Source organism: Agelaius phoeniceus, chromosome 2, assembly GCF_051311805.1.
Source record: "Agelaius phoeniceus isolate bAgePho1 chromosome 2, bAgePho1.hap1, whole genome shotgun sequence".
Taxonomy (NCBI): Eukaryota; Metazoa; Chordata; class Aves; order Passeriformes; family Icteridae; genus Agelaius; species Agelaius phoeniceus.
In genome coordinates, this window is record NC_135266.1 from 84816927 (window position 1) to 84888567 (window position 71641).

At 40.4% G+C, this 71641-nt stretch overlaps 2 protein-coding genes across 6 annotated transcripts; one reads left to right on the forward strand and one right to left on the reverse strand.

Moving 5' to 3' along the window:
* The first annotated feature begins 5398 nt into the window (after positions 1-5398).
* Positions 5399-22706, forward strand: EED (embryonic ectoderm development). Its single transcript, XM_054655020.2, has 12 exons — positions 5399-5556; positions 8370-8522; positions 13790-13882; positions 14804-14869; positions 15559-15684; positions 15803-15884; positions 17456-17547; positions 18423-18556; positions 19646-19751; positions 20520-20678; positions 21226-21299; positions 22377-22706. The coding sequence occupies exons 1-12, from the start codon at positions 5437-5439 to the stop codon at positions 22501-22503; spliced, it is 1332 nt and encodes a 443-aa protein (XP_054510995.1). The 5' UTR covers positions 5399-5436; the 3' UTR covers positions 22504-22706.
* Positions 22707-29232: 6526 nt separating this feature from the next.
* On the reverse strand, positions 29233-38764 carry HIKESHI (heat shock protein nuclear import factor hikeshi). 5 transcript variants are annotated; one of them, XM_077174064.1, is made up of 6 exons: positions 38626-38748; positions 38144-38252; positions 37651-37888; positions 33848-33999; positions 31241-31359; positions 29233-29471 (listed from the first exon to the last, which is right to left on the reverse strand). In XM_077174064.1, the coding sequence occupies exons 3-6, from the start codon at positions 37799-37801 to the stop codon at positions 29417-29419; spliced, it is 477 nt and encodes a 158-aa protein (XP_077030179.1). In that variant the 5' UTR covers positions 37802-37888; positions 38144-38252; positions 38626-38748; the 3' UTR covers positions 29233-29416. The 5 variants fall into 5 exon arrangements, with proteins under 5 accessions (XP_077030179.1, XP_077030182.1, XP_077030181.1 ...); XM_077174067.1 differs by having other exon boundaries at positions 38630-38719; XM_077174066.1 differs by lacking the exon at positions 38626-38748 and adding an exon at positions 38343-38617.
* Positions 38765-71641: the final 32877 nt, after the last annotated feature.

The window sequence follows — 71641 nt, forward strand, 5'->3', positions numbered from 1 at the left end:
GCTGTGTAGCAGGGTGGCTTCTCTAAGAGTATTCCCTGGTATTAAGGAGACACCCAAGCCAAGAACTACCTGCCAAAGTGGCTCCAAGTGGTAAAGGAAGCATGAGGCTTCCCTGGATACTCCTGACGTGTTGTATCTTTCCAAAGTTGAAAGCAAATCTTTGTGGGGATCATACTTGTAGTGTTTTTGGGAAGATGGGGAGAAAATCCTAGGGAGGTAGCTGCACATACTTCTGCTCACTGTACAGATGGCAAGTGAAATACAGCTTAGCTGAATGTTAGTTTCTTATCCTGGCCTTTCAGATTCTTTGGTATTATGGTGATTTAATGCTTTAATAGTCACACTTCTATGGACTAGTTCTGGGATAGCCAATTGCATGGACAGCAGCCCTTAGCATTTAAGACATTTTTAACTGCTGCTGTTTCAGGCCACACCAGCAGCTGAATTCCTGTTGATGGCAGAGGTTTCATCAGAGTCTTTATTGTACTTCGTCACTCAACCAGTGTGTGGGACTGTAGGTCCCCCCATTTCTTCTATAAACTGGGCTCCAAAGTCCCTTTGCAAATGTGCTCCATGTACTGTAATGTGCCTGTCTGGTTCAGTGGGAGCTCCTTCATATACAGAACAAGCTATTCTGTAAAAAAGGTCAATTTAAACTAGGCTAAAGGCTCTGTTCACATGAGCTATGGGTCCAAGAGGATTTATTTGGTGACAATACTGGCTTAAGTAATCCTGGCTTTTTTCCTGCCACCTCCCTCTCTTCCCACCAATTGTTCTTGCGCCACTCCCTGCACTGTGACAGCAGAGCTGTTTGTGTACTACTTTGTGAACAAACAAGGAAACTGATCTAATACAAAAAAATAGAGATGTGCTCCTTGTTTTCTTCTGCCAGTTCACTTGACTTGTGTGATTCTTTACACAGCTATGTAAATCACTCCTTGGCAGAGAATAGAAGGGCAGGTGGAAGCAGGAGAAATTAGGCGGATGGGGTGGGATGGGACTGGCTGAGCCACGCTGTTGCTGATCATGAAGGCACAGACTGAGATGATACTTTACTGACACAAAACTGCACATTGCCCCTCTGTCATCATGGCAGCAGAGCTGCTAGAGCAGATAGAGAATCCTACACCTTGGATCAAACCCTTTCAACATTGAAGATAAACCATGAACCGAAATGGCTCACGGGCAGATTTCAGGGCATTGCTGAGCTGCAGCTTACCACTACTGAGATCTTGTTTCTTTGTCATCTTTGACTCCTGGCTGCAGCTTCCTTTCTGGTGGTCATCAGAGAATTTGTGTTTGGCTGGTTTTGCCCATTAACTAAAGACAAAGGATCAAGTTACTTTGTGCTTGATCAATTTTCTTCTGGGTTAGTGAGCTGAACTTGCTCATTGAGAGTGTTTTGAAAAGCAAAGCCCATGGAAGAGCAGTGGTGGAAAACCAGAATTAGGAACATGAAGAAGGTTTGGAAAGGGGGGTGGGTGAGATATCCTTCCTTCAGTATCACTGAGCTGTCAGATCAACTCAGCTGTCTTGTCTTCTGATTCAGATACATCTTCCATTTTTATGCAGGTTGTTAGCTCTAGCAGATGGATAACGCATGTAAGTTTTATCCATATCATCTTGAACTTCTGCAGCAAGATTTAAATGTGTGAGCTGTTCCTTGCTTTCAGAGTATGAGTCAGCCAAAGGTTTGACCCATTAATCTTTCAAAAGTGAAAGGGGGGGGAAAATACTGCAGCCTTTTCTGGCTGTTGCACTCCCATTACACAAAAGAGATGCTACGGTTTTTCGTGTGGATGCTTTTCCAGTTGGTTTCTAATGTTAGTGTTTTCATAAGGCAAAAACTATGTAAGCAGTCAGACTTAAAAATTCAACTGGTGTTCTGAAAATCCAACCATGTTTTCAGACTCTTAATAAAAATATCAGTAAAATAGCCTCTGTAATTGGGGATGGACTGACAGGGATATTGACAATACACGGAACAGAACAGAATCCACCTCAGTTGCCATGGCTATGTTTTCCTGTTGAGCTAATCCAATTTTTAAAATTACTTTTATCCAGTTAATTCAGTAGTTCTAATCTATAGACACATAAAAACCAGTTGGTAATAATAATAAGAAACACTTTTTATAAAGCAGATCCTGGTATCAGGTAATTTAGCTGTGGGGCTATCTCTGCTCAGAGGTAAAACACTATGCTACCTAAGGCAGCAAAGTATCAGGGCAGCACAAAGGCCAGGGCTCCTCTGTTAATGCAGAAGCTCTAAAAAGCCAGACTCAGATGCTTCACTGAGTAACAAGAGAGGCTGGAAAAAAACAGGTATTGCCTGGGCAAAATAACTCTCCATGCTGCCTGTGTCAGTGGGAACAAGAAGCTTGTTATCCAGGCCTCTACTCCTTGATGTCTGTCCACTAGCTCACTATTCTATATGTCCTCCATTCCAGCACAGCACAGCCCCTTCATCTTTAAGATGGCAAAATTAAGGTCTACCCACACTGTTAGAAACCCTGAGCAAATTCTAAGACTCTAAGTGTATGGAAAGTGGAAGCACAGATGGACTGCCCAAGGAGAATACAGAGATTTGCTTCAGTGGGTAGGGCTAGTGTCAGAAAAGCCAAAGCTCATCTGGGAGAGGGGAAGGTTATCAGGAGAGGGTTCTGTAGGTACACTGGCAGCAAAAGGAAAGCTGAGGAACGTAAAGATCTGGTGCTCCATGGAGCAAAGGGCAGACACAGTCACAAAGGACATGGAAAATGCAAAGGACACAAATTGAAGCATGTGAATTTCTCACTAATTACAACTTAAAAAAAACTATTACCATGAGGGTAATTAAACACTGAACACAGAAGACCACAGTGGCTGCAAAATATCTTGTGTTGAAGGAATTTTTAACTGGACTCAAGGAGGCCTTGAGGAACTGGCTTTAACTGTCCCTACTTTGAGCAGGGCATAGAGATGATGAGCTTTGGAGGTTCCTTCCAACCTCCAGGATCCCATGATTCTGTGAAGAAGCTTGCCTGGTAGAGAATGATGAAAAGTGTGAGACTGATTTACTTTCAACCCATATATAAAAAAAAGCATTTCCATGTCCCAGAATGATCCAGAAATATTGTGGTATGTATTAAAACCAAAACCAATTCAAAAGCAGACTATCTATTAAGACCCCATGTCTTCAATGCATTCCAGAGTTTTTTTGACATTTATAATTGCAATCCTATGAGAACTCATATTTGGCAGAGTCTTTCCATATATATTAAATCCAGCCTCCCAAGTACCCATCATGTGTTTTTAAAATACCATTAATTCACTACTTAAAACTGACTGCAGATTTTTTTTTAAATATTGTTCTCCTGTTTTCCTCTATATACTATATATCAAAGGCCCTATTACTTCTTAGTTAATATGTGTATGGTATTTATATAGCAGTATTATACTAATTAAACAAATAATGAACTATATTTTTTCATAGTATCCCTCTGGGATATAAGAAATGCTTCTCATGTAGCACTGTTGAGAAACTGAGGCAGAGAAAAGCACGGAGGCTTTCCAAAGAGAATCTCAGCAGAGCACAAATTGGAGCAATTTCCCTGAACTTTCAAGCTTATGTTTAACCACACAACTAACTCTTTAAATAGAAGCTAGATGAAATGTACTATGACATTTGGAAACTGAGCTCCCCTGGTGCACCAGTCTTTCATGTCTTTCTTGAAAAGTGAAAGAAAAGCAAGTGGTTTAGACTAACAGTGTCTCCAGAGGGAAGCAGAGCTATCACCTTGGGATGGAAACTATCTCCTTTTCCCCAGCATCTAGAAGATAGAAGGCACAGACCTGCCAGGCCACAGCCGTTTGTGAGGGAGATGAACTGATTGACTCTGGGAGTGGGTGAGGAACCTTTCTGCATGCTGTCCATGAAACACAGGCTGGCTGAGGCTTCCACTTTCCTCGTGAGCTGCTGAAAAGTGGTGGAGCTGAACGTGCAGCTTAGCTGGCCGTCTGGAGCATGTCAGCTGACAGCTGCAGGACAAAGGGGAGCTGTCTTCTCCCCAGTAGCTCAAGGGCACCCACAGGGAGAAGTTCAAAATTCTCTCAGCTGAAACTTTGCGCCTGCCCTTCTTTCAACAAATCTGCAGCACAGTTGTGCTTTAGTCTTCATTACAAGACATCAGTCCAAAAAAATCCTGCTGTATTTTAGAAACAAGCCTGTATATTTTCCCACAAACACTTCTAACAAAACCTCAATCTTAACAGCACAGACCTATGGAGGGCTTTTAGCTGTAGTAGTTTAGCTGTAAACTACCAACTTTTGCTATATGTTGTGTAATGCTTCATTGGAACCTACAGTTCTGCAGAACTGAGACTGTTTATTGCTAAAAACACTATAGAACATGCACCATTTGAAGCATATCTCTTCTTCCTCTTTATCTCTGAAGTTCATGTGAGATTAAATTTTATACACAAGGCATGGCTCACTTCTGTCGCTGCCCTCAAAGCTGGCTTTTTTGACACTGGAATGTCTCCCTCAGGGAGAAAAGACTTGTTTCTGCCCCTACAAGTGTAGCAGATAAGATGCTGTGCGTGTGGGCAGATTACTTTTCCCCTTTGTTAGAAGGTTGGGTTTGTTTTTATTTTTTTACTCTTCATAACTATTATGACTCTGGGACCTGTGGTTTGCGAATAAGTAAATGAACAAACATAAACCTGCAAGTGCAGTTATTTAATTTATAGCCGTAGAAGGAGCTTGCCGGAGAGTAAAGAAGTAGGAAGCAGAGAAGAGCTTGTCTTTCTTATCTGGAAACACTATTTGCAGACTGAAGGAGTTTTGTGGAGCAAGAAAACCCAAACAAAAAAAAACCAAAAAAACCCCAAAACAAAACAAAACAACTAACAAACAAACAAACAAACAAAAAAACCACACACAAAAACAAAACAAAAACCAAAAAAAAAAAAACCAAACAAAAAACCAAACCCGCCCCCCCCAAAAAACACCAAACCACCACCAAAAAAAAAAAAAAAAACCCAACAAAAACCAAACCACAAAAAAACCCAACCCCAAGAAGCCCTTTGGGCACAAGAAAAGAAGGACAGAGGGGTCGGTGACACCCGCGGCGAAGGCGGCTGTTTGTTTCTCCATCGCACGCGTGCTCGGGCTACAGGCAGCAGCGCCGGCCAGGCGCCGCCACGCTGTGACCACGCGGGCTCGCTCCCGGCTGAGCTCCCAGGACGAGCGGGGTCCCCGCCGCCCGCCGAGCTCCCGGGGCGGCGGACAGGCCGCGTTTCCAGAGGCGGGAAAGGCGATTTTCCAGCGGCGGGAAAGGCGCTGCTCCGCCGGCCTGGCGGCTCCGGCCCGGCCAGGCGCCCGCTTTACGGCACAGCCGTTCCGACCTCCCCGTCCGCGCTTTGCGGCTGCGTGGCGGTGGGTGGGGGGCGGGGAAGATGTCTGAGCGGGGAGAAGCCCCGGCGGCGGCGGCACCGGCGGGAGAGATGCCGGCGAAGAAGCAGAAGCTGAGCAGCGACGAGAACAGTAACCCCGGGGACCTGTCCGGCGACGAGAACGTGAGGCCGGGCGAGGGGGAGGCGGCACGGGTGGGGGGCTGGTGCGGCGGGAGCGCGCGCGCGCGCGGCGGGCGCGGGGCCTCGCGCCGGGGGCGGGCGGGAGCGCGGAGGGGCCGCCCCCCCTTCCCCCCCCCCCCCTCCCCCCCCCGCTGGCCCCGCCGTGAGGGGGCATCGCCCGCCGGGACCCCTCGGGTGTATCCCGGGGGGAGGGGGAGAAGGGGGTCTCAGTCCGGCCGTCTCGGCTCGGTGGCCGCCCCTCGGGGCCGCCGGAGGGAGGCCCCCGGTGGGAGAGACCGGGGAGGGTCTGGGGGAGAGACTCCCTCTTTGCCTCCACGTGGGTGAAGGTGGATTTGAGGCCCAGACTGCGAGCGGGCTCTGTCTCGAACTCTGCTTCAAACCATCAGACTTTTTTTTTTTAATTTTCCCTGCGAACCAGCAGCATTTTCCATCTTTCTTGCAGTTTTGCATTGTGTGTCTTCACTGTCACGTTGTAGAGTAACATGCACAAGTTTATGTGTGCAGCCTTTTGGTGAATGAGGAGTAGAAGACGGTGCTCGTAAACTACTCTCAGCAGAAGGCAGCAGGGATGGGGTCTGTAGTCTCTAAGTTAGGTGAAATTCTAGTGCTCAGAGCAAAGGTAATGTGATTGATGTAGAATAACTTTATATCTGAAAGCTAAACTTAACCTAAGGTATTGAGCAGTCACTTTATGTAGTTGCTGGTGTGGAGAGAGGTTGTGTATGTAGTTATGGTGTGTGTATTTTATAGTGTGTGGAAGTTCTTTTTTCTGAACTTTTTCAGCAAGTGAGGGATCTGGACCACATCCTCCACAACCTTTGGAAATGGTGCTTGTGAGGTGACAGGCAGGTTTGAGATGTTCCACACTGCTGCTCTTTGGTTTTTTTTAGTAGATTAGCAGCATTCGTGGATCCAAGTGTAATTTGGTGACAGACGTTCAGGCTTGATTTGTTGTCAGTTGGAGGCTATCACTGAGCATGGAATAGGTTGCCCCATCCCTGGAGATGTTTAAGACCAGGCTGGATGTGGCTCTACACAGCTTGGTCTAGTGAAAGGTATCCTTGCCCATGGCAGTGGGTTGGACTGGATGATCTTTCAGGTCCCTTCCAACACAAACCACTCTGATTATACAATTCTCTGATTCTCTGTGGGTTGCCTCAATGGTGAAGGGATTCCTTTTTCAAGAGTTGTTATTGGACTCCACTACTCCTGCAAGATGGGGGATTCTGTTTAAAAGTTGACATAATGATGTTGATTTGGAGAAAGGGTGTATTTTGCTCTGCAGGTGTCCTGTGTGCAGGTTTGTTGGTTATGTGGTAGTTGCAGATACCTGGTGTAGTTCACCACACCAGCTGCCTGGTGTTCTCACGTTGGCATTATCTGTCTAGTCCAAAGAAAACTTCAGTCTTGTCAAGTATTAAAGTTCTGGCAAATGTGCTCGGGAGATGAGAATTTGGCAAACTCTGAAATTTTTTTAGGGTAATGGAGAAGAAACAGGAAAACTTAAAACTGTAAAATTGGTTATGAATATTAGTGGAGGGTTGGCTCTTTTAGGGGTCCAGTGTGAAGGGAATGACTCCAGATTTGGGCAGTACACTTACGGGCTTGTGTGGTATCTTTCCTCCTTTTTGTCCTCTGAATGTCCTGTCTTTCAGAGTTGTTGGGCAAACAAAGACTAATACACCTCTTCAGGCTTCTGATAATAGAGACATGAAACTGGGACAAAGAATGAATGTTTGGTGGGAAGCAGTGTATTAATGTTTATAGCTGACCTCATTCCATATTCCTAGTGCAGTTCCTAATGCAGCTTCATGAATTCCCTACAGTGACAGGCTGTTGTCTGCCTCTGTCTCCCTTAGTTCAGCTCTAGAAATTACCTGGCCTATGATGAGTTGTTTTCCCCCCACTAGTGTGATGGAAAGCGAATGGACTATCTTGCCAGAAAAAATGGGAAAAGTTGATTTTTAACAAGCTGAATGTACTCATACAGAAGCACAAAGTTGGCAGGTACAATGCAGGTTAAGGTGAAGTGCTCTGTGACAGGTGGTGCAGGGAAATGTCCTTTTAACCAGTGCCCTGCAGTCAGACCACACAGGAATTTGTAGTTTCTGCTGATTGTCCAAAGCTGATTTTAAAACCTCAGCGGCTGGCCAGAGTGTTTTGTGTATCCCTTTTTTTTTCAATTTTCCCCATTCTTATCTTATGCTAATGGTTAGAGGGCCAGTTGGATTAGTTAGCTGATCAGAATTTAGCTGTTAGTGGAAACAAGTAAATGTCTGTGGAAAAGAGTAGGAGGGAGAGGAGGGACTTTCTTCTGGTGCTGATGCTGATGCTGACCTGCTGCAGAACCGTGCTGTGAGTACAGAAGCCTCAGAATGGATCGGTTCTTGGTAAGGTCAGGCCTCATGTTTTTACATAAGCAACTCTTCTTCAGTACTTCAGAAGTACTCATTTCATCTGGATCAAAGATGTTTTCTAGGGGAAGCAGCTGCTTTATCTCTAGACATTTTCTTGAGAGCAGCTACCAGTATTCTGAAGAAACATCACTAGATCACAGTTCATATCTCTCCCTCTTGGATTAGTCCTCATGTGATTCATGTTCTGTTTCTAGAGAAGAATGCTATTATGCTGGCATTAGATTAAAATACATGAATCTAAATAACACCAAGTCCTGGGAGATTTGTTCTTATGAGTGACAAGAAAAAGTGGAAAGGCCAAGTGCTGCAAGATCAGTTGAATGTATACAGCAGTTATGATCTCTCTGTGACATTCTGTATGATTCTGAATGTTTTCAGGATGATGCTGTTAGCATTGAAAGTGGTACTAACACCGAGCGCCCTGATACGCCAACAAACACTCCTAATGCACCAGGAAGAAAAAGCTGGGGGAAAGGAAAATGGAAGTCGAAGAAGTGCAAATATTCTTTCAAATGTGTAAATAGCCTCAAGGTAGGTATGCATGAGCTTCAGAGGATGCTGGGCATCACTTACCAACAGCAATGTTAATGTTGGCTGTGAGACAGCATCAAGCTAGATACTTTAAAATATCTTTAAGCAATTATGTTTCCTGCTGATTTGAAGCAGTTACCTTTCTTGCTTGGAATAGCCAAAGTTTTGAAGAAAAAGTGTACTGAGAAATAGGAAATAGTAGATAGTGCTGCAGTTAACCTTGTTTTTGTAGAGTTTGCAAAGTTTTGTGCGATGCTATGATTATGTATTTCATTGAAGCTGTAGGTGCTACTGAAATATAAGAAGTTGGATAAACAAATTGAACTAAAACAAAACCTGTGACATGCAAAGCACAGAACCTGCTCAGATTTCTCTATGTGTTGAAAAAAACCCAGAACAAACCCACCCAACAGTATTAGAGTAGCTTTTTCCTCACACTTAACCAGATCAGGTATTTTCTATCCCCTGGCAATATCATAACTACTGTGTAGTGCAATTTGGTTAATTTATTGTGAGTGTTGGGATCCTGTGTTAGCACCTGATTCAGGCAGTATGTCTTCCCATGTAACACCTGGTGCTTTTAAGAGAGGTGGATTCATGGTCTTTACTCCCTGTTCTGCTGTTTTAGCATAGTGCTGTTTTCTTCTGCACTGGTGACAGATTGTGGTGGACTGAACGAGTTTTCTCATTCATGACTATTTTACTCTGTCAGGATGTTCTTCTTTTTCTCATTCCTCGCTTCGTGTGCGATATTTACGTGGCAAGATGGGAGTTATGGCAAACTCTGTGAGGATTTGTGTAGCTCAGCAGTGGATATTTTCTGCAGAATTGCTCTAAGAGTATTTTTTCATTCCCCCTATGCCTAACTGTGGAGCTGTGATGATGTGGCTGTGTTTCTGAGCTTTGTCTTCAGGCTGCTGTAGTGAGACACTGGGGTACCTGAGTGGGAGGGGATAAAAGGTTTGGAGCGTGGAAACCTTCTAAATGAGCTTTGCCACTGGAGAAATTGCAATACGAAGTTACAATGACAAAGGTATCTGGGAAACAAATTGATCTTATTGTGTTCTTGAAGTATAAAAATTGCCTCCATGCCTTTGAGGGTGTAGGAGGAAGGGAAGTTGTTTCATTTCACCAAGGTAGGCAGCAGTTCCTGTGAATCGCCCCCGCGGATGGGGCTATTTCCAGCTTCAAGTCATACTTCAAACGCAGACACCAATCTTTGGACACCCAAACTTTTAACAAGTTCTGAGCTTTGTTACTCATGCTTGTTTTCTCTCTGCAGACAAAAAGGGTTGCTACTTTCCAAGTGTCTTCTGGGAAAACAAAATATTCCCTCACCCCAGTGTCAATCCAGACCCCACTGCAGGGTGATCCAAAAGACCAAGCTATGAAATGAAGCAATCCCTGACTTCCTTGGGTTTGGATGAGGGCTGGGAACAGATTCCTGTGCAAGTGGAATCAAGCTGTGAGGGAATAAATGTAGCATTTCAATTAAGTGGGGTATTATTATTAGCTTTTTTCCCCTGTTTCTCTTTGGTCTGAAATTAATGGGAATGATAAGAGATGTGCATGTTAGACAAAGACATAGGTAGCAGCCAAATTTGGTTTTTTACTTCATGGCTGAAGAAGCCTCTCTTCCTTTTCCTGTTCTTCCATACTAACTTTGCAGAGACTCTGGAGAAAACTCTGATATTGAATGTTGTATGTGGGTTTAGAAAGACACTTCTGACTCTTTGAGTACCATGTCATATATCCCCTAGTTTATATGATTTTGAACTATGCTGTAAGATGCAGGTATTGAAGTTAATGAAGGGTCAACATGATTTAAAGATCATAGAAATTAATATTATTTAGGGGTGTATAAATTACATGTTCTTCCACTTTTGTACTTTTGGTTTTCCTGTCTTATTTTGTTTTTTAGTTTTTTCCTTTGGGAAACAAATATGGCCATTACTGTCTGCTTTGAGTGTTAAATGGTTATGACTCAGCCTGAAAAACTCAGTGCTTGCTAAATATGTGTTTTAAACACTACTTTGGGAGTTATTTTGGGTGAAATTTAAGCATCAGGAAAACAAAAATAATGGAGAAAAAATGGAAAATCTTGGAAAATGTCAGGAAATAAAAAACTGCCTTTTTTCTTTATGAAGTAGTAAGTTACTTGTAAAATGTACTGAGAAATTTTGCTTTCTGTGGACTGAATGGAAATAGGGTTTATAAATGAGCATATACTATGAGCTAACAGCTAGCACAGTTGCACATCCTCATATATCCATCTATATCTTGCTGAGAGATCTTTTGGCAGAAAACTGTGTATATTTTGCTTTGTTGTGCTCCCTTTAAAGCAATGCAATTATTTTCCCTACCCTTTACTTCTGCTCAGGGTGTGTGCTTAAGTTCTAAGCAGCCTGGTGTTGTCTCAGCTTCTCCTTGCTGTCCCCTACCTGGGAACCAGTATGCAATGCCATGCAGAATTCTAGCTTGTTGGTGTGTAATGGAAACTAAATGTCACTGCGCCCACTGCCCACAGTGGCTTACTTTCACTTCTGGGAACTGGAAATGCACGTGTGGGTTGTTGGTTCCCCGCTGGCAGTGTGGGTGACACAGATTAAAAGGCATTCATGCAGGTGATTATTTTTGCCATCGTAATGACTTCACTGCTTTCTGTCTAAAACCAGGTCTGATCTTACTCTTTGATTGAACCCAAGTTGGTGTTGAGTGAGTAAGGCTGGAACTCATTATTGACTGTTTATTTATTTGCTTTTGTAGCAATAGGTCTGTTTTGTTTTCTGCCTTCTGTCTCTAGTGCATGAAGAACCTGGGTACTTTGGGTTTCATGCCCTTTATTCATAGCAGGGACAAGATGGCATGTCACAATTTTACTTTTGGACGGATATCTGGGTCACTTCTGTCTGTACAAACCAATGTCAGATTTGTGTCACATACTTGGCATCTGAGCATAACCATCGTGTACGGCACCTAGAATACAATGTTGTGGAAAATCTCCTTCATTGTTTAGCACTTGGGACAAAAATTAGAGCAGACAAGTATTTTCAAAATAGCTGTGTGCTGTCTCTGACCACTGGGGATGTTGGGAGTTTAAATAGGAGCAGAGCTTCTGCAGATACCCTGGTATCTTCCTGCAGGAGCCTCTGCCTGGCTGCTTCATCCATCAAACATCAGCAAAACTGCAATATGTACAGTCAGGCTCCTGGAGATTGTAGCACTTGGTATGAGAAATGTAGTGTGGGTGAAGTAAGTAGACTAAAGACCTTTGTCTTGCAGAGTAATTTTTTCCAGGGAAATAGGTTTCCTTTGAAAAAGCTTGCAAAATACTTTAGGTATGTACTCAAGTATAAAAATATGGAAGCAGTGTAGCACTCTGTTCTATATCTCTACTTATCACCTTAGTCTGGGTCCTACCTAGAAAATCAGAAACATTTTGCAACGTATGCTGGAAAAATATCCTATCTTGAGGGTGAAAAACATACTGCTTTTCACTTTCCATGTTTTGTTAAATTTATCAGAAACAGGGCATATAACAGAGAACAAGGTTGTTCCAGAAAAACCAATGCAAAACCTGCTAATATATCTCTGCAATAAAGCAGTGGGAGCCCATGCATTTTACCTGTATTATCTTCATGTGATATGTCAGTAGCACTCACTATTCAGCAGCAGGAACTCCTTCAAGCAGAAATTTGAAACCAAGTTATTATTAGTGGAAAAACTTTATTAAGCATTTTCAATTTGATTTCTCAGCCATTCTCATGAAAAAGACTTAAATACACTCAGAATTTAAGGCTACCAAGTAAAATTAATAAATATATTGCTAAAAAGTAAAATTAATAAGTGTATTGCACACAAAAAATCATGGCCTTGTGTATTCAATATTATGGCTTATGGTTTTCCTCATTCTTCATTTCTAGTTCAACTGTAATACTTTACAGATACTGAATACCTGCTTTTTCCTTCTGTCCAGGGGTTACTAAGAGCCCTGCTACTTTTCCCTTTCTTAATATCCTATATCCCTCATCTCATGAAGCCATTAGTTTCTGCTTTTGTGTTATGATGGATAATACTTTGAGTTAAGCTTTGAACAATTCTTTTTAATCTGTATTGAGCTTTGAAAGTTGTTATCTCTCTTAAGAATTGCAGGAGGGCCTTAATCTCTGAAAGATTTTCTGCTTTCTCTTTCTAGCTCTTCTAGTTATTTCTGTTAATAACAGATACTGCCTTTCTCAGTAAATAATGCTATTTAAAATTTTTCCAGACTTCCTTTACTTTTCTTTTTCTAAGGAGTGTTAGACTCCCTACTCACACCCCCTCCTCGATTTATTCTTTGGTTTTGGATAGGTTGGAGCTGCCAGGGCTGGTACTTCTTGTGTTGTCTCTGAAGTGCTGCCATTTGAAGGCTGCTGAACAGCCATCATGAGACACTTCCTTCCTGCCTGCACTGTCCCAGACAGTCCCCTGTGGGGAGGCACTTTAATGAACATTATTCTTGCTGAAAACATCCTGTCAGGACAGGCCAAAATACTGTTATCAATTATTAACAAGCACCACCATATTCATCACAATTCATAAACATACCTCTTTTTTTTTTTCCTCTCAGACTGATGTAAGTTGTATAAAATAATACTTGGCATTTCTCTGGTAACTGTTTGTAAAGGGGATCTGAAAACATTTTGTAGACATGAACTTTGTAGCAGTATTGTGACACACTGGAGTGAGTTCCTTGTGTCTGTGACAAAGTTACAAGACCTAACTGTAATGTAATAGTTAAATGTGGCTCTTTTCCATCCTTATACCAATATAACTCTTCTCTCTCCTGGTAATTCTTCCCTGTGAAGTTGCAAATCCTTGTGGTATAAGTAATTATGATAGAAAATGACCTTAGATGCAGAGGTTGCCTTACTGAAAATTGTAAACCAAAATACTAGAGCTGCAAATACAGCTTGGGAGTTCTGCCAGCTTCTAGGCATGACTGAGACAACAGTTCTTCCCATTTACTTTTTAAAAGGTTGGTGGAGAAAGAAAAGGGAGGGGTGTGTTTGTCAGAATATTCCTTTAACCTCCCTTTAAGACGGCAAGTTAAAATGTGGTGTTACAAAACTATGATTGTTAACTGTTCACTGTCTAAAATTATACTGGCTGTGAACCCATTAGTTTGAGGAGGGAAAATTGTCAATGAAACTGTTGAATTTCACAGCAATGATATGCTTGTGGGTTTTGTTGGGTTTTTTATCTCTAAACTTACTTTACATGTATAGGAGGACCATGGCCAGCCTCTGTTTGGAGTCCAGTTTAACTGGCACAGTAAAGAAGGTGATCCTCTTGTTTTTGCCACAGTAGGCAGCAACAGAGTGAGTAATCTGTTTTTCATCATACCGCCTTCTGTGTGGTTCTGCATGCATTCCTGTTTTCAAGCAATCCCTTTACCTGTGTTTGTATGGATATGCAATACTTAATATAAACAGATGTATTTCTAAGATCTGTAGCATCTGTTATCTGGGAGAGCTGCATCCTTTGGATTGTTCCAGGAAGTCTTGTTAGCTATTTGATAATTAAGCTATGGAATAAAGAGAAAAGTCTTACAGTAGTATGCATATGGGATAAGGAAGAGAGGTGCTTAAATGTATCTTCTCAATAAAATTACTTTTGATAAATAGTGTCATCTAAAAGTAATGTACTCATATATACAGGATGAGAACTGTCTGCAATAGTGGCTGGCTGATGCCAGCCAGCTCAGTAGCTAAATTCATGGCCTGTGTGGAGGGAATTTATAGACTTCCTCTGAACAACGTTTGATGTCATTTCGGTCTTGAAAATAACCCCTGAGAAGTGCGTTTTATGCAAGTGCTGTGAATAAATAAGAAGTGTTTCATTTCTAGGTTTGTTCTGCCTGGCAAGTCACCAGAAGCACTAAGTTTAAGCAAGGTATCAATGACTCATTACAAGACCAAGTCACATTAGAGATAACTGCAGTAATTAATTCCAGCAAGGGTTTATCTTATTAAGGCAATTCAAATAATAGGCTTCAATATCTGGGAAGGACAGCTGACAAGTCCTGGAATGGTGCTTTAATGAAACTGCTGTGGGCAATCTTTTATCAAACCATTTCCACCTGGTAAACAAATGGATGATGGATGAAATCTAAACTATAGAGGCACTCTACCTCTCCCCATCAGGCAGTCAATAGATGGGTGCATGTGATTTCCTTTTGAAATGTTATAACTAAGCAGCAGTCTCTCCCACTTACTTATTTTTGGTTTTTTTTTCTCCAGGTTACTTTATATGAATGTCATTCCCAAGGAGAAATCCGTCTGTTGCAGTCTTATGTGGATGCCGATGTATCCTTTTAAGTTAAATACCCACGTGTTTGCTGTGTTTGCTTCTTCTTTATGAAAAATCAAGAGGCTTTGGAGGAAAAAACATGAAAATGTTTTGTCTGTGATTTAATACTTTGCTCATGTGGTGCATTCTTTATGTTAGGTCCAAGTCTTGCCTCTTTCCCACATCCTAGAATCCCTCCTATTGAAAAAATGTTAAAAACGCAGACTCGGGGACCAGACTGTATTAAAATATTTGAAAACTGATTCTCCATCAGTTTAATCTTCCCAACACTAATATTTGTATAATGTTTCCCTGCTTTAAAGTGTTTCCCTGTGAATTGGAACTGGGTTTAAAGCATAAGGATTGTGTTTCATGTTCTGTAGCATTAATAATTTGTGTTGATCGTTTGCAATACACAAGTCATTAACTTGTAAACTTGGTCATCCTAATCAAAGGTGATGCCATGAAAGAGAAGGTGTTCCTTTTATGTTATGGAACAGAAGTGAGGAAATCAACATCTGTAGAAAAGGTGATGTTGCTGGTATTTGCAGGTGTATAACTGAATGTGTGTTTTTTTCTTATTGGATCCAGCAGAGACTCCTGGGCACTTAAACAAAATAGCTACAGGTTTGTTTAAAATAAAATGTTAAAAAAAGAAAAAAAAATCTCCTGTTTGTTCTGTGATCCTTAACTTGATGCATTGTAGGCAGATGAAAATTTCTATACCTGTGCATGGACATATGATAGCAATACAAGCCATCCTCTTCTGGCTGTGGCAGGATCCAGGGGTATTATTAGGATAATTAATCCCATTACAATGCAGTGCATAAAGGTGAGTGTTCACAACTTTAAGATACAGCTTGTGTTTTAGTAAGGTATGACACTTTTTTCTTCTAAGTACTTGTAAGCATGAGGAGAAATGGTAACTTGGTCTCTGAATTCTATCCCAGCACTACGTGGGCCATGGAAATGCAATCAATGAACTGAAATTCCATCCAAGAGATCCAAATCTTCTTTTATCTGTAAGCAAAGGTGAGGAAAAACCTCTGTTGTTTTTTGTATAAATGAGGATACTTTGGATTGGAGTTTGGTCTTGAATGTGGCCAAAAACCTTCATGAATTTTTTTTTTTACGAATGGTACTGAACAAGTTCACTTTGAAAGTTGAGAGCAAATCATGCTTTTACATGGCTATATATTTTATACTTACTAAATCCATGGCCTACAACCATAACTCCAGCTATGGTGCAAAGGGATTGTGAATAGTGCTGCTTTTTAGGAAAGAAGAATCCTGCGCCTTGGGTTTGCTCTTTACTTTCGGGCAGTTGAAGTTTTTTCAGTTGTTGAATCACGTTGCCATCTAGTGGGGACCTCTTAACGTTGCAGACAGCATTCACCATCCTGTTCACGGGGAAAAACTTGGATTGTCTGTTGCTTGGGAACTTTAATTGGACTCTGTGTAAAAAGCATTTTAGTAAAGGAAGTTTTTGGTGTAGTGTCTTATGGGCTTGTCCAGAAAATTCTAACAGTCACAACTTCCTGATCTTCACTGTTCTGTTAAGTAAGGGAATGATCTGCCACAAGGAGGTAGCCTTCAGGAATTTTTGAGTCGGAAACATTCACTTAAGGGGACTTTTTACTTTAGTATATTTGACCTTACTGATGAAGCTACATGAGAACAGGAGTTGGGAAGCTCTCTGATGCTTGTAATGGTCAATTTGGTGCTGTGGGTCTGTAAACATCCAGTTTCTCTATATTTTTTAGGTTCTCTTTGTAATAATGTTTTGACATCAGCCATAGTACTACAAGTTTTAATGTGCAGTCTCTGGACCAGGTGCTATGGCTGAGAAGGCACAAGGCAGGAGAATATTTGGGCTGTTAGAACTGTTTGGCTGAGAGATTATTAGAAAGGGAGGAAAATATTTGGGACTGCGTGGCCACCTGTTTCCCTTCTGGGATTTTGGGTGTTGCTGTAATTCAATGCAAAGTACTTGTGGAATCCAACAGGGAAATACTCTAGAGTTCCTGTTTCCAAATGGGAGATACACTAGAGGTTCTTCATTAGAAATTTTTAAAACTTTCTTCAAGTAAGTGGATTAGTCTAATTGACTTTAGAATACATATTATTTATGTAAACAGTTTTTCTCTCCCTTACTGACTGTGATTCACCAAGAATAATGTTTTAAAAGTTAAAGAATTGAAAATCACAACTTTTCTGAATGTTGATGTTAGAATGGCAGAAAGGAATTCTAACATTTTTTGATACATAAATTTGTTCTTATGACTGAGTTAAAGCATATTTGTCAGATCAGACTTTCCTTTGCTTTTTGGATGATCTAAAGATCCAAGTGTGTTTTTGCTAGAAACTTTCCCTAGGGAAGGGGGTGGGCACGCTTTTTCAATTACAGAATTACTTTTAACAGTAGGTTAGTTATAATAGCAACTTTAGTTAATGCAGTTCTTTTGTTTCTAACCAAAAAAAAGAAGAATTTAATGCATTTTTGATGTTGACCTAAACACCTGTTACTCAAAGTGATTAAACTGAAATATATTATTCAAATGTACATATAAAAAGCAGCATGTAATTCTATTTGTTCTTTATAGATCATGCATTGAGACTGTGGAACATCCAGACAGACACGCTGGTTGCAATATTTGGAGGAGTAGAAGGGCACAGGGATGAGGTGTTAAGTGCAGTAAGTGGAAGACCGTGGGGCAGTGATTTAGATTTACAACGGGTAGTAAGCAACTTTCTATCCTTCTGTGCACTGTTTAGATACTATAGCTACTTTAAAATAACCACCTGGAAGTGCATAAATACTGTTTTAAGAGGATAGACAGCTTTAAATGTCAGCTGGTTTGATTGATGTGGCCGCCTCTTGCAGACAGGATCTGTGTGTTTCAGTAGCTGGTTTACTCACGGTGCAGCCTAGAAGTGAGCAAAACAGGGCTCAGTGGGGCTAGAAAGAGTAAAAACATTTCATGATGGTCCCACTTTTGAAGGTCTTGAGTTCTCATCAAGTCAAAGCAGCATAAGCAAATAATCCTGGAGAGACATGGTGGTGAAGGAAAGAAGTTGTTTGAGTTAAATTGTTTTTTAGTGGCTGTGAACAGACACTGGTACCCAGCAAACATCAACTAGAATAGTTGACTTTTAATATGCTGTTCTTAAGAACTCTTTCCATTCCTGTTATTTGACCTGTTGTGAAAGGTGAGGGGTGCATCTGGAGGAAACCTGACACTGTATTAATCACCCATGTTGTAGCCCTGGAATTCTGCCAAAGTTGCTCCTAGGGAACTTAGTGAAAGAGGAGAACTAGTTGTAGATTCACTGTCTGTCAGTGCTGTTGAATATGTCTCTCTTTCTTGAGAGAGACTAAATATAATTATTAAGATGCTGTGCTGCTTTGCAGTGAGCTGATTACATTCTTAGTGTTTTTCTATTTAAATATTCAGTTTTATTGCATGCTCTATGCATAAAATGCTGTTTTGATGGAAATGATGGAATAAAATCTGAGTTGATATAATGCAGCATAGGGTGAGAATGTTCAAAATTATTTTATATACATAGGATTACGATCTTCTTGGTGAGAAAATCATGTCCTGTGGGATGGATCACTCTCTAAAACTCTGGAGAATTAATTCAAAGCGAATGATAAATGCTATCAAAGAGTCTTATGAGTACAACCCAAACAAAACCAACAGGTATGTAGTCTTCATCTCCTTGTCTGTCTTCACAACACATGAATACTCCTATCAACAGTCCAGGTTCCTTTCCATATTGGGAGTTTTTGGGTAGTGATGTGGATGCTGAATCTCACTAGATTGTGTGTCTTATTGTTGTTTGCTTCACTGGAATTTTATTGAATTCTGATTCAAAGTCCCAAAATTTTTTATTTTTAAATATCTCAATTATTTCTTATTTGCTAGACTAGAAAATGTCTAAAATTATTATCTTAAAGCTTGTATTTCATGCATTTGAAGATGTCAGTATCTTTTCTTCATATCATCTCATCTCAAAATTTCTAGAAGGGAATCAAATCTGTGTAATTAAATATGTCAAATTATCTTATATTGAGTAGCTAATTATTGTGTATTATTTTACTTTGGGGTGGGGAAAAAACCATTTACATAGTAATAACTTTAATTTTCATCATTCTCTGGTTTGACCTCAGCTATGAATAAATGATCAAGTAAACATAACAATTAGATACATGATAGATAAATCCTCCTTTATGAAGTTCTTCAACTTTTGGATCTTAACTTGCAGTTAAACCATTGAGAGAATTGAAGAGTCTAAAACACAGTGAACATGTTCAGCAATGAGACTAGCTGTGAAAATACTCTGGCTTTTTTTGGTAATGTTACCAAATATTAAATGATGCTTTTTAGCGTGCTTTTTTTAAAATGATGATTTTTTTTTTTTAAGTGTGCATTTCTGTTTAACAATTTGGATGTTGCAGCAGCAGCATCAGGAAGACTGAGCTTTAATTAGTTCTTGAAGTATTTGGTGACAGGCATTGTATTCAGCATCTGAAGGAGTAGTTTTACTCAGCACAGTCTTTTACATGAGAAACTTAGTTATTTCATTAGGAATGAGAATGAAAGCAAGGGCTGTTCCTATTACTATTAAAAAGAAAAACAAGCTGCGTACAAAATCTATTTTGTTATAAAACTGTTAAAAAGCTGGGCTTGTTCTTTTAACATTAAAATACGTTAAAACTGGTTATTAAAAATTACACTTGTGCTTCTGCGTTTATTTTTCTGAACCTCACTTGGCAATTTTCTCCATAGGCCTTTTGTTTCCCAGAAAATTCACTTTCCTGACTTTTCTACAAGAGACATACATAGAAACTATGTTGACTGTGTACGGTGGCTGGGAGACCTAATTCTTTCCAAGGTAATGCTGCATTTTTCAGCTATGTTACATTTATTTGTTGGTCCTGAGGATCCTAAACAATTTTATTAGCATATGGGTCTTAGGTTAAATTACTATCTTGTGTCAAATGATTTTGTGGAATGTGCTGGGAATTTTGTCACCTGTTAGGATCTGTGGGTAAGCAGCTTATACTTAAAAAGCAAAATTCTTATTACAGCTGTACTCCCTTACAAGTAAAGGGTTTCTGGCTAACCAGGATCTGCACAGACCATATGACAAAGGAAACTCTAGATACTATTTAGGGATCCTGCTAAAGAGTGAGATGAGGAGTAGCCATAATGGAGTAACTTTGATTTATGTATGTGTTGTGTCCATTTGTAGCATTGGCTTGCAGATATTAAAGCAGGCAGTCCAACTGCCTTGATGCCAGCAATTGGTGAGTGCACCAACCTGTTAGTCAAAGGGATTGGGTAAACAATCCTCAAACCAATGTATGTTTAGGCTACTTATGAAATTGTGTTTGAGCCATCTGGGTGACTTCATCTGACGTGGGTGAGGGAGGGCCCCTGCTGTCCCATTACCTGGCAAAGCTGGGAGGGCGTCGGGTTGCCAGCATGGACAGTGACTATTATTGGTGATATGGCTGTGATCTAAGGGCAGAGGTGAGATTTTCAGTTCTGCTTTTCATAGTGTCATTGGGGAAGATGTGAGATGAAATGTTTGCTTCTAGTTGGACTGATTCTGCAGTATAAATTACAGGTGATTTTTCTTTTCATTATTTCGCTCCAGTCTTGTGAAAATGCAATTGTTTGCTGGAAGCCTGGCAAGATGGAAGATGATATAGATAAAATCAAGCCCAGTGAGTCAAATGTGACCATTCTTGGGAGATTTGATTATAGCCAGTGTGACATATGGTACATGAGATTTTCAATGGATTTCTGGCAAAAGGTATGTGTCTGACTTTGCTGTATTTGAAGGTGTGTAGCTTTACATTGGTTACATGTTTATGGGTATAGGAAGGGTCTTGGTTCATGTGATATTTGAGAAACAGAATGGTTTGCTGTAAGGGACATCATATGAACCTGCAGATTAAATTACTATCTTGTGTCAAATGATTTTGGGGAGTGTGCTGAGAATTTTGTCACCTGTCAGGATGTGTGGGTAAGCAGCTTATACTTAAAAAGCAAAATTCCTACTACAACTGTACTCTGCTACAAGTAAAGAGCTCCAGATTTTTCATTCTGGGTTCTGCCTGTGGGGAAAAATTCCGTAAAAGAAATACTAATTTTCCACCAGAAATAAGTTTCCTGATGTCTTCATCCCCTGTCTGCAGAGATTGTTCTACAGCCTTTCTGACTCCTCCAACAAACTTATTAAGTCATTCATGTTAAAATGTTCACGCACAATTTATCAGCTCTATAGCCTTTATAAACTTCTGACTTTATTCTTTGAGGGAGTATTTTAAAACCTCTTTATCCTCTGCTTTCTTTTTAAGATGCTTGCTCTGGGCAATCAGGTTGGCAAACTTTATGTTTGGGATTTAGAAATAGAGGATCCACATAAAGCCAAGTGAGTACTTTATTTTGTTTTTGCTAAGACAGAGAGTTGGGGTCCTTTTCTTTTTTCTTTCCTTATTATAGAGAAGTTCTTTACTGTACTACTTATTTTCCATTATAATTAGTAGGGAAATAAACATTGTGAGCCCCTGAAGGTTAATGTTTATTTTATCTCACTGATTTATAAATTATATTTTATTAATGCCAAGAGGTCCCAGTTGGATTGTGCTGCCTACCATGCATAGATACAGTAAAAGGCAATTTATTTCTCACAGAGTTTTCGCTAATTGGGTGGAAATTTTGCAAAGCCATTAGGAGAAGATGTGCTAGGTGGGTGTAGCACATGACAAAGGTGAGATAGGTGACAGGACTGGAGTAAAAATGGAGAGTGTAAAGGTGAGCTATGAGCACAGTGTGGAGAAAACACTGTGGCTTTCCACTTCCTCACCTGTGCTGCCAGGCAATTTCACAGCATGTCTCTTAGATACATATAGGTATGTATGTATGTGTGTAAACATACAAATGCAAAAAAAGCCTGAACACAAAAAAAGGCCCCAAACAAAGCCACTGCCAAAAAACGTTGTATATAAAATGGATATACACTGCATTTTATTTTTATATACCCTATATGATATATTATACATATCTTTATATATATATATATATATATATATATATATATATATATATATATATATATATATAATTCATGTAAATATGTATAAATGAATACATTAATGTATAAAATTCCTGGAAGTGTGGCAGTCTTTAATCACATGATTCTGATTTTTCATTCCTAACCTGTGAAATAACACTGATTATGCAGTCCTAAATAATGTGATTCAATAAGCTTTCAATCTTTGCTTCACTAAAAATTGGGTGGATGAGAAACAACTGTGGGTGAACAGGAAACTGCTGTCCCAAGTCCTCATCTGGAATACAAAATACACCATGAAGGCCATAATCCTGTTGCTTTCAATTCCTCCTAGGTCCTTGGGTTCCCTCCTAAATAAGGGATTATTGAAACAGTGCTGCATAATGTAGTAGGAAGATTTAACATTTCAGCTGAATAATTTTCTTTTCTTTCTAGGTGTACAACTCTTACTCACCCTAAATGTGTTGCTGCCATCCGACAGACCAGTTTTAGCAGGGACAGCAGTATCCTTATAGCTGTGTGTGATGATGCCAGTATCTGGCGCTGGGACAGATTACGATAAAGTACTTTTTCTTAATTCATAGAAGAAAATATATTTTCAAATTATAATATAGTCTGTTAACATGCTAGTACAGTAGATGCATTTAGTGTAGACTCTCTCGAAGGTTCGGCAGGCTGGAGCTGGACTTAGTGATGTTTACATTCTGTGTATTGTTCTGCTTGAAATTGCTGCTTTTAATAAAAAGAAGTATTTTTGTAAAGTTTTCTGAATTGTCCATATTAATTATTTTCCACAAGAAGCTTTCACTTATGGCCTAAGAAATTTCTTTGTTAGAGTTAACACATGAATGTATGTCAACTTGCTAGAAATTTTGTATATTTATGCTTGCAGTTGTATTTTTGTGCCTTTCTTTATAAAACCTAATGAAGCTTTTATTCAGGGACAACACAAAGGAAATGCTACTCTTAAGAATATAATATAAACCATTGTTAAACAATTCCTAAAAATATTTTGAACTCATTCTTTAAGTTAGTTGCAGATTGAAATCTTTTGTAATCTCAAACTGGAATTTGCTTCTCACCATATATGTTAATGACTAGTGGGGTAAAAACATTACTGGCTTTGTCTTATGGATCACATTGTTCTGTCTAGTTACTGCATTTATCTAAAAGTTAGTTTTTGGAAATATATTTTAATTGTCTCTATTGTCAGTATTCCCAAATAACCTCCTCAATGTTTTTACTTGCCTTAGGAATAATGAATTCTAAAATCAATCATATTTCATATAGGATTAAAATGTGTGTACAGTTAATAAAAATGAAAGGGGGAAATAGATAAGATGGCAGAAATGATTAGCAGTGATAATCTGTGTTCAAAACACTTGTGTGTATTTTGTCAGCAGGTAGCTGAAATGCTCGTGTCTCTGTTAAGAAAGTGGTCCAGGACATTGCTCAGTAGCTGTGTGCACATGAATGAGGAAGTAAATAACATTTATTGAGGCTGAACCATTTACATACTTTTTTTCCCTTTCCCTGCCTTTATCCTTTAACATAGCATATTACTTGAGAAGAATGTTTTGAGTTATGATGTAAATACAATTACACTGTCATTGTTAGTATTATGGTGCCTTTCTGATCAGTAGATTAAGTAGTCCTGTCTGCTGCTGACTTCTTAAGTGTGTATCTAACTTTTCATCTTTCAAGATATTGCTTTTTTCTGTTTGTTACAGTTTGGGAAGCTTGTAAATGCTCTAGTTAGATAAACTACCTGTGCAGTTGGAAGTAATATGACTAAACTAGTTTTAATTTGTGTCCTTGGAAACCTGAAAAAAATGAGGCCCAGAACAACGGACTGACAAGCAGTTGACAAATTTTAGTCTGTAATATATAATTGTTTTTCTTTTTTCCTCTTTTAAATCCTTGATCTTACTACTGGGGAAGTGCAGTAGTACCACAGGTCCATCCAAAACAAGTATTTAATTGAGCTGGATTTTGGACCTTGTTTTTCTTGCACAAGCCACATGGCCAGTATGGTCTTTCTTGTGCCTATGAGTGTCTGGTCAAGAGGACATGGTCAGGAAGCCAAGTGTAAAACCAGAATTGGGCAGAACCATGTAGAAGCCCGAGTACCGGAGGGAGGAAACTGAAATTCCTGCAGAGTTGAACACAGATCAGCTGCTGGAGACAGGTGATACTGGAGCCTGGAGAAAGTGTTTTAACTTCCTGCACTTACAGAACTGCTGGCATAGTATGAGCCAGTGTTTACCCAACAGCAGTGGTCCATAGACATCATAGATCATGCTGTGGAAAGTATGAGGGGTTGGCAGAGTCTGAAAAATTATGGGGCTGGGGTGTGGTTGGGAGAGCACTCCAGAAAGGCAGTGGGAGTGCTCAGGCTTCCTGCAGCCTCAAGGAAGGAGCTTTGATTGAGTTAGCTGTACTAGGAACACTTGGGTTGGAGGCTGGTGCCACTTAGCCTTTGCAAATGCTTTACAGTAGCATGGCATTAGACCGTCTTCTGTGTTTTCCCATGGCAGGGGCTGAGAGTGAATTGGGATACAAAAGCAGTAAGGATTTCTCAGCCATGGGTGTTGTTTTGGGACATAAGTGGTACATTCTGACAAATGAGCTGCTCCGTTGGAGAGGAAGGAAAGGAAGGGTGGTGCTTGACTGGAAAGAGGCCTAACAAAGTTAGGGTCAGCTTTAACTTTTGTATTAACTTAGGAATGTGCTGAAGACTGTCCTCTTAAAATGTAGACAAATGTTCCAGGAGCTTTGCCCTGAGAAACCTGGATGGAGCTGAAATTGGATAATGAAGGGAAGTACTTGTGTAAGTAAAGCTGTAACGTGCCAAGGGGAGAAAAAATTCTTTACAACAGTCAGCCCCATCTGCATGTAGAATTAATAATATTTTGAAAATACACAACAGGGGAGAAAAGTCTCTGTCAATAAGCAGACTGATAAAGCTCAAATGGATATAAAACTTATGTGTTTATTTCATTAGAGTGTTTTCTTCCTACAGTTGCCTAGTTCTAGACTAAAAAAAGGAGAAAGATTAAAATTTTTGTGTGTCTTCTGGAAGATACAGAATTATTAGAGTTATAATCATTGCAAAAGAATTTAAAGAAGACTTTAATATTTTCCAAAACCTTTTAACCTTTTAATGTATACTTTTGTGAAACATACCTTAAGAGCACCAGTGCCTAAATTTTTCAACAATAGAAGTGTGGTTTAACCCTAGTATTGGAGAAACCTACCAAAAGTAGCCTGAAAGAACATGTAGTTTACTCCAGTGTCTTCAGGCCACCTTTAGGTCTGTTCTTTGGCAAATTCTGTAATTGACTCCTTCTGTTCCCATCTCAAGACAGGTGAGGGAGAGGTAAAGTCAGGCTGATGAGTACAGTACAGTCAGAGCAGTCAGAAAGAGTCTAACTGCAGTACAGTCAAAACAGTCAGAAAACTCTTTCTGAGGCTGCAAGTGTTGTTATAGAGGTCTTTTCTTCATGAATTTTGCATGAAGAGCATACTAAAATTTGAAGGTTGCTGATTCCCTCAGTTATTGCACACTCAGTATTTCCCTGAAGAGATAAAAAAAAGCTGAAGAGTAGAGGTATCTGGCAGCCCATCTCATTCTACCAACTTTCAGATACTTAGAAATTGCATAAATGGTAGGCTTGTACTACAGTTCTAACTTTTAGGCAGAGACTTTCCCCACAGACAGCAAGAACGTTTGCACCACAGCTGGAAGCAGAAATAGAAAACAGATTCCTGATTGTTAAATCAGTGGTTCACTTAAAAGGTCTCTCTTCTCAGAGTATGGTTCTGTTTCTTGGGGTGATGCTCCATCTGGTGGTGAATGAATAAAGAACGTTACCACAATGCAGTTTTAAATCAGTTTCTTCTTGAGACTTTTAATGTTAAGCCAAAAAAATTTAATGTCAATATGGATCGAATTTGCCCTTCCTAGTACAGGTAGGAGTGCTTGTTATCTCTGGTGCATTTCATGCTTATGTTTCACCACTGATTGTATTGGGGAGCTCTGGTTCCATGGCTAAAAGTCAAAGAATTAACTTCCTCTGCAGGTGCTACAGACACAGTTAAGTTCACCTGAGAATGCTTTGCTGGCACCATGAGCTGTGTCAGAAAAATATTTACAATGAACAAATGAAGCAACTTTTAGAAAACAAATGAGCAAATCCTGTGCATAATTAGAATTTTGACTCCTTGCTATGAATTTCGCACCTGTTTCTGTATAAGCCAGCAGCAATAAATGCTCTTTATTGCTTCCTGTATTTTTAAATTTTTCTCTGGGCATGGTGGTGAGGGCAGATGTAGAAACAGGTAGGGCCTTTGTGACAAGAATCCCCACTCTAACTAACAATTCCTGTTGCCTTGGAAAGGAAAACAATTGGGAAAATGTCTCAAAATGGAGGGAAATATATCTACCCCTGTCATGGTTATGAGTGTGGCATGGAAGGGTAGGTTTAGCCTCAAAGCCTAACGATCAGTAGACAGTATTTTTTTTTTCACACGTTTTCTTTAAAATCTGAACTCCCTAGTATCTAGAAAGTGGGAATAGGAAAATTACTCTAAATGTAGGAGGATCATTACAAAATAATTTGTATTACATTGAGGATGTTACTATTACAGGCATTATACCTCTGGCTATACCTGGGGAAAGGAATTTTAGTGTTTTGTGTGTGGAGAAAAAAAAGTATGTGTATATATGGGTTTATATATATATATATATATATATAAAATATGTTAAAGGCAAAATAGATGAATGTATGTAGCTTTGTTTCTCCTCAGATCTTTTTCCTATAATCCTGTTCTTCCATTTTAATATCACAATGTTGAGATAAGCATTATTGGGAGACAGGTTAGAAGACCCTGGGGTTTCCTAAATTAAATTTCCTTAGACAAACTGAATGCCTATTTCCTCAAGCATCCCAACTAGTGATCATATGATAGGATCTCACAGAGCTAGTGAAACTCACCCACCCTAATCCTACGCTTCAAAGCTGAGAAAGAAAAAGCACTTATGCTTGACAAGCACAGTCTGGCCATCCACACAATTGTATGAATGAATCAGTTCTTACTTTCATAGCAGCTGTGAAAGGCAAAATACTGATACTGAAGGGGGATAGGCTGTTCTCTCTGTGAGTTTCTATTCTGTAAGCTCAATCACAGCAGGAAAGAAAAGTAATTTACACTGATGCTCTCAAGCATGTGCTACATTCAGTGAGCTCAGAGACACCTGCTGAACCCACAGTGGCTATAGCACTGGGAGAAGTTCTTAACCTACACTATTGAATTATTCAAACCCCATATAAATACATACTTTCATTTACAGCCCTAATGACTGGAACAGGGGTAAGAGCAGCCACAGGACTCATGCTGGACTTAGTGACCCCACCCACATGGTCGAGTCTGGCCTGTCTGGCTTCCTGAAGCCCAAACAACAATCCCACCAGCATCTGGAATAACCAGAATGCAGCTTTGGTCAGAACAGAAGTAGCTTGTTATAACTAGTAGAGAGAAGAGTGAGCAGCAGAGTGACAGCCTGTGCCCAAACAGGGCCTTTGGGTTTAAATACCAATCATTCTGTGACTTGCTCTTCACCAAACCATGACAGTGAGGGCCATAGAAAATTGCAACAAGGAGTAGTGACATGAGGATTATTTCATAGAGGGCAGCTCTGGCCAGTCAGGTGAAGTTGTAGCTAGTACCTCTTTTTCTTACAAATAAATCACTCCTTTGGTAATTAAATTGTGCTGATGAAGTGAGTCTGCTACATCATGTAGACACATATTCCCTAACTCCTGATGCCTTGCAATGGCTTGTGAAGTGTTAATTACTTATTTCCACACCAGCCAGATCCTTCCTTAAAAGTGTGAGAAGCTGAGCAATGACCACTCCCAACTTCCATTTGGTTCCTCTTGTTTTGTCTGATCCACTTCTATCACCAGCTATGTGAGGCATCTGCCACCTGTGTGACAAAACTACCACATCCTACAGCAGAATTTGACAGGGGACACAGAATAATCTCAATGACCCGTTCTGATGAGGGAGTTCAGCCTGAGCCTCTGCTAAGTTCCCTTGTTGCTGCTTCTCTACAGACATTTGGCCTACAACTGTGACTTTAAGAAAATTCAGGCTTGAGTCAAGCAGGCAGCCCAAATTTTTCAGGTCTTCCATCTGTGCCATGGCTTCTAGGAAATAACCCTGAGCTTTGTCCCGTAAATTACCTGGGGGAGAATTAGTTTTACTTTTCAAAAGCTTACAACAGCTTTCCTGGGTTTCATCAGTCTGTTTTCCTCTTCTTCTGGGTTGAGCTCAGTCCTTTTATTCCTCGAGTCCGTCTGCTTTTATGCAAGGGAAGAGTCCATTTTAAGCTGAGGCAGAAATGACACAGGATGTCACTGGGCACGTTCGAAGGACTGAGTTTCTGTTCTCAGGATAAGTGTACCTAAGGCTGACTTGACTTGATAAAGGATTCCTTAAAGGCTTCATTCCCCAGTCAATGAAACCAGTAAAAACTTTTATTTTCATGCCAGTGGTTTGGGAACAAATCTTATTCCTTGGTTACAGAAAGTAACTTACAAAAGCAAGATATGTTGCTCAAAATAGTATTTCTGATCAAGCTAATCTAGTGAACAGAAGGGCCAGCTGGACCTTACCTATGAGATACCTGGGTACGTGTGGCACCAGCAGAAACTGCACTGGTCATGAGAACCACTCAGACCACGCCAAAATCCTATGGCTTTATGAACAAATGTGACAGCCTTATCAGACACCCCACATCTGTTTCTAAGAAAAACAAGATTTTACTCTCTTATTACTGGGAATAATTCTAGCACAGCCAAAGTTCCCAAAGATTCCTCTTCATTACATTTTCATACAGGAAAAGTTAAAGATAGGTACTCCAAGATTAAGCTCCATAGTGTCTTACTGCCTAAGAGGGAAATACTGCTGTACCATTTATATGAGCTGGGACAAGAATATTGGTTGTCCACAAAATGGAAGAACTTCCAGTGCAAGTACCAGCAGGAAAACCATCAGCATATTCACAGTTGCTTGGTTACCCTTCAAATGAGGTAAAGAAGGAAAAATCTGCATTCAGTTTGTGTACAACACCCCAAAGCACCACACAAGTATGACACAGTGCTGCCATTTTTTAACTTGTAATTTTTCCACTTTAAATGCAATTTCAAAGAAGTATTTCTACATGGAACACTGATTTCTTGATGCAGCCAAGCACTTCAATTAAATAAACCAACATGCAGACTAGTCATTTTCATCGATTTTAATTTTAAATACTGTTCAAGAGTAATATAAAAGTTACTAGTTTGTCTATTTAGACTAATCGTTGTTTGGGTTTTTGCCTTCCTCCCCCACGAAAATCTTCAGTAGAGTTACTTGATGCATCTTTCAGGTAACACTTTAGAAAGAACCCCAAATGACAGAATTTAAGCTTATGTTTTCCAGAAGAGAGGGTTCTGTGTCAGACGTCTCTGGAAGTTTTCATACCTAGAAAAATTAAAAAAACAACAAAAAAATAACAGCTCCTGCATATAAAATTGTGTTTTTAAAAAAGGGTACAAATAATTTAGTCTATGCAGAGAACATGATAAACGACATCTACTTCACACCAGGAAATCACAAGTCCATTTGCATATCTAGAATATTTGCAGTTAGACTTGTGTATTCCACCAAGATGAATTTCATTAAAGCAGTATCCCAGAGGAGACTCATTCAAGTTTAGTAAAATTGTAAGTTAATTTAGATTTGACAAGAGGAAAACTTTCTTCACTGAAGGGGTTGTCAAGCACTGGAAGTGGTGGAGCCACCGTCCTTGGTGGTGTTTAAAAGACACATGGACATGTTTTATCAGCCCTGGGTTTGTGGTGCACTTGGCAGCAGGAGGTGAATGGTTGGACTCCATCTTAAAGGTCTGTTCCAACCTAAACAAGTCCATGAATTATAAGTGACTGTTTTATGCATAGCATTTTTGGGCTAGGAAATCATGAATGAATGTATGAATCTGAGGCTGGATGGTAATGTTTTAGTAAAATCAAATAGGGAAATGTAATTCTCTAACATATAAGGCAAACATGTATGCACACATGCTGTCCTAATTTCAATTTTCATACTCACAAAACCAAGCAAACCATAAACAAACAGCATCAGAATTCACTGTTGACACACAGTGAAGAAACAGACAAAATATACAATTTCTGTGCCTTTCTACAAGAAAAAAAAATAGAGAAGCGTATAGGCTTTGAGCCACAAAAGTTAAAACCCCCCTTTTAATCCTCACAAACCCAAAATCTAAGGAATCAAAAGATACTGCCAATGAAATAAAGGAAACCACAAAATGTTCTCCTATACCTCATAGTTCATAGCCCAGCTTAAGTGAGAAAAGACTGAAGGGTTTTAAACCAATTCAGCCTCACCCAGGCACTCACCAGTCACATCAGAGACCCTACCCACATACAGTTCATGGAGTTTGTAGTTACCTTCTAAACACAAGGCATCTGCATCAAATTACACTCCCAAACAATACACAGGGCTCTCATCAACTGCTTGCATATTCATGAGATCTTACCAATGATAAAACTGTATTCAGATAGTCTCAAACAGTGATTAAAAAAGGGCTTAGGTTAATACTGCAGAGGCTAAATAAATAAGGCCAAACTGATAGGAAAGACATTTTCAGATAACCTAAAGGATTGCCTGCCGTTCACAATTTATCTCCAGACTACACAGGCTATCCCCAGACAGTTATTAAACTAGTCCCTGGAAAACAACTCCCAGAAGGAGAGTTTGTATTTACACTCAAGGATCTTGGTGACAGAACCAGGTCAACTACTAACATGATTTCATCACCTCTCACATATTCTTAAGTAAGGCAACTATGCTGGAACTATGTCTAGGAAGAGACCAAATAAAACAAATAAGCATAAATTGACAAGTATCAGTGTGCTCTGTCTTCCCACAGCTCCAGAGCATTTGCATTATCAGCAACACAGTGCAAATGCACATATGTTAAAAGCAACCCTTTTAGAACCAAAAAAGTTTCATTGGTTGCATAGCACTTTTCTAACAAAAAAAAAAAAAGCTGACAAATAAATATAAAAACAGTGGGCAGGACCTCTCTATACTAGCAATAAACAACAACAATTTTAAACACTTCTGCATCATCTCACTGAATAGCATGACAATAGTTCAGTGCTTAGAAATGATGGTCTAATGCCTAGAAAAAAACCCCATTTGTTACTAGAGATCACTGCCATTACCATTTCAGAACTACATTTGCAGGAATGAAAGCTTCAGAAGGATTCGGGGTCATCTGTGCCTGAGTGACAGCAAACGAGGAAGCAAAGTTATAGAAGTTATCCAACATCTTCTGAGTGAACTGAAAAAAAAAGAAGAGATATTTTAAGGAAGTTCTTTCTTCAATTTGAATTTTTGTGCAAAAGTTTAAGATATACAGCTCCTACATGAAGTAATTTTGTCATTACTTCATCATTGTCATCTAAAACACAGTGGGAAAGTGGATGTAGTAGGTCCACAGACAGTGATCAAACATCCTAAGCTTCAGTCTTGCCCTCAGATCCATCTGGCATCCAGAAATCATTTGAAGAATCTTCACTTGCCCTCTCCCTGCTCAGTTTCATCCAACTGGACAAACAGCTTTGGGAAGAACATTTTCTGTTTGTGTGGCAAAGTGATGCAGTGACAAGAGCTGTCCCTCTCCTCCAAACCAAATAATCAGAAGAGCTCCAGACTGGGCCAAAGCTGCCATTCCAGCTCCCAGAAAAACACTTGTTAAACGATTGGAAAAGGCTGCAATCTATTTCCAGCACATCAGACTCCAGGGACAGGGCAATTTCCTTTAGCATTCCCCACAGAGGGCTGCTGTCCTGGCATCTTTTACCACAAGATCTTGTGGGGAAAGCACCTAAAGGATGCACAGGGCACTCCTAAACTGTAGGACTAGAAAGAAAAGAGTGAAAGAGAGGCCAAGGAATAGTAAGCCCCGTGTGCAGAGGATAAGGGTGTAGGACATTCCCAGCAAGCCTACAAATATACAAGTATACAGTACCTCCTTATTTCCTCTATTAAAAAAAAAGGAAAAAAAAGTTATGCTTTGCTTTGATCATATAGAAAATTTCAGACAGTGAAATGATACAAGAAAACAAAACAGAGCCTGAGTTAATAAATGCAGTCTTGTGCTCCCTTCTGACAAAAAGAGCAGAAGAAATCATATCCCAGAACCCTACCCTCACTCACATGCAGAACTCAATGGTTTTGTCCTACTTCTTTTTTATATATGTTTATACACATAAAAAAGACATATTCAATCATATAAATCTTCATAAATCTTACTAAAAATGTAATAGGAGATCAACTCCATAACTTTGGGTAGCAACAGATGATTTTGCCATTAAAAAACCACTTTTATTGCTATAATGTAGCAGTTCCAAAGAGCTGATGTCAAATATTAAATGAAAGCTATTCATTATTCACAAATATGCTCCCAGTCATATATGCCCTTCCTCTGCAATCTACTCCTGCAAAGGTTTCCTTCCACTTTGACCTCACACATTTTCTTTGTAGGAGTAAGCAGTACTTCACCCTTTGAGTCAACTGCATTCCTTGAAGGCAATTACAATTTCAGTTAAGATGCTCAGAGTTGGATGCTCTTTTTCAACAGAAAAATTCAATTAACTGAGAATAACATTTGTAAAAATGTTATGCAGTCATGAGGTGGTTCTTTTTCTTTAAATACTACTGCCAGAAAAATCCATGAGCCACCTTGCAAATGACCTGATGTGGCACATTATTCCTCCTAACTTTAATTACTGCTGTAATAAATATTTGTGGAATCAGAAATATTATTTAGGTGTCATTAGGCCCTAACAACTCCAGAAAAGCTCAATTAACTGTACTATACAAAGACAGCTGTTGGTCAACTCCTAATCATGGTAACTTTCTGCAAGAAACATTACCTATTTGGAGCTACAATGTGTATAAACTGCCAAAGAACATCAGCTACAGTATCAGGATTACTGTGCAATTACTGTACAATTACCAGTCTCAGCAAGCACCTGGAAGGAAAGTGAGAAGGTAAAAAAGGCCTGAAGAAAAGCCTCAGCAACTGCTGAAATGCTGAAAGAAAATGCCAGAGCCATCAGTGTTAGGGAAATCAAGACCCACTATGCAGGTCTAGCTTGCCTGGGACTGCTCTCAGACTGCCAACTAACTGCCAGAGCTGGTTGAGGATTTCCAGAGGTTCAAACTAATGGACAGGCTGGGTTAAAAAATGGCACATCCAATCCACAGAGAAGGCAGTGGGGAAAAACAAAAAAAACCCCATTCTGTGGGAAAGGGCATAATTCTGTAGTTCTGCAGAGCAACATCAGAAGGATTTCTCCAGGGAAAGTGGTACACCTGAATATCTCTCTGCATCCATGCCCACATTTGCCTTAACTTGTGAGTAATTTTTGACCATTCCTGCAAGTCTAAGTACTGAAGTTTCAGCACCCACAAATCACCAAAGATCCACTCTCTCTTACATGTATTTAGTCATAGCTGCTCCTATAAGAAGTATATAAATAATTTTAGAGTAGAGTGACACTGATACAAGTGAATCTCTTGGCCTCATGTCACTGAGGATGAAAATTCCAGTCTTCTACAGAAGACAGTTTTTCAGTGTAAGAAAAAGCAATTTCATAGTATCAAGGCACCCAACCAAATGATTTGACAATTATTATGTTGCTTACAATCCTACTGCCACCCCCAGCAGCATCCCCTACCCACTCCCCAATTAGTGTTTCAGAGGCTCAATTCTTGAGACTTCCACAGAAAGAGAATTTCTGAAAACGGAAAGTCCAGGCTACCTCTGTGAATGAATCTACTGATGACACAGCAGCACTTGCAACAGGAGTCTGCTGGGCCAGGTTCTCCAGCAGTTCCACTGAGATTCCAATCTGAGCCACTGTTGGTGTCTGTGGGAGGTTCATGGCACCAAAGGGGTGTTGACTTCCCTTCCCTGAAAGCACCACGAACAGCACACGTTAGGTCTGGCACACACGTAAAGGCTGTGTAACTTCAACCACTGTGTTTCTCCCATAGAAGGCATTCCCCAGCTCCCACCAGAGGGATCTCCCTGTCCCAGGAAATGCAGAAAAATCACAGTCCAAGCACAGGCAAAAGTACACACAAGTACAACAGATAGAACAGTGTGACTGGTACATTTAAAAAGCACAACAGATCATTAGGAAATTTTTAAAAACCAGAAAAAACATGACTTTACAGCTCCCTCTGAAGTAAACGGAAAGAGGGAATATGATCAGTGAGTGAAAGACAGCAGAACCTTTTTCTACAGGAGCCAAGTTTTTAATTCACATTTGGGCAATTGCAGATAAACAAGAAAGATGCATCACTGCTGCAGTTTGATTCACTCATTAAAGCCACATTCTACTGAACCTGCTCTGCAAAAGTAGTGAGTACTGGTTTATGATCCCTCTGACTCAGGGAAGGCTGGGCAGCCCCAGGTACTGCTAAAACCCACCAAAAGCAGCAAAGGTCAAAGAAATAGTCATGGAACAGAGAGGTCTCTGACTTAGCAAGTGCCACAAAGAAAACACGGAACCATCCCCAAACTGCATGCCACAAACACAGGCACCATCCCAGCCCTCTGCCCTCACTTCTGACCTTTCTCAACCCATACTTTCAGTCCCAGCTTCTGCCAAGGTCTCTGCAAACAAGGACAGACACTCAGCATCACTTAAATCATGTACTCTTCTGTCAGCATCTCTAAAGGAAAATGCAGGAAAAGGCCTGTGGGACCAGAGTGCTATCAGTAAGCAAACACTAATACTGCACCTGTGTTTGTGGGAACACAATAGTCAAGTACACTCTTAACACAGAGGCAATGTTTCAGCAGCACTCTCTGGCCTCTTAGTAGCAGGAGAAAGCGAAGCTAAATCAAGAGCTGTCCTGCAGAGCAGCACTATCTTGAGCTGCCAGAAAGGCTAATGGAGATTAAAAGCACCATCTCACTTAGTCAAAAACTCAGCCAGCAAAAACGGTCTGACAAGTTGAACTGAGATCAGGACTGAAGACCTCAGGAACTTGACTATTCCTCTGCAGAGACACAAGGCACAAAGAAGCAAACAGCCAACCCCTACAGAAAGTGCACTCACAAACTCAGCACCCTTTTCAATTGAAGTGTTGCTCCTTAGTCAAGATCCTACAGCTGCAATACAGTGCTACCTTATGAGTAAACCACTCCTATTAAAATGTTACTTTGACACAAGCTAAGTAAGAAAAGAGTTCATCTCCTGAAATGCTACTTAGAACCTCTTCTGAGAAACGCCATTTTATTGCTGTTTCATCTCACATTTGCTGTTGTTGGATGCTTGCTTGATACAAGCTATCAGAAACCAAGTATCAAGTTCATTATTAAAATGCCAACAGCAACAGAACTGGTACAAGTTTTGCATTTTGTAACATCTTCACCTGAGAAACTGATAATTCAATAAAAATGTAATATCTTCAAGCAACAGGCTCTGTTACAATGTATGATTACTTTAGACAGTCATGATACAAACAATCAAACACATCCATTCCATTCACTTTACATGGACTCCCACAGAACCACGGCCTTGGAAAGATGTCTGCCTAAAATTGTGAAATAAAAGCATCCATTGCCATCCTTACACCAGGAGAAATACACTCCACATTTTCCATGCTTGGCTCTTGCAATTAGCATTCCAAACCTTATAAAGGCAGAGAATGTTAATCAGTACTAAAATACAAGCTCAGTTTTTTGTATTCAGACCCTACACTCTCCAACACATTACATCACTGCAGAGAAACTGCTATCAAAAAAGTATTTTTCCACCCATTTCTTTCCCTTCACTGAACCCTTAATTCAATGATTGAGCCCTTTACCTTTCAGCCCAGCCACAACAAAACCCTTACCCATGTGTAGGCTTCAAATGCCAACATGATATTAGAGCATAAACAGCATGGCAGCAGAAAAGTCTGTACAGAAAAGCCTCTGCTGTAACTCTTACCCCACTTGGGAACCTACTCCCATAAGGGTGCAAAATACAAGCCCAAAGTTTGTTTTCTATTTCTACCACACCTTCACAACATAAAAGCCTTTCAATTCCAAGGCAGGGAGCATTTCTAAGCCCCTTCTTTACATGTAAACAAATGAAACTCTGCTACAACTACTGCTTCCCAGGGAACTGACAGGGACACATCTTTGGTCCTCTCAACCTGGTATTAAACCCAAAATGCAGAGTTCAAGCAGCAGTAATGTCTCTCAATGATTCCAGCTCTCTGTTATGTAGTCTTCTACACCTTAAAATTGTTTATGACCATGGAAACGTAGATTGTGTAGCTTAGACTGAGTCCACACTCAGAGCTAAGCTGCAGACAATGCAAATGGCAGAGCTCTCTGCTGCTCAAATCAAGCACAGCAGTGCCTCAAGGCACTGCAACTGTGTTCAGCTATGTCACTGAGTTCTTCCTTGAGAGCAGCCCTTACCAGGAAATTACAGCTAATCATGCAAAAAGCATCTGAAAATGCATTTTCCTCCAAAACTGTCCGAGACCACACACCAGTGAGTCTTTCAAGCACAAGAAATATACACCAAAAGCACTGGTGATATGCTTTACTGTTGCACTAAGCACACAGCTTTGGGATACACAAAACCACATCCCCCCAAACCCTTCTGGAAGGTGCTCCCTCTTCTGAAGAAAGCCCAAATTTCTGAGGAATGTGTATGATCAGAATTCATTTTGCTTTGCAGCTTGAAAGCCCTTATCTCAACCATACTGCCACATCCAGGACTGACCCAAAACAAAGAATGCCATGTTATGAATGAATGCATTTTAGCAGAGCAACCTCATAGCTTAATTCAACAGAAATTTGAGTTAAAGATGTAGACTACATCCAAACCTACAAAAGCTTTGTACTACTTAATCACTGTAACACTTTAAGCTGCTTGACTGATGTAGCTGTCCCTTTCATACAACACAGCTGTGCCATTGGAATGTCTCATCATTTTTATAATGCACACAGCACACCCCTCGTACTTAGGAAAACACATGCACACACAGACACACACACACACTCTACTCAGTGTGTCAGAAGTACTAAAACATTTGGAAAGCTGCTTTCCAATGGGGACACCCTCTATTGGCCAGTTCTATAGAGCAACTGCCCCTGGCTGGGTAGTGCCAGCTGTCAGAAATCACTGCCAGGCTCCACTCCCTGCAAAATCTGTCTGTGCTACAAAGAATACAACCACTTAGCAGAGGAAGCTGAAAGAAGATGCTGCTGGCATGTCTAGACAAACACCTAAAAACATGGCAGGGAAGTTACAAGGTCATTTTTCCTCTATGCAGAAGACAAAAACACGTCAAGTTTGCTTAGAAGAATTTCCAGATCAACACCACACACAAGAGCAGATGAGACAGCAACTTCACAAGGAACAGTAACACACAGACAGACTTCCATGAAGATGACAGGCTGCTTTTAGTACATCTGCTCAACACTATCTGAAAACACAGAGTGTGCTGCCTTTTTAAGTAGCTTTTTGTTCACAGCAACCTTCACACGTTTATCCCTTATGCATTCAGGAATGCATCTGTTGCAGCGACTGCTATGTTCTACCAGTCTTACCGGATTTGAGACCAGAAATTTTGAAGATGGCACTTGGCTTCTCATTAGTGACAAACCCCAGCAGCTGCCACACTGCCATCCCACTCTGGTCTGGGTAACAAAAATAGACAGATCCTCCCATTCCATCTGGAAAAGGTATAGTTCCCAGCATGAAGACCACTACATGGTTGATGTTTTCATAGTCTGGTAAATCAAATACAAATTTGTCTTCAGCCACTTGTTGGGGCGCAGCTTGCACCTAAAGAGAACAAAACCTTTATTAGTATTAACATGTTTCTCATCTTCATCTGTCTGCGAATTTCCTTTTACAGAAATACACCTAAAGTGGTACATAACAAAAAGTGAGGAACGTACTAGCCTAAAGAGCAAATAGCCAGATAAAAGTCAAACACAGCAGAAGAACAACTGCAAAAAATATTACCAGAAAGACACAACAGTCTTGTTCTACCTGCACTGAACACATATCCCACCCGGGACTACAGGATCAGAATACCTTCGCTCCCCATGTGCGTAGGAGGAAAGTAGGGTGCAGAAGAGGTTGCCAAGTCACTAAGAAGTGGCTGTTGACCACCTGGCTGGCACAACCCCAGGATCATGGAAACCTGTTCACATAGGAAATACAATAGACCTTGAGAAAGGCAGCAGAAGGATGGCTGAATGAATGCCAGAGCAAAAGATACCCTCCTCTTTACCCGAGATGCCACATCCTTGCAGCCAAGGCACAATCTAGCCTTAAAAAGCTTCTTTTAAGCTCCCAGCTTGTCTCTGAGGAGACAACACTGCCAGGGGGATGGCACGCGACTCCCGGCAAGGACGCTCGACAAGGCAGCAGCCTGTGGGGACGCGGGGCAGGAGCCAGCCGAGCGCCAGGCAGGCGGGGCCCCTGCCTGGGGCCGGGGGGCCCAGGGCCCTGCGGCAGCTCCACCCCGCCCCCGAGCGGGTTGAGGGCCCCGCCCGGGCCCGGGCAGCGCTCACCAGCCTGCCCGCCACCAGGCAGCCGAACATGGCGGCGGCCGGCGAACCCCCTCAGACGCCTCGCTACTCCCGAGCCTCCATGAGCGCCGTCCCCGGAAAGTCAACACGCCCCCGCTCACCCGGGCACCGCCGAGTCACTTCCGCGGCGCCGCCAACACGGACTACAACTCCCGCGGTGCAACGCGCGGCCGCGCCCAGGCGGTGTGCGTGAGTCGGGGTGAAGCGTGACGGGAGATGTAGTTCTTCGCGTCACGGCGCTGACGTGAGCGATGGGCGGCGAGCGGTGATGCCGCCCGGCGCTGGCCCGGGCCAGCCCTGCACCTGCCTCAGGGGCTGTGGGCAGAAGTGCTCTCAGCAAAAGTACCGCAGAGTCTTTCGGCCTTGTGTTTTAGCTAGGCTGAGTTGTCATAGATCCATGATAATGGCGTGTAGGCATGGGATGAAATCAGGTAACAGAGGAAGAAAATGAACAGGGAGATGAGGAGACGCAGTTCATCTGGTAAATCTCCGTAAATTATGACAAAAGTTCCCCTCAGCTCAAGACACAAAGATCGGTTCCCTTGCAAGTTAGTGCAATGTAAGCTGCACCCGTGTTCTTTGGGCTGAGGGGAGCTCCTGTGCTTCATTGCTTGTGGTCTCCTGGGTGTCAGAGCACAGGAAACAAATGGAAACAAACCATTCCTTGCTTTGACTGAGAACAGTGTTCTGCACTTTCTGTAGAAGCCATTCCTTTAAATCTTGTTCTCATATGTCATTTGGTGTTTACACGGGTACTTTGATTCATGCTTCAATCTTAATCATACCTGTGTTTATATTTCTGCCACAAATCTTTATGAGCCCTCTCTCGTTTTACCGTGCCAGTGTGCTGCTATGGACTGTGAAACCTGAGATTCACCCATCTCTGTAGGCAATGTCAGGGTCTTTCTTGCAGCCAGGATCACATTTGGTGGACAGCTTCTCCTGTCCTCTGCCCTCCCAGACCCTGGGCACTGCAGCTGTGGCTTATGGCAGAGGTCTGTCACTGGGGAAGCTCCCAGGGTGTTGCTTTTGTTGCCCACTTTGTGGTAGTAAAGTTTTAGCAGAGGATTGTGCTGCCTTTCCAAATGCTAAAAACTTCAACAAAATGAAGACCCCAGTGCCTGCTACCAGATGGAGTAACCAGCCTGTCCCTTGCAGTGTGAAAATGTGAGGCAATTACAGGAGCAAGACCTATTAAAAATGCTGATGCTAGCCCATGGTTATTTATACAGGCAGGGTACAATATGTGTTTCTGCCTGGCTCACCTCTCACATGGAGTAAGAAGCCCAGGTGTAAGAAGTATTGAGGCAATAGAGCAGAACTGCTTAGTCCCAGGCCTCATTTTGGATTTGAACCTTTGTAAGTGAGTTCTCTGCTTGGCAGGTGCTTTTCCAGCTGGCCCCAATGAACTGGAAATAAAGAAAGTGTTTTAAAGCTTGAGATATTGCAAATTAGTGGAGGGTGGCCAAGCTCTGCAGTGCAGCCACTGAGACACAACAAGAAATCTGCTAATTAGGCAAGAGCTCACCTCAGATTGCCAGCTTGCTGCAAACCTCTGAGATTACACTGTGTCAAAAGGCCCAGGACAGCCTGATCTCAGCAGGGCTCTCATGCACTCTTGCTTAGGCATGATTTTTTTTTCCAGTTTAAACCTAATTATTTACTATTTATCTAAACTTGTGGAGCTTTCTGTGCAATGATAGCAGCAGAGCCATTGATGCTCCCCCTGCCAAAAGCTAATCTCAGCCTGTTTATGAAGTTGCTCTAGAACTTACTTGTGACACAGATGTTCACTTGCACCCCTACTAAGATCCATGCCTTAATGCCATTTAGGTAAAAGAAGGTCATACAGAGTAGGCACATTCCCTCTGTGCAGGAAGGGAAGGTATTTCCTATTCAATAGTGACAGATAGTGGCACTAGACACAGAAAACTGTTATTTGTAGAGAACTTCCGAGGAGATGTTTCTATTCCTGGGTGAGGCAAAGACAGGAGAAAGAGGAAGAATCCTCAGGCAAGTTGAGGCCAGATTGACACAAAATTTCACCAATATAGTGGTGGGTGGTGTGCCAGAATATGTGCTGGGACCCCAGCTGAACACACAGACCAGAAGCATCTACACATGTCTGAACATGAGGGCAGCAAGGTGTGGATGCTGGATCAGCAAGAACTGTGGAAAGTAATTTTTTTTCTGAATAAAGAGTAATTTTCTTGTTGGGTACCAGGAGTAGGGCTGAGGGTATTTGGGATAGTGGGAATGTGTGATAAGAAGGATAGGGTTATGTAATGGTGAAGAAGGAGCTGCCTCATGGGACAGAGGAGGAACAAGGCTAAATGGAGCATGCAGGAATGTCATGTCAAGTGGTTCAGGGTTAGTGACTCTAAGGTCCCTTCAGAAAGAGATTTTAATTGTCTTTGTTCTGGGCAATGGCCTGCATTTGTTGTGTAGCTGCTTTCCTCAGTGCTGTTGACCCATAAGTGTTAATCTTCTCCCTTTTGAAGTCAGTGAGCATTTTGTTTATAGAAATAGTGATTGGGGAAAAGTTACCAGATAAATCTACAGAGGCTGAATGTTTACTTGGAGACTGGGAAAAAGAGCCAAAGTGCACAACCTAACTGCAGCCTAGTGATGCTTTTAAGCATGTCCAAATAACTACATAAAGCAATCAAAATCTGGAGACAGTGAACACACGTGCAATTAGTGGCACTGTTTCATATTAAAAGATTATAATTTGCATTATAATTTTCCACTATTATGGCCTTTGCTTACCTTCTTCTCAACTTTTCCAAACTTTAACCATTAGGACTAAAGTTTTTTTCAGTAAGTGCTTCCATTAGTTAATATTTTTATATGTGTAAAAGTTTCAGCCAGAATGTTGTTTCCAAGACATGCGTCAAAAATGCCTTGTTTTACTCAAAGTAAAAAATTGAAATTTGGATGACATGTTCTTTCAGATGCCCTAATTCCCTCATGTTGTAAAAGGAGAGACTTGCGATTTGCTGGCAGGTAGTCTTGAGTCAGAAAAGGTGTAGGGGGATAGAATGTAAGAAAATAAAGATAGTGTAGAAAGTAATCTCACCCCTAAGGAGTTGCAGCTGGGCCAATTATCAAAGATTAGGAACAGGCCAGAGCTGTAACCAATGAGAAGAGTGCTATTAAAGAGTGGGGTGGCTGGTTGAGAGGGGAACTGGAGTCAGTGGTACTTTGTGAATAGGAAAGAGTCAGTGCTCTGAGGAGCTGCCCACCAGAAACACCAAGAAGGTATGAAACGTTTGTGATAAGGAGACAACAGTATGGAACCCCTGCAGTAAGATGACAACAATAAGGTGCTGTGAAAATAAGCTCACCTGTATCTAGATATGAACTATTTGGAGAATTCCAGTTTGTACGTGCTCAGGAGAAACTTATGTAGCACCACAGGTTCCATCCATGCTGAGTAAGTCTAACTGGGGCTACAGAATTTTGTCTGTAGCTGCCTCTGGGTTGAGAACCAAGGCAAGAAGAGAGTATTGAGCACTTCTTACCCAACCTAACAACCTGAGGGAAGTACCTAAATTAAAATCAGTTTCATTCTGTTTTTTCTAGACAGTGGCTCCTCTAAGGCAGAAACTGTCCTCTAGAAGAGCATCTTTGTTGCCAGTAATTAGAGAAGACAACTTGGCAGTTCAGCCTCAGTTACATGGGAATTTAAGTGGGAGGAATCCAGTCTCTTCTCCAGCTCACAGTTTAGGTATGGTAGGAGGTACAGGGGAGCAAAGGAGGAACAGTGAAGATGGGGGAAGGCATAATGGCAATAGGTTGCAGCAGAGGTCAAGAAGGAGGAAGAATGTAGTTTACTCCTCAGTAATGCTGATTTTTTGAGATTTGGGAAATAGTTTTAAAACCCCCTGGGCAACTGAAAGAGGTGATGACTGGTTTGGTCACAAAAAAGTGCCTGGCATATTGACCTTGCATGACATATTCTTTGGCAGTGGTGGAGAGGAAATTTGTGTCTCTACTGTGAATTTTTTTTCACTTACCAGTGACCTTGAGGCCTCTGTTAGTGTTACCTGACAGCAGCTGACTATGGTTCTGTGAGAGCTTTAGCTATGATAAAATATTTGTAGAGTATGGAAGATCGTGTAATCTGTTCCTCAGATGACCTTTTGGGACTTGAGTTCTGTGGATGTCTTACTAGTCTTTGCTGCATTTAAGGTATCTGAATCTTCATGGAGAGAATTATTTTGTACATGCTGAGATTGAATTTCCATTTTTTAAGTGAATGACACTTTGTCACCAGCAGATGGTGATAAAATACCAGGGTTTGGCATTTTAAAAAACCATTCTTCGTGTTGAAGACTAGTTGATGCTAGCTCTGGCTGTATCTCTGCTGAAAAACTGCTCTGTTCAGTTTAAACCCTAAGGACGATGAAACAGTTCATAAATATATTAATGCTATGTCATTAACTGGCAGGCAGTGAACTATACTTTCAGGATCAGAACTGGTAATGGAACAGGTAAACCAAATAGTCCCAAGGACCATCAGTCTCCCACATGCCACACACATAGGGAGTCCCCAAGACTTGGGGTACAAGCAAACCAACCTGTTTTTTAATGCCATCTGCATTTGGAATTTAAAATCAACTTCACAGCACAATAATTTTTTTATAGATCACAATGTAAGGATTTTTTTGAAGGCATTTCTATTTGGTTATGTAAAACATCATTAGAGACCTACCCTGTTTGAGTATCTCTCCAAGCATGTTTTAACCACTTCAAACAGACAAGTCTGGCTTCCCTAAAGTTATCAGTTTAATTCTGTTTTGTCTAAAGTTCGCCTACCTCCTTCTTGTGTGCATGAATAAAAAGAAAGAAGCATACAGCTACTTAAGGAAAAAGTTTCAATTGATTTATAATATAAGTAAGACATTCTCTTGCCTTTATTGATGAGTGTTAACAAAAGGTATTGTCCAAGCTTAGCTTTCTAGGTCCAGCTGTGCTATCTCCATGGATTTGTGTCTTCTGCTTAACTGTACATGTTCATCACTCCTGTTAAAGTATTTTCCTTCTTCAGGTTACTTGCTAAGTGTTCTCCAAACTGTTTTTGGCATAATAATCTGGATTAGTTTAAACAGATTTGGTATTAGATCTGCTAACTGGGGATATTGTGAATGAAACAGTGGGTAAAAGAAACACAGAACAAAGTGACAGTCCAGCTTCAGGTGGTGGTGTTGATCTACAGCATATATGGAGGCTTCTCACCCTTAGATCTTGCTTGCACTGTCCTGTCATCTACAGCTCATTAAACTCCATTTCTCAGCTTTTGATGATGGCCAATCCATGATGTTCCCATTATAAGACTGTTCCTAAGAGCCAGAAGATCTTAGGTGCCTGAGATCCTCTGATACATCAAGAATTGGCATGGCATGGCTCAGTCCCAGTGAAGAAAACTGTTTCTTTAGGTATAGAAGGGTCTTTCTACCTTATGTGCTGTTGGTGTTGCTATTCTGAGGGCAAAATTGCACTGTTTTTCTTAAAGTCTGAAAGAAGTAAGTAGGAAATTCTACACCACGATGACTGAGTTCATTGCTGGTGTTGGGAGGAGGCTACTTGAAGGTGAGGTGTGAACTAATCTTGGGGGATGTTCACAGGACTGTAGGTGGTTGACTTTGCTTGTCTTGGTCTGTTTCCAACTTGACATTGAGACATCATAGCTGAGCATTTCTGAACTCATTCTGTCCCAGGTGAAGGTAACCTCCTTGTGTTTCGCTTGGCAGCATGTAGTCAGGCAGACCATGACAGCTACACGTCTCAAGTAACGCATATTAACTTTCTGGCTTGCTGTGTGTGGAATGGACTGAGCTTTGTCAGTAGTTAGTTGCATGGGTTGTTGACTCCTGCTCTCAGGAAGTGTGGTAACTCTGCACCATAGCTGGCTATTTGCTTTCCTGTTCAGAATGGAGAACCTCTCTGCATGGTCATTTGGCTGTGCTTTGAGTCCTCAGCTTTGCTGACAGGCCTCCCACTACGGTTTTTCTGGTTCTCACTCATGACTGCAGACAGCTGCTCTCTTGGTGGGGCTAACCTGCATGTCCAGAAAGGTCCCATTGCATTTCAGAACTGTCCAAGTGCTTTTTGTTCAGTCACATCTCACTAGATGCAATTGCGGTGAGATTAGTGTCAGTTTAAGCGGAAGTGCACTTGGATTCAGGATCTGTGTTTGCTGTTTGTGTGGTCTGGAATACTTCCATGAAGGACAGATGTGACTAAAAGCACTACCTACTCTCATTATCATGCTAATAAATCAGCTTTATACAATCCATGTACTCCTATGTTTGTAAGCAGAAATGTGGCATGAGTGGTGTGTTTTACTCAACCCAAAATAACTTTTTTAAAGAGAGCTTCCTTTTTTGAATTACATAGGACTTACCAGTGAAAATACAGAATATAACCCTGTAGCCCTTCTTTGTGAAAGGAGTCTAATGAAGTTCTGTCAGGGTCATGTTTAAAGACTTGATCCATAGTAACTAATCTCTGCCTATCTGCTACTTAAAAATATGCATTAGAGATGTGGTTTGCCTTGGCTTCTAGGATTTGGAAAAACATACTGAGATACAGGATCAATCCCAAGACACCCTGAAATTCTTCAATTCCTAGTAAGTTCAAAGGCTATTATGGTACCCAGCAGCCCTTGGATGGGAATCTGGAAACACACCAAGGAAAAAAAGAAATGGTTTAAATGGTTTTTCCTTTGTGAAACCTTATCTGCATTTCAGACAAGCCAAGCAGGACAGACTAATTCTTCCTACACAGTGATGGAGAAAGGTCATAGTGCTGAAGGATGGGTAGGAAGTATTACACATTTGTAGGCATTGGCTTCAATGAAATGTAGTGGTTTCCATCATGGGAGGTTATTATCCATGTTTTCCCAAGTTTCCTTCCAAAAATTGGTGCTTGTGCTTCTGGGGAGCTTTGTAAATAAAAAATCTGCACTACCACAGTGATCATTAAACAGGTTGGTATTTGTGTACTGGACACAGAATCAGCCTGAGTTCAGAATTGCTTTCAGTTTTGCAGCCAAATTGTGCATATCTCCCATGAAGACACTTTGATTACTTTCTAGTTCTTTTTTCTTGTATTCCAGCCAATTCTGCTGAACAGTCCCTCAGAGCTCACTATAACTTAGCTCTGTTTTAAACTGTGGGTCTGTATTTCAAATGCAAGCCATGTTATTTAAGAATTTGTATGCATCAGTCCACTGGATGAGATGGGCAGTGTCACCCAGCCAGCATTTATAAGCTCCCTTGGGAAGAAGTGATGCTTTTTCACCCTCATCTGACAAATCCCTGACCTGTCAAAGATGCTGTAATTGATCTTTGTCATTAAATTCAATAATGTCCAAATTTACAGATCTACCTTGTTTCAGGCTAATGCAGATAAATGAGGTTCATGGTAAAATATTGACTTTTACTTGGCACCTATGCACCTCAGCACTTTATGTGTTTGATTAACATACAAGCAAGGCTGTAAAATCAAATAAATGAATGCAAGGAGTAATGTTTTATTCTCTTTAAATGATATATGAGACATAGCTATTTATGGCAAGAGGTTGGGAGAGAAATGTAAAGTTAAGCCAATTCTAGGAATGCTGATACAGGAGATTCAGTGAAAAATTGATATTCATATGAGGAAGCTTCTGTAGGGAAAATCAGAACACCATGTAGTGGTGTAGAGCTCATTTATTTGTGCCTTGATCATGGTCTGTACCCAGTGCAGCCAAACATTACATAAGAAGCATTCTTTAAAAGTAAGGCACATGTTTTTAATGTTCAGTTACTGGAATTCCTTGCTAGAGAGTGTGATAGATCATTTATATGGAAGTCTTTAAAGCAAGAGTTTATACTTCTCTGCAGGCAATGCTGCAGCTGAGCTGTGAATGCTGGACTTACTAAAGAAGTTTTCCAGCAGATGATCATTATGCAGGACTACAGGCTGGATGGTCATGCTGGTCCCTGTATTGATGTGACACACTCAAATTAGAGAATGCTTAATATGCAAATGCTGTGATGAATTCAAGCTACTAAGAACCACCAGATATTTTAATAATTTAAGAGAGAATGTCCTCAGAGAGATGATGCCTTGAAAAAGTGTTTATCCACTGCAAGGAAAACTGCTCAGATCTCACTGAACCCGCAGCCAGGGGAATTTTCAAACTATCTCACTTGAGCACAGCAAAAATACTGATTCATTTCAGACTTATTCCCTCCCTATGCAAAATACGTATGCATAGTGATCCATGCACAATACAAATAGGCAGATCCTCAAAGGATGGAAATCACAAAAGCTCTATCAAGGAAAAATCTTTAACAGATGAGAAGGTTGCTGCATCTCTGAGAAAGATGTTTTCTATGCAGCATTCTCCACAAGTAATGAAGATAATATAGTAGTGTGAAAAGTGTGACCAATGTAAACACAGGCCACTTGTCTGCTTTCCTTGCTGTCAGAATCATTGTGGATTTAGACAGGAACCACAGAACCTTGTTCAGCATTCTTTGAAGAGGGGAGGGTTTTTAGCACATATACATTGGGAAATGGCTGAGTGGGAGCATGAGCAGAGCAGTTTTCCTGCTAAAGCAATCAAGAACTAGATCACTATGGTGATCTCTTTGATTTCAGACTGAATGTTGATTCATTGCAGATACTTAGCTTGCTTCTAGGACAGAACTAATTTTCAGGAATAGGAACTTTTATTTTGGAATAAGGAGTCCACAAGGGAAGATACTGCAGAAGAGCAGTCATCCACCTGTGTGTTTTGGTTGGCCTGTATTTACAGAGTATCAGAAAACTCTGAAACAAGATGCTGGAGTGGCACTGCTTCTTTCCACCCCCTTAGTTATGTGGCTGCCCTGTCCAGAAAAGCATTCCTGCACCATTTTCTCATACTGCCAGTCTCTGAAATAAGGAGTAGCTAGTTAAAATTCCTCTTTGATATCAAACGATAGGAAAAAGAGAGAAAGTTTTCAGAAGGACTAGGTCTACTCCAGAACCTGTTTTTCAGAGAAGTATCTCTAATATCTTACCATAAGGTTTCTCTTTGTCATAGTGTTGCTTCTGGGGCTTTTTCTGCCTGTTGGATTTCCCAGCTCTTACAAAAGGGAAGTGACTTTGCTTCAGAAGGGAAGTTATGATATCTTGAAGTGTCACAGGAGTCAGCATGATTTTCTCTTCTGAAGTTAGGAACGAGATAGCATTACCCAAATGGATCCTGGAAAGTGTGAGTACGTTGCCAGGTCTGACAGAGACATCTGTGAATCCCAGAGCAAATTCATGGGCTCCATCCTGCCTACCAAATGTAGACAGCTGCTCAGTCACTGGATTCAGTACTCTGGGCTGCCTTTACAGCTAATGGAAAGAAATATGTGCTTTCATCTGAGCTATTCCAGATACTTGCCACAGGATGCAATACCCCACAAAGATAAAGTACCTGTTTTTTTTCCACCTGTTACAAAGCTAGCTGAGGATGACTACCCCAGGTACAGAGATCTAAACTGTAGAGATGTGCAGTTAAGTGAATTAGGCTGAAGCTCTCTTGTCTTTAAATACATTTTATATAAATATGTGCCTTTAATTGTAATCCTCAAAGAGGGATAAAAGGGTGTGAACATGGATCATATGTCCTCTTAAAGAAATGGGTTTAGATCAGGATGTTGAGAGGCTCTGAGAAGGATTATGCCCTCTTCTATCACGAAAAATGTTTTACAAAACCTGGGACGTTTTGTTGATTTATGTGTGGGGGGGAAAAAAAGAGAGCCTGAAAGTCCTTCACACAATTTCTTTGTTTCAAGGTCATAATGAATTAATTTTGGAGAGCCATGGAATCAGTTGTGTATGTCCAATAAATTATGGAGAGTAATTAAGCTATTCATTTTAACTTCAGTGCTTCACTTTAGTGTCCTTGTGGATCTGCAACACTGGGTGCTTTTTTGCAATAAAAAAACTTGGATAGACCCATTGGTTTAATAAAGGCATTGGTAGAATGCTGTCATGTGATTCTCTTCTGTGAAGAGTTACTGTAATTAGTTCTGTGAGCAGATAAATCCAAGTTGTTACCTTTATTTTACAAATGGAAAAGCAAGACACAAAATTGGCAGCAGGGAGCTTTGTATCAGGCTGCAAATGTTCGACTCAAGATGTCATAAACTCTGTGGCACCCTTGGGAAAATAATGCAGAAAATCTAAATCTCACTGAATGCATACAAAAGGTAACACAGATCATGAGGATGAATTAAGATGGCAGATTGCATTCAGACTTGTGTAGACCTTGCCTTCTGGTTTAGATCACCAGTGTTCTCTACACAGGTGTACTACAGGCTAAACTATTGAGACATGTATTCATTTCAGCTGGTGGACTTTTGCTTGTGTCTCTGGCTGTAGTAACATCCCAAACACAACTGCAACCCGGTTTCATAGAGTACAGGGACATGAACCAGGCAGTCTTCTCACCCTCTGGGTTCCCAATGTCTGCCTGTTGCACAGCCAGCAGTTTTCTGAATGCCTTGGGTGCCAATCTACTGCAACTGCAAAAGGATTTGATATGTAGGGACTGTTCTGCAGGGCATTTGTGGTAGTGTAAGCAGGAGAAGCTAGTATAGAAGTGATGCTGGTAGAGATCATCTGGGTGTTGGGATTCACAGGAGTTGCCTTCCTGGTCTGTTAGAGACAGGCTGTGTCCTGAAATCCAGTGGCAGGGAGTGCCTGGTTAGTGACAACACACTCAGAGTACAGGCATTTCCATCTGCCTGGTAGCTGTCCTTTTGACCCTGACCTCCTCCAGTTGCTGGCATCCAGACCTAAGACCCCCTCAATCTTGTGGCTTCTAGACATCAGCTTGGGCCAGTAAAATTGAAGTTCACTGTGGATTGTGCACACAGAGGAAACAGGGACCATGCTCACACAGCTTGCTAAGGAGAGAGTTTAGTGTGATGTTGTGGTGGGGGCTGGATGAAAATACTGACCAGCAACATGCAGGTGGCCTTTTCTGTCCCCCTTTTCCTCTGTACACAATTGCTCCTCTCAGATCCAACTTGTTTTCTCCCTTTCCCCACCTTTGATCTCTCCTCTAAACATGCCACAATATGTTTTGTGTCTTTCCACAGTTCATTTAAAATGTCCTATAATAAATTCTACAGTGTTCAAGCAGTCTCTGCTCTATCCCCATGTCTCCCATAATAAGTTGTACACAGCTTAAGGCAACAACCCCGTTCAGTTTTCCAGGGGGAGAGTTTTCTTTTGCTGACACATTTTGGAGGGTTTTACATTCAGGTACAGCCAAATTTGCCCAAATGCAGGTGCAGTCTTTCTGGAAATCTTTTTTTCCAGTCCTTTCAGCTCCTTTCTGCTGTTGATGTCTGAAGCTGAGCAGACCTAAACAGTATTGTTCACCTTCTACATGTGATTCTTCATTTCACATGATTATTGTCATTCATTTGGCTTTTTTTTACAAGCAGAAGTCTTAGTCTATTCAATTTCTCTGTGTACAGAAATTATTCTACATCTTTCTTGTTGCCACTGTGCATTTTCTTGTTTGTCTCTCATCTAGCTGAGACAGGATCAAGGCGTACTGGCAGTGGAATTTAGCTGTGTTCAAATAAAGGAAAGCAAAAGGGCCTTATGGTTTCTAGGACTGTGCTGCTTCTGCCCTAGTTTGGTCTGAAAAAGTTCACTTTAAACTAAACTAAAAATAAGGACAAAAGACCCAAGTGAATAACATCATCTTCATCATGACCCCATTAAGGTTAATAAAATGTTAAAATGAGGCAGTGCTCACTCTCTGTTTTATCTTTACTTCATTGCTTTTTCCTACCAGTAGTGCATCAATAACTTGCAGTATATTCTAACTGATTGAATAAAAAGTTATATTTAATTGGGAAATCAATGAGCAGGAATAGGGCACTGAGGTCATATAGATTGTATCATCCTGACCAATCTAACTCACTTGCCCTTTGAGCTGGTCTTTCATCATTATATTTCACTTGCCAATTCCTCAACAGTCTTAATTATGGGCACAGCAATTTGTCTTCAAATATCACACTACAGTGAAATCTATGCATCAATAAATACAGCTCAAAAGCGGTTTTCCACACTGCTGGAGACTTAATTGCTTCTATGGTTAAAGTAAATGCTGTAATTCTTTACATTTGTGATGCTTTTCAACATCTTCAAGTGACTGGAAGCCATTCAGGATGGCTAAATTAAAGGAAAACATGTATTTAAATACGAACATTCGTTCTGAGTAATTTCGAACACTTTATCTGTACACAACATTCTTCCCGGTGCTGCAGTTGGAGCATGGCTAAGAAATAGCAGAGGACACTTCAGAAAGAATAGCTGGTGTCATTGGAAAGATCTGCTGCCTGTTCAGTTTTGACTGCCTCTTTTAAATCCCAGCTATATGCAGGGGAAGTGGTGAATACCACATTTACAAATTTTGCCCAGTCTAGGAAAACCAGCTTTTCAGTCAAGTGCACTTTTTAGTGCTGTCCTTGTGTTTGCCCCCTGGAGGAAGCAGGAACGTGGGAATACCACTTGAAAAGCACGGGATGCAAGTGAGCCTTAAAAAGTCGTTGTGTGAGCAAGAGTTGTGGAGAAGTCCACAACTATGGAATATATTGGCTGGGATCAGTGGCATCCCTGCTGGATTTCATTGAGTTCCTGCAGCCAACCCTCCTAACAGCTGTTGTGCTCCCTCATTCCTAAACCAGTATTGGTTTCTGCAGTGGCAGCTTGCCTGATTTCTGAGTGGCTGTAAATATTTGTTTGCCTTCATAATAGGTAGCCTAAGTCCTCCTAGAAGAGATTCTTGCATCTCTTCTGCCTGGTATTACCTTACCAAGGGTGGATAGGACAGGGCAGACCTAGGGCCACTCATATCATGTTTCAAGTGTGCTCTGGCATCTCCTGAGTCCCTCTACCAGGAACACCTGCTCAGTTGCTTGAGAAAAGAAGCAGCTTTTTAGTGGGAAGCTTGGGTGATTAATTTAACCTGGAGCCCATGAGATGTTCCCGTCCACATTGTAGTGTGGGTGCAAATAAGGAATCAGTTTTGGGGTGAAGAACTCAACAAAAGTGTGCTCAGTGCTGAAGAACAAGATCTGGGCATTCTTGTTATCTCAACTCCTTGCCAGCTAACAAAGATGATAATGATCCCTTCTCTGATGGTTTAAGGCTGCCATTTCAGAAACAGATGAAGAAGTATTGTTTAGAATTCTTGGCTTCTGACCTACTCTACAGTATTTTCAGCAGTAGTTTCTTAATGGTGAGTAACTAAATATGCCTTGGTCCTGTTTTGTTCTGCATTCTAATATTTGTGATTGGCATTTACATGAGCCAAGGTCAAATCCTAGCTCTTGACAGAGTTAAAAAAAAACATTCCTTAGCAGGCAGAACATGTTGTTTTGATTTTTCTTTATCTAAAACTTCAGTCATGCAGCTGAGGAACCTCTTCTGATCAAAAGATTTTTGGAAACAGGTCAGTGGTTGTGAAAAGTTTCAATTTTGATGCTTCATCTTTTTCTGACAAAACCATTCTGTTGAGGCATTTCTGACAAGCTTTAAATTGTATCTCTGAAATATCTGGAGAAATTTGTTATCTTCTGAGGATTATTTTCTGTGGAAGATGTAGCATGATTTGAGCTGGTGCTACAAGGGCACCTGTTTCTAGGAAACACATGTAGGAATAATCTTTCTTAAATTTTTTTTTTTAATTTTAAAGATGCTATTTAATTTCCAAGATATAGTTTCTGAGCCAAGCAGACTAAGACTATTCAATAACTGTACCCTTGGATGCATAAATATCCAGAAGATAAATCAATTATATCTACATTAGACATAATGGAAATAAAGCTACTATAATTGAACATTATCACAGGTTTTGATGTTCTTGGCTTGGAGAGCAAATATCTCAGCTTTGCCTTGGAAGATTACCTTGGAAACCTATCTGCCCACACAGGAGTACTGACAAGACATACACTTTAGGAAAACCACAGCACAGTCTCTGTGCCTCAGCATCTATCAGTCCCCAAAGTCTGATTCAAAAATTGAGAGCCTCAGGAGAGGTTTGTGCCTTGGCTGTATTTTGACTTTGGAAAGCCTTTTCCATTTTTCATACATAGAACCAAAGTGCTGGACTTACATGATGCTCATGTATATCTCTGAAAAGAATTTTAAGATTCTTGCTATAGGGGCACTGATATTGTTGAATTTCATCCCTACTATAATTATATTCACAGTGCAATATCAAGGATGTCAAGATAAGTACCCGCATTCTTATGGACAGGTTTGAAAGCTCTGAGGATTAAGTGTTGCCTCCAAGAAACCTCAAAGTATTGTGAAGTCTGTCTCCAAATAGACACAAATCATTTAATTACTGTACTTGCCATGGGAAGTGGTGGAGTCCACAGAAAATTAGGCAGCTGGTCAGAACATATGGGAATAATCATAGAACACAGAATGGTTTAGGTTGGAAGGGACCTTAAAGACCATGTCGTTCCCACCCACACCTTCCACCAAAACAACCTCCTCAAAGCCACACCCAACCTGGCCTAGATGATGGAAATATTGACTTTTATCTAGCATTTCAGGCACCTTCCAAAGTTTTTGGGGTTTTTTTGTTTGGTTTTTTCCCCCATTTTCTGAGTATTTATGCCAGTGGTTCTTAACTTTACTGTCCAAAATGCAGCAATGCTGAGAGAGCAACACACTGTGTGCTGTCTCCCATTTTGAGCTCTGTATTCCTGGGGACCTCAAGAAGCAGGGGATCCCCCAGCTACTGAAGGATCTTGTGGTGAGCTTAATGTCTCCAATTCCAGGGATGGGGATTGTTTTCTACATGAGTAATGTATTTGTTTGCACCTTTTTTATGGATGGAGAGATTTGGGTTAAATGAAAAACCCAAATATTGCTTCTAGACAGTGATAATGCTAAAAAGAAAATGCAAACCATTTGTTTTGGACCTGTGTCCTCATCTCAGCATCCAGAGCTCTGGCTGATACACAAAAAAAATCCAGGTACTTCTTTGTCTTTAAACCCCTGTAGCTGGTCCCCCCTGCCCCCACCTCTGCACCCAGAAGGTACTTCTTGAAATGCTGCATCGGCAGATACTTGTCTCGGTCTTCTCTGGCAGAGGAATACATGCATACCCCATTTTTCTTCTGTGTTTGGTCACAGGATCTTGTGATCTGTTTTATGAAGCTTTTCAAAGCAGAGAGGTTTGTAGGCTTTGTGCAGCAATTGGAGCTATTATCTAGTTTGTTTTGTTTTGCTGATGGGGATTTGGCTAGATTATCTCCCCTCATCACGTAAACCCTAAATGTATATTTTCTATGCATGACTGATATGGTGATATATCATCCCACAAAAGCTGGAAAAGAGTGCTTTGTGACTTTGCCCTGAGCAAACTGACCTTCCTAAAAATGAAGCTTTGCCTCTGTGAATGCTACTGGAGTGTTTCCTTTGTAAGATAATACTTTGCAAGAGTTACAAGCTCTACAGTTGTGTATTGCAACAATTTCCCTCTACAAAGAATACAATCTCCTTGAGGAAATAGCAATGGTTAAGTATTCATTTCTTTAACAGAGTGTAGATCTGATTATTCTCCAGTCAATTCAGTGTTTTTCCTGAGGTCTTAGCTGCTAGTCACAGGCAGTGAAATAGAGCAAAATTGTGAAAGATATCACTGTATACAGCTAATGGAGAAACAATTGAAATGAAGGAAGAGGTCACCTTTTGTATGCAGGCATTGTATCCAGATGTAGTATGGATTATACAGATTTATATGGGCTTCTACATTTAATTAAAGATACTGCTAAAATCTGATGGTGTGTACACATGCAAATGAACTGAAGTTGTGGGTTTTTTTTACTTTTCTTCAGGGCAAAGATTACGTAGGGCTACTGCTTCAGCAGAACATTTCTTGAGACCATTATCAAGTTCTGGTGCAATTCCTTATGTCCATCTTGTCCATCTCTAGTCAATGGCAATACTCATGCAATAGCTCTAGTGATTGCAATGATGTATTTATTTGTCACCAGTATACAGATAAATTAGAGTAGCCGAAAAAAGCTGTGGCAGCTTTTATTACATTATAACAGAGAGAAAAGACTCTTTAAATATGATTAAATAGATTATGGGTTAATTCTGAGCTTCCTGAGCTGGTGCATATGCAAAGACCAATTTTACTTTTAGGGAACTGTGTCCTTTTCACACAACTGAATGAAATCAGAGTGGCAGATCAAATGATTTTTCATGCTGAATCCAAAAGCAGGAAGAAACAACCTTAAGAAAATGAAATGAATGGAAAATAAAGTCCATTCACAATATGCAAAAGAGAAGATTCTCCATATGGCAGGCTCATACTGTGAGAATGCTTATGTTCTTCCTGGAATGTGAAAGTAAAAAGGAGGAGCATGACTTTAAATCATCAGGAATCTTCAAAGAAAATAATCAGCTGGGAAACTGAGAAACGAGTTGGTGGTGGCAAGTAGTAAAAATCTTTGAAGAGCTCCAGCCCCTCTCCACTTACAAAGGAAGTTGTGTAGTTTAATCATCAGCAGATGTTTCCCATAAAATCCCACTCTCAGTTATGCACTCAACCATCTGAAACGGTGCCGGGTCCCTCGTATGTCTTGATTACATGGAAATTTTCTGTGATTTGCCAAATTCATGCCAACATATCCACCCTTGTGCCATTTAGAAAACTGGAACTGCAGCAATTACAGTTAAAAAAGAGATGAATGAAGGTAAAGTTTGTGTTCAGTGCCAGTTTCCTCCAAGAGGTTTTGAAAGGTTTTTATTGCTATTGCCAAAACACTTTCACCAATGTAGAATGTTTTGCTCATTCCCCAGGCCTCATAGTCTCTATCCCTTAACTCAGGGACATCAAATGTGAAAATTTTTGGCAAAAGCAGAGAAAGAAAGCGAATGTAGTTCTTTTAAAAGTATCAGCTCTTCATCAGGTGTCAATGGTGGCTGAAGCTGAGGCAAGATGGAGGCTGCCCTGCCTCCTACCTGTGTTCTTCCTCTGGACCAGCTTGTCTGGGTGATTTGTTTGGGTATGATCTGGATGAGCTGGTCAAGCATTTGTATTTGTGCATATGTGTGTAATTGAAGTAGTTGAAAGGGAAGAAAGCTCAGTCCTCACCATTTCCTTTAGTGGATAGAAAAAGCAAAGCCCAAGCTAAATGTGTTTAATGTTGCGGTAATGGGAGAGGAGCAAGGAAATGGTTCCAGTACATCGGGTCCCATTGACCTTCTGGGAGAACACTGTGGGTTTTAATAGTAGTAACTTTAAGAAAGATGTGGAAAACCATTGTAGTTTGTCCTGATTAGACAGGAAGCTGCCACCTTCAGAGAGAGGCCTCAGTCTAGAGAGATGGTTGACTCTTCTCCAGTGCTATGACCTCACTCCTGATCTGTGGCCAATCACACCTTCTGTGCAGAGTGCAGAGGGGCAACAGAGATCCCAAATGATGGTTACAGTCCTGGGGGTCATGCTCTGTCTATGGCCAGAAAAAATGGTGGTAACCATGAATCACAGTCAAACTTGACAAGGAAGTACCCATCTTTTCCCTAAAATGGCTGAGAGGACATCCAGAAAAAGAAGTGCTGAAGAAACATTACACTTTGGAGCTGTTTGTCTTTCAGTTGTATCAAAGAATAAAACTGTGTCCTGAAAGAAATTTGGATGCAGTTGGATATATTCTGAGTTTGGAAAACAGTTGGCTAGCTTAAAGGCCAGAAATTAGGAAGAAAAGACATGGAATAATGTTTGAGGAAAGTAAGCCTCTCCTCAGTTCTACGTGAAGGCTTTATGAGGCATTAGCTTTGTGTTAAATTTACAGGCCCCTTTTCCCCTACAAAGGTGATCTCTCTCCTGTGAAGCAATAGGCTATTAACAATCAGTTTCATATTCATCCTCCTGATTCATGCCACACACTTGTGTTCATTGCAGAAGGCAAGTTAAGCCCCTTTTGGAGAGTGCCCTATATAATTTTATAGTCATCTGCTGGAGGAACATAACTCAGTGTAATTTGTATTGCAAAGCTCACCAATCTGTAGCACTGGGTACATTTGCAAAGCTGTCTGAAGGAGAGCTGCCATGGTGGTTCAGCAGTATGAGCTGAATCTCTGCTTTTGGGTGGTAGCCTGGTGAGGCTGTGTTGTGTTCAGAGAGTAGGGACGCTCAAAAGACGTCTCCAGAGGCAGATTTTCACTGAAGTGTTCTTGCATGACATTTTCATGTGTGCATCTGGCTGCATTAGTCACTCCAGAGAAGAGAGACTGAAAGGAATGCTGACTTGTATATTCCAGATGAAATGAATTCTGCAAGTTACATTTTGCTCCCAAAGACTAAACTATCTGCTGTATTTTATTGATTTGAAGGATAGTATGCTTTATTTTCTTTAGCAGCAAGCTATTGCCACAATGTCTTCAGATCCTTTTTGAATTTTGTGTGTGTTCTTTCTTATTTGTTCCAGTTAGCAATAAGTCTCCTAGATAAGAAGCACTGGCATTTTAAGTCCCTGCAGACCAGCCTTTTCTGCTCTGAAGCACTGGAGCTTATTAACTTGGAAGATTCATAAGCTAACATTCAGTCTATCACATCTCATATTACTTGGCTGTTACTTTTTTAATAAAAAGTGAACCACATACTCCATCCTTGTATTTTTCTGAGCCCCAGTAAGTCCTCATTTCTTTCTCCTTATTAATTGTATTTAGCTCATTGACACTCATATTAATTGTATTGAAAAGGGGAAGTATTTTATGTGAAAACACAGCTGCACATGCACTTTTCAGATATTGCAGAGAAACCGTTCCTTTGACAGACATAATCTCTTAATTCTGTGTAATCTATAGTTTTAAAGAGAATATCTTGAGTGGTTCTCCAAAGTAATTTGGAGTGGAATTCATCTCTACTGAATAAATACCTACATCCAAGCTCATCATGCTGGGTTGCCCTTATAGTTACTGAAATACTTGTGTAGTCCATGCTTCTCATGAACAAACATGGACTCTGCTTAGACTGGAATGAACTTCCCTTTGATTATCAAAAGAATCTGCAATGTGCTTGCACTCTAATGTCTGTGTTTGGTCAGGTAAAGCTTACCTTAGTTTCTGCTAGTTTGCTTAGAATTGAAAAATGTTACAGAATGAATGGTGTCACTGAATGGGACAGCAAATCTGTACCTCTGGGCTGCTGAGTACAGAATAGGCTTAGAAGTGGATGGGTTATCATCCTGCTTTGTCTTCAGGCTAAATATCCCTCAACTCTTTTTCTCTCCTTTTGAACTTGGATTCTTTTTATTGCTATTCTCTGCACTTTGTTCAAAAGAAGTGCAGGGTGAAAACTGGAGAGAACAGACCAGCCAAAGCTATTGCCATGGGATGTGTTTTCAGGGACTATTTTGCTGCTGTGTCTCCTTCTCCTCTTTCCCTTGTTCATATCTGGCTTATTTTCAGACAGGTCTGCTACAATGTATAGATTATTTTACCAAAACTGCACTGTGAGTGGCTGCTGCCCTTTAGTGTGGATGCTGTTAATTATTCCTTCCCAAGTGCTGCGCCTCACCCTGCTGACAGCAGAATTTCCCCCACTTCCCCCTCCCAGCACATTCATCCAATTTTCAAGGTGATTTCCAGTACTAATCCTGTTGTCCAGTGGACTGGCAGTTCCTTCCAGCATAATGTCACAGTGTCATTGCAAACTGCTATCCTTCATTGAGGTCTTTAGCAGTGATGAGTCCCACAAGACCTAAAAGGCTAACCTTTGCTGAACAGCATGGAATATGTCCTACTTATTGTCCACAAGTCATTTTTTTTGCTCATAGTGAGAACCTTCATTGTACAGAGGCTGAAAATCCAGATGTGATAGGGATGGCAGTTGTGGGGGCAGGGGAAGGCCAACATCCAAGATCAGTTTTGTTATCCTGGGAAGTAGTTGCTGCTGAGCCAAGGCCTTCCTGTTCCTGTAGAGACCTAGAGAAAAATCTTTCTTGTACAACTCTGTGCCAAGTGCAGTCACATGTTGGTCATGGAATTTAATTTTGTGCAGAGAAGTTCCTGAAACAAGATAGGAAAATGAAGGTCATTAAAAGTTAAAGTCCCAGCTGGTTGTTCCAGATCTGATCTTGAGTACAGGCACAATTAATCATTTTGAATATTTGTATTCTACTGCAGTCTGGGAAGAGTCAAGTTATAACATGATTCCAAATTACCATATTTTGACTTAGATCCACCTTTTAACAGAAAATATATATTAAATAATGTGTCAAGTAGAAAACATCATATAGGCAAAAACATCATAGGGAAAAGGAGGACTCAGAAAATGGAGTCTTCAGGAACACCCCAAACCCTGGTTCTGGAATATGCTAACTGGAAGCAAAATGTGATTTTTTTCTACAGAAAATATTTATTTACAAATATATTTATTTATAAATAACTTGTGTTATATTGTTGTGACTTTTTGAACGGACAGGCTTCTAATTCAATTTTCTGTAAATCTTTTGGAATACTTTAGTAACAAAAAATATCCTTGCATGACTGAATTAGTTTAATTAAAAATGATGTAAATTGCCAATTCTAATAATAATTTAAATCAGTAAGTGGGCAGCCTTGATTTATATAATCTATTATAATCTTGTTTTCAATTTATGATCATAATTGTTTTACCAAAGATAGTTTAGTCCTTTACTGGCAAAGAACCATTAAAACTTCTTGATTTGGGAAAGAATATGTTTGTAGAATAAATTTGTCATCTTTCTGCTAGCCAAGACAACATTTGTTAAACCATGTGTGTTTGGACACAAAGACATACAACTATACCTATAAAAATATGTGTGTGTATATATATATAGGGTTTGGTATGTGTCAGTAAGTAATAGCTTAACATATTCTTACTCTGATCTTTTATGTCTCACATTATCACTAAGTAATATGATGAATGATACATTTCCTTTCTGCTAGATGATTAATGTTTTATGTGCAATTTGTGTCAAATTATATTTAAATGGCAATAAAATTCAATTAAATGCACAGAAACATTTTAGTGATTAATTTCATAAAGCTACCTTCAGTGTGGTACATATATCAGAGAAAAAAGTTAATGAAAAATGTCTCATTCAAAACATTATTTAATAAACATTTGAAATATTACCATTAATTACTTAGCAAACCTTGATATTTCTTGTCATCATGCCCTTTAAGATTTTAAAACTGTATCTCATCTGCTCTGAATGTATCATTTTCCTAAACCAGAAGAAGAGAAAGCATGTTACTTTTTGAAAAGAAAAAAAGTTATTGAACTGACAGTTGATTAAATGATTTTTTTTTTCCTTTGGAAAATTAATATTTGAACCTGGAAAAGAGAGTCCAAATGCCAAAACCCGTTTTATAACTTCAGCAAATTCCTGTTTCAGGTCAGAAATCTGTAGCTTCAACCCATTCAATAGTTTGCATTTCTATAAAAATTAACCAGTAAAGATTTATTTCACAGTCATAGAATCAGAATAATTTTTATTGGAAAAGATGTTTAAGACCAGTGAGTCCAGCCATTAACCCAGCACTGCCAAGCCCATCACTAAACCATGTCCCCAAGTGCCACAACTGCACATCTTTTAAATGCCGCCAGGGATGGTGAGTGAACCTCTTCCCTGGGCAGCCTGTTCCAGTGCTTGACAAACCTTTACATGAAGACAGTTTTACTGACATCCAATCTCCTCTGGTGCAATCTGGGGCCATTTCCTCTTGTCCTGGATCTTGTTACCTGAGGGAAAAGCTCAACCCCTAACTGATTGCAGTCTCCTTTCAGGTGTTGTAGAGAGCAGTGAGGTCCTTCCTGAGCCTCCTTTTCTCCAGGCTGAACACCCTCTGCTCCCTCAGCTGCTCCTCATCAGATTTGTGCTCCAGACCCTTCCTCAGCTCTGCTGCCCTTCTCTGGACACACTCCAGCATCTCAGTGTCTTTCTTCTAGTGAGGGGCCTAAAACTGAACACAGTATTTGAGGTGCGGCCTCACCAGTACTGAGTACATTTAATTTCAATGAATATAATTATAGTGGTTTAGACCTCAGTACATATATTCATAATTTCAAATGGCTTATTTTCAGGCAAAGCACATGTCCCTGAAGAAAATATAATTTAAATAATAATCACATTTTATCTTCTTTAGTAACACACAGACTTAAAACATTTGAAAACAACAATTGAAATGAAGAGCATTCATTTAATTGAAGAAGAGCGGTTTCACAGGTCATCTATTAAAGGAGATATATGAAAAAAACAAAACCACTGCTCAGTGACACTAAACTTCAATTGTTCCAGATCAGACTATTTAATGCAGGACCACCTGCCATTTATTTGATTCTGAAAATAACAATGGTAGATGAGTAATTTTTCTTTAGTCTTGCTACAGCGGATCTTGATCTGTTTTTGTTTGTGTGAATGCAGCTTCCCTGGGGAGCTTGGGGTGTGGAGGGCTGTGGGAAGGGGGCACACAGACCTACCCCCAGCCTGCAGGTCTTGGCTCTGCCCTGCCTGTGTCCATCCAACTGGAATGCCAAGCCAGAAAGACATGAACAAACATGGATTCACCAGCTAGGTGGTTAGTTTGACATGACAAGGACTATGATGAATGTAAAGTTTTTGAGTAGGAGCTGGTGTGTTCAGCTTGGTTTGGAATCCAACAGCAACCAAGGAAATGGCAGCAAAACTCAAAGCAGGTCCATTTCCTACTCTGACTGTTACTTAGGTTTGGAGATGACATGGTTGGTCCTCCTGGAGCTCTGTGCTCATTTCACCTTTGCTTTAGTCCCTTGTTTTTAGGCTCCCTGGTTTAGCCTAGAGGCAGCTTGCTTAGTCCCATTGGCCTGGAGAGAAGGCTATGGGTGTGTGTCTATGGAAAAACTGCATACCCAGAATGTCCACACTCTAAAGCAGAAATTCTAGGAAACCCAGCACTTCTCCACACAACCTTGACTTCAAAACTAAGCTCAAGTGGGATTTTGCTTTGGGCGTTTTCAGGTCCTGGTGAACACGTGGGGCAGAGAGCAACACGAAATAGGTGTCTGTTGCATAAATGTTTCTCTTCTTGAAGTAAATATGATATGAACAAGTGGCAGGCATTTGCAGACATTTGCAGGTCACATCTGAATTCATTCTCATGCTGAGGTAGGGATCTTGGAGGAGCTCATCAACAAGACATTTCAAAACACGCTTCCTACTTAACATAATATTGCATGTAGATAATAGGCTTTCAGTGAGCATCTTTTTTTGAGTGAGATGTAGGGAGGTTGATGTTTTTGTGGGCACCCCTTTAAAAAGATGCTCTTTTTCTTGAAGGAATCAGGATTTCTGTTACACACGTAGCAGAAAGAATTCTGCTGCAGTAGAAATGATCAATTTTGATTTTCTGCAAAGTCAAGGGGGTGGCATTGTGGTGTTCAGATCTGGAGGTTTTATTTGTTTTTAGACAGAAGGAAAATAGTGTTGAGGGTGGAGAGGGGGCTATAGAGAAAAATATTTTGGTCTGTTTTGTTTTCACAGGACAGTCTTCTGTCTCAAAACTCTGTTCTTCAAACCCAGAACAGGGTGGTGGATCAGAAGTATTCCTCAGGAATAGAAGAATTTATTCCAGGGATGTTTTTAGAAGAAGTCAAGGTAATTTTTCTCTACAGGTAATTTTTCTCTATAAGAAACATAGGAGAATTTCTTCAAGTTATAACTTTGATTATCACAGCTAAAGTTCAGTTTCATTATTAGAACCTTATTATACATTTATTTTGGGGCCCAAAAAGACTGTATTTCTGTCTGACATCAAACAGAATGGTAAATACCATGTTACCTCAGGGAAGATACAGAGAGCTGATTTAATGTCGAACAATCTAATAATTTGTTTTACTCTAATGTCACCAAAGCTGAAAAGACCCTAAGTACAAGGGAAAAGGAGCCATCTCAATTTCTAGCTGCTTACTTTGCTCTTGTTACCAGCTAGCTGGAAAGGGTGCAGAGTGACACCTGTATTTAATAGTAGGTGTGAAAATGCAACCTCACATTATGCCTGCAAAAATGAAAACCTTCTTTAAAGGACTTCAGCTCTAGTTGTAACAGAGAGATCCTTTGGACTGTGACCACTGAGGAAAGCAGAGCATAGCTTGGTTGTGCTTTAGAGCTGATGGGAATCTAAGGTCTGCCTGTTAGCTAGTTTCCTATTGTTTTTCTAAATTAATATTTTGTCTCAATCAAAATAATTTTAAATCCTAGATTTTGGCACAGAAATATTTCTGGGGATTTCAGGGATGCTGATAGCTTTCTTCAGAGCTTCTGATGGATACCTCTGACCCTCCAGTCCCTCTGTTTATATTTAAAATGGTGGCAAATATAACTCCTTGCTGTAGCTCTGAACTTAGCAGTTGCAATTTTCTTTGGTTTTCATTTCTGCACCTTATATTCTAATCTAATGGCTGGCTGAAAGACATATGGAGCCTTCCAGGTTTTCATCCTGCTGAGCAGATTGGGAAAAAGTCTGTGTATTTCAGTAGTAATCTACTGGAGGAATCTATTTTAGATAAAACAATTACGTCTTCCATTTGTTCTTTTTTTTTGCCTTGAGCTGGCATACAGTTCTTTCTAACTCTATAAAGGTGTTTTATTGCACTTACTAAAAATGTCAAGAATACTAAACAGCAATACATAATTTACAATAGACTCTGTAGGTAATGGAGTTCTTACAGCCACAGCTTCCTGAGAGTGTATTTATTACTATTTTACTACCTGCTGTAGTATCCAGGCTCAACTTCCAGTGTCTTTGGCGAAAAAAACCCACAAGGCAAGGAGGGATAGGGACTGCTGCTAAAAATAAGTGGGTGATTACTGGGTATTTGCCAATTTACCTAAGATAAATGGATATTATTAACATTGTTGACCATATTGAAGTGCTTTAATTGTGCAGAAATGCGGTCAGGAAAACATTAAACTAAAGAAATATGCTTGAATTAGTGTTGGGGTGCTGAGAAAAAGAAATCATCCCATTCCCACAAGATTAAAGTGACCTTGGTTATTGGTTAAACAGCAAAATGAATATATTTTCCTTCTTTTTTAATGTCTAGGTTCTTTGCAAGAGTTTGTGCTGGTTAGCAATGTAGTTCAAGTTCAGATGCACAATAATCAGGATGACATGATAATATGTTGATGTAAACTTGACAAAATGGATTTGCATAGGCACCAACTATGATGCTTTAATGTATTAAAGCAAGAAGGTTAAGAAGTCCTTAGGAAATAAAAGCACAGTGGTAAAATTGCTTTCAAGCTGTGTTTAAAGAGTAAGGTTTTTGAAGCAGTGTTTTTAAGTACCTGTGCCACACATGCTCTGCTAGGCTTTTCTTAAAGAAGGTTGTAACTCCAATTTCAGTCAGAAATAGCATTTTCTGTCTCTGTATTGATTTCTGCTTAAACAGCATGCAGAGGTTTGTTATCATTGTAGTGTGTTTGCAAAGAAATGAAATGAGCAAAAGCAACAAGTGTTAATTTGGCCTTGTTTACTTTTAATCTACTCTGGCAGTCAGTACCTCACACTCTGTGTAATAGCTCTTTATTTACCACAGGAAATACCTTAAATGTTGAGACAGGATCGGCTTGAGTCAAGGAATATTGAGAAAATGTGTTCATGTTAGTGGCCGCCTGGGCTTTTGGTAAGGAAGCCAGCACACAGCTCTTTCACCATGGCTCACAGTCCAGGCACATTCTCTTTTCTGAAACAATGTTCCAAGGTTTGTCTTGTCTTACAATCCTGTTAGGAAGTATCAGGACAGGGAACAGCACCCACAGTGCAGGTGGCGCAGCATCCAAATAGAGGGATCATGCTCTCCATCTTGCCATAGGATCTGAGGATCAGCCAGTCTTCGGGAAATTAGTCCCCTATTGTATCATTTTCACTAGCTTTGCTTGAAGAGCCCCTAAGTACATGTGGGACCACCTGATGTTAAGTGCTTTGGTGAGTGCTGGCATAATTGAAGCCATTGACTGGAAATGGCACAGAAAGGAAACGAGATGATATTAATATCCTGGAGTCATTAACTCTTGCACATCAGATTCCCTTCTTCCATAACAAATCCTGCATAGCAAAAATGTGCAAGGTAATCAAATAAGCTGAGGATTTTCTTTATTTTTTTTTTTTGTCACATTTCATTTTATATCTCTAGCAAGAAGAAATAAGATGTAGCTATCAGCAATCAAAGGAGGCCTGAATCCACCAGAAGAACAGTGGATTTTTCTAAGTGATCCATCTAGATTACTGTCACCAGTGCTGTATGCTTCTGAGGAATGTCTTAAAATTGACACGCTCAGTTTCATGTCTACTGCATTTCTACATGGGGCTCCCACCAACACTTGTCTGACTGGGAATAAAATTCCTTTGGAAACTGTTACTTGAAAAGACCTGCAAGACAATATTGCCTTGGCTGGTAACAGGCCACAGGCTTTGTGCTGAATTTTCAGGGCTGCAGGACTGAGGTATGTCAGGTTTGCTTTGTCTGAACTCTTGGTGACCTGCCTGAGCTCTGTTTTACTTGCTGTAGCTGTAACAGCAATTTTTCTAATTGACCAGGTGTCTACGGCTAATTTGTTCCACTTTTGTTTGTCTTCCTATTGTACCTACATAGTTTTATGGCTTTAGCATAATGATGTCGTATAGAGAATATAAGTCTGAGAGCAGTGAAGTGGAGACACAGGACATAGAGGAGCACCGGGAGGGGATGAGAAGAGTTGGGGCACAGGCTGGAACTGCAGACCTGATGCACATAAACAACTCACCCATGGCGAGTCAAAAGAAATGCAGACCTGGAGCTAGTCAAACCTGGTTTTATGGATAGTAAAGTGGACAAAGAACAAGTGTCTAATGTATAAAAGACTTGGTATACTGTGAATTTAGGTGTGACATGGAGCTGCAGAGTTATTAAGAAAGAGCAAGGTTAAAAGGTGCTTGTCTTTCCTCAAAATGCATTTTTTATTTTGCAAGGACAACTGATATATTTCTTCCCCTGTAACCTACTATATTCAAGTGTGGAAAAGGCATCCATGTCTCCAAGGGAGGAAGAGTAATAAAATTGGTATTGTTACATGGTTAATGTAACAGTATCTTTTCTTACATTAACGTTCACTTCATTTCACATATTTGTCAATTAACCAGCCAGTCTGCACAGTCCCACAACCTACAGGAATATTCTTCTTTACTCTTCAATTTCGTGATGGCATAATAAAATAATTCATGGCTTCCTGCCGTTGGGTTCCAAATGTGGACATGTATGTTTTAGCACTCTTGCCACTGGAGTCTCTGAGTGTCAGTAAATTCTCAGTCTGAACCCTCCCTGTTGAAGGATATTACTCTGAATGTCAACTATCCATGGTGTCCTTATATCTTGTCTCACATAATTTTTTTTCCTAAAACAAATGCAGCTGCATTTCCAAAGGCTGTTAACTTTACTGGCAGTGGTTCCCCCCACAGAGATATGTGCTTCCCAAGTATTAATTCTCTTCAATTAAGCTTCCTGCATCATGCTGCATTGATCAGGCAATTAATTGATTGCTGAAGACTTGCTTGAAACAATGAGTCAGCTGTTTCTGTTCCCTGTGAGTTACTCACCCCCTGTTTTTTCAAACTCAATACAGCTCAGCAATATGGCATTCATTTGTAGTTTGGTGTAAACTGGTGCCCTTTGGTGCACACAGCACTGTTGCTTGTCTTTGTTTCACACCTCAAAGGACAGTGCAGCCTTATTTCTAACATCACTACTGAAAGCTGATGGGTGGAGGGCAGCAAATTGCTCTGTGTTTCTGTTTCTAAATAATGCAAAAATCAAGTGGCCATTAGCTGGGGTCTGGAACTGTAAGCCTAATTCGGTTGTGCTGTGTTGTGATGCTGTGAATACACGTGCTTCATATTCCCTACAGTTATAGGAAAAGAACATCTTGTTTCTCCTGATGCTGTGAGAATTTATTTCCTCTGTAGAAGCTATTTGTTTAAAATGAAAACTTGGACAATCCTAGGACAAAAGAAACAAAATATAAAAATATGTCAGGCCACAACTAAGTAGAATAGTTACACATTCAACCTTTGCCCTGTTAGTCAGAATAAGCCCCAAAGCATTCAAACACAGGACTCACAGAGCTTGTACCTGGGAGGTATGACTTCTGGTGGCCAGACAGATTAGCATGTAGTGCTTTCTGTTCTCTAGAGTTTCAAAGCAAATTCAAAGTAACAGGGACTAGAAGATAATATTTAAAGTAATAAAAACCTGTAGGGAATGTTGATTAAAGAATGTAGTTCAGTCCATCCATGGTGTTTGAACAGTGCAGCTTTCTGGAAGTCTGCTGCAGGTTGCAGCTTGTAGCAATCCTGTCATAGTCTTCTGAGGGTTATGGTTTGGCTCCTGGGTTGGAGAAAGGGTAATGGAAACAGTGATATTCAGATCCATGGTGGAGGCTGCTGAGGCACACAAAGAGAAGGAATTAATTCTACAGTGAAGTCAAACCAAAATTTCATTTTGGTTTGTTCCATCATGAGAAGAAGCTGAATGCTTGATCTCAGGAAAATGTCCATGCACAGACATGCCTGTTCTGATACTGGTGCAAGCCTTTAGCTTTAGATGAAGCTAATCCCAGGATTATTATTTTTTTTTTTTTTACAATAAGTTCTAAATTGGAAATCTAAATATCAAATGAATGCTACTTGCTTGGGCAACACATTGATACAGAAATGTGCCTGGCTGGCTCATTGTAGAGTAAACACAGCTATGGGATGAGTTGCAGTAAGTGAAAAGTGGAAGGGAGCACTGTAACTATAATTATTGGTTGAAAATATACTTTTTATATGCATTCATATGTTTTGTTTCTGGTTAGGATCAGGATGGAAGGAAGAAGTTTTCTGAGAAATCTATGTATGAACTTTCAAAGTTTTTTTTTTCAAAGCTATCTTGGAGAATTATGGCATGTTGGTTTTTGTTTTGTTTTGCTTTGAGAAGACATTTTTATAAGCATTCTCATTTTCAAAGACTTATTTTAGTTGCACCCAAATTCCAGATCTTTTGTGCACTATTTGTATGAAATATAGTCATAAGAGCTGTTCTTGAGCTTGTCCTTCTGTTCTGCAGGAGTCAGGAAAAGTAAAATGAATGAGATTTTAAAGACAGAATCTATTGTGGTGGCCTGTCAGCCTTCTGTGAATGTGGTTTATATCCATTTTGATTTAAAGCAAATTATTTCTTCAAAAATCAAAGCGTGAAAGGGCTGGGTCCTGTGAGAGTAGTCAAAGAATATCTCAAGTTGTAAGGGACATTGAGTCCAGCTACTGTACCATCCTGTGTGTCCCTGCAGTGAAGTCCTTGACTAATGACTAATTTCCCCTACTGCTTCCTTTCTTTATGTCGTCCTGTTTATTCCTTGACATCCTCAGGGAGTTCATTTGTGGCCATACATACATAGTGAGACATCACGAGTGACAGCAAGATTGCCACTCTGGTTCTCCTGTAGAGAATGTATTAATATGTTACTGGCATATGTCAGTTTAATCAGTCCTACCTTTCTGTCCAGCAATGCCCTTAAATTGTGACAACCTAATCTGAGAGAAGCAAATGTGGTTTAAGAAATTACCTGTGTCAAACCAACATTTCAACTTATGTTCACTATTTTCTTCTATGACTATAGAATAGCTTATGTATTAACTGGAAAGGGCTGCTAAAATGCTTACTGCAAGGATGGCTCATTTGTTGAAAGACTCACTCATCTTCATCTTGAATATTCCCAAGATTGCTTTTTGGGCATCTTTTGATGCTTCCTTCAAGCTTTCAGCTCGGTGATATATGGAAATAGCTCTGTGGCATCTATAAGAGTACTTCTGGGCTGTCTGAATGCTTACTGCACACTAGTTAGATAATGTGTATGTTTGAAGGATGTATTCCTTCTCCCACAGAGATGAAGCTTGGCCCATTTATTGACATCAGTGAGTTCATGGATTGTACTAGTTAGCTGCTACCCTGTGTTTTGCTCATACTTGAACTCTCTACAAGAAGCTCATTCAGTGCAGCAGCCTCTGGGCAGCTCATAGATTCAAATAAAGAGATAAAGGAGAATCCTGAGGCACAGACCAGTTGGTTTTTTGTCATTACATCTTCATTTTCTGATTTCTCACAGATGCTTGTGAGTATCAACTGCCTCATCTGCACATGCTTAAGGCCATTTTCCTCTACAGTTTCTGTGTTCTTGCTCCATAGTTTGCTATATGGTGGGCCTTCTTGGTGTCCTGTGATGTCCTGTTGACCCAAAAATACTTTTGTTTTCCTTTGTTTTGTATTGAAATGTCAGGAACAATATGAGAACTGTATTACAGCCAGAATTGTGTTTTCATAGGATAGCACGGTGCTACATGCCATGACAACCTGTGAAGAAGTTTGAAAGTAAGGAAGTTTGCTAAAATAGTGTTGGAAGACTCATGGCTGGGGAAACCAAAGCAGGTGCAATGTCACCCATACTGCCATTTGGAAGTTGTGCTTGCAGGGAAAGATTTTCTAGACAGCTCCTGGGCTTTGTCTTGGGAAGGGAGTTAATTGGCTTGCTCAAAGTAAACAGATGGGATGCGGTATACAAGCTTGCTCCTTGGCTGTCAATTTCTTATTCAGCACTATCTGCCTATTAAGTTTAAATATTGGCAGAAAAAAGTCAATGAAGAACAAAGAGAGAACAAGTTAAAAAAAAAAAAGACACAAAACCAAATAGAAATGGAAACAAAAATGGCAATGGAATTACTCTCCATGGTCCATGAGGAAGATGGTGACTCAGGAGAATTTGTTCATGCATGCCATGTGCAAAAGGTGCCTGAGGAGAAGGATCATGGGCTGCCAGAAAAAATGGCAGTAACTGAAATGATTGTCAGAGATATTCTAGCCTAGAAAATCATGAGGAAGAAACCCAGCCAAACTGTGATGGCAGTGATTATAGCACACAGGAGTGCAGCTTGATCCATTTAGAGTAAACAAATTAGTTTGGTCTCGTCCTGGGAAAAAGACTCAGTGGACTTGATCCAATTAAAATGGAAGCAGTGGAGCAGGAAGGACTGCTGTTCTTGAGCAATTGCAAGGGCAGTGCAATCTCCAAAGCTCTTCTCTTCATTAGGTGAGGGGAGAAGGATGTGCATGTGGCTGGGTAGCTTACCTGTCACTCTGGGGAGAAAGAGAAGCATGACATTAGGAAATTTTGGTCTCAAAAAGAACCAAGAATGAGATGAATGGACAGGTGCAATAAAAGGAAGTGATTAGTCCTGAGAGACATTTTGCTTTGCAAGTTTAAGAGGTTAGAGAAGCTGTTTAATGACCTTTTGGCATTTTGACTTCTGTAACCTTTTAACAGAAATGAGCATTTACCAACACTTTTTCAGTCTAAATAGAACAAAAATGTAGTCAACTTCTCCAAGACTTCTCATACAGTTTACCACTCCATCCTCAAGCCAGCATGAGAAGAATGGTCTTTGGTTAACTGACTTTGCTGAGGAACTTTTAAATTTAGATTTTGTGAGAAGGTAAAAACCTTGGAGGAACAGAGGAGTGCACAAAAGGTTAACTTTAGAGCTCAGAGCCACTTCAGATTTGCAAATGGCATTGTCATTCTTGCAGAAGCCCTGGAGAGACAGGGAAAGAGTAATTAGGGAGAAGTTCATAGTAGGTGAGGAATAATTAGGTGCTGCTGAGAAATAGCTGACGAGGACATCTCAGAGAATTCCTGGGAAAAAGCGCACTGCAGCTCATATCCACATAAATGAGGTACACTCGTGATCAGAGGTTGGAGTCTAGATATAGGGTCTCTTTTTGCATCCATCAGTACTCCTCAACTCATCCACCCTTCCTTGTTCCTGAACCCCAGTACCTCCTTGTTTGCTGAACTATTGTTACCTTTCTGGTTATAGTAGTACCTAAACCTCTTTATCCGAGATGGAAGAGATGAGAGATGAGAGGCAGCTGGACCCAGATGTCAGCTGAACATTAATGTTGTCCTGGTATAAACATTTTCAAGCTTGAATCTAAATGCTGTTTTGTTTGAGGGCTGGTCAGTAAAAGACATGATTTCCTCACATGTACTCTTGATCTGATATGACACTGTAGGGAAAATCATAAAGCCCCAACACTCTTCTAAACCCAGAGAGAAATAATGGTAAAAGACAATATGAACACAGGCAAAGTAGTAGTTAGTTAGAAGATGATCTCTGAGCAGTAGTTTTGGAGTGAAATTCTAAACTGTAGAGAGTCTGTAGGTTGGCATATATGAGTGTTTGAAGCTAGTACTTCCAGACAGAATTACTACTTCTAGGTGGAATCCTATGGCTGTGGTGAAATCTGGAGCCATTTTCAGTTCCTCAAAGCAGAACTACTACCATGATGTCAGTATAACTGAACCCAGGAAATCCAAGGGTCAGTTTGAAGTGATGACACGTGGGTGGGTGGGTCCATGGAATGATACAGCTGGGCTGAGGACTGGGTGACTGTGCTCTGGGGTTTTGTGCTGGATATCTGCTTTGGCTTTGTCTCAAGCGCTGAATATCAGTCAGGGGTTTGAACACATTATGGGTGTTCTTGGAGCAACCCATTAGGCCTTGCTTTCAGTAAAAACAGATCCTATTCATGCCCTTCACAGAGAAGCATGGTTCAGTGGGGATGGGCAGGAGAGTTGCTTCAAAAGTGCACTCCTGATCCCAGATAAGCACTAGAGCAGATGTGTCTGTGCCTCTGGTGCTCCTCTGTAAAAGGGAGAAAAGGGCTTTTCTGCTTTCTGGTCATTAAAATAGGATAAGGCATTCTTAAAGAAGAAGGGAAATAAGAGGAAAAAAGAGAGGGATTTACATTTATTTTTATCAGTGGGAAGAAAACTGTTTTTCTTCTAGACAACAACACAAAGAAAATATCTATACCTGCCTATCCTTATGATAGATG

Excerpts from the sequence above, each read along its gene's own strand:
- EED (XM_054655020.2), top strand. The coding sequence starts at position 5,437 with ATGTCTGAGCGGGGAGAAGCCCCGGCGGCGGCGGCACCGGCGGGAGAG. Across the intron at positions 14,870-15,558 it reads AGTCTTATGTGGATGCCGAT|GCAGATGAAAATTTCTATAC; the intron begins GTATCCTTTTAA and ends GATGCATTGTAG. Across the intron at positions 21,300-22,376 it reads GAGGATCCACATAAAGCCAA|GTGTACAACTCTTACTCACC; the intron begins GTGAGTACTTTA and ends TTTTCTTTCTAG.
- HIKESHI (XM_054628228.2), bottom strand. The coding sequence starts at position 38,655 with ATGTTCGGCTGCCTGGTGGCGGGCAGGCTG. Across the intron at positions 37,889-38,625 it reads GCCTGGTGGCGGGCAGGCTG|GTGCAAGCTGCGCCCCAACA; the intron begins GTGAGCGCTGCC and ends TGTTCTCTTTAG. Across the intron at positions 29,472-31,240 it reads GCAAATGTAGTTCTGAAATG|GTATGAAAACTTCCAGAGAC; the intron begins GTAATGGCAGTG and ends TAATTTTTCTAG.